We start from the raw sequence: 72,089 nt of genomic DNA, 5'->3' as shown, positions 1-72,089 counted from the left end.
TGCACGGCTGTTTTCCCAAGTGTGGGTTACTATTGCGATTGATCACCCAGTTAGGCCTGTTTTCAGAGGTAATATATAGAATGGTCTAATGATTTCGAACTCGAATTTGGAAAAAAAACTTTTGTTGCTATAAGATAAAGGACATACTTGCGTTCAAGTGATAGCCGCTTTTGAGAAGGATTGGCTATGGGAAGTTACACTGTTATACATGTTGGTTTACTAAAATCGTAGTGACTGGAATAAATAAGATGATTTTGCTAAAACGTTGAATTATGAAATTCAAAATAATGTTATGTTCTAATCAACATACGTATAGTCAAGGCTGCGATAAGTTTGCTTGGTATCTTTGGGGAGCCACAGTAGTCGAAGAAGGTTACCATGTGCTCCGCAATACTGAGCCCGTCGATGGCCAGGTCAGAGGGGGTCATGATCATTATCTTTGTCCATGCAAACAGAAAAGCGATAACTCTCCCCAGTCCCCTCCATAGGTAGGGATAATCACATCCAGACTTGGTTATTAAACATCCGAGCTCGGCATATGCCAGCGAACCTATCGACAAACAAATATTACAAAGGACAATGAAATTGGCCGGAAAAGGCAAATGCTTGTTGTGAAAACTTTTTTGTGGGTTTCAATATTTATCTTCATAAATAATTGGTTGGTTTCCTATTAAATAGTCTTTCAATTCAGTTTAGACAGTCACAAGTATCATAACTGATCGCAATTGCAAAACGAACAAAATGATATATCGTAAACATCAACAAGACCTGTGGAATACGAAAAGTAATTTGAACATTGAATAGTTCCTTTGATGTTTTAGCATCGTCTATGTATGCATGGCAATATCATAAACACCTGACGTGGGAGCATACTTGATATTAGTTGAAGGAAAATGCCACAACCAAAAGTATATAGCTATTTTTATCTTGGTATCACGCTTGAAACTGATATGTGACCTTGTACAGCTACATCCAGATAAAATTGATTGATATAGTTTACTCCATTGAGAAAATAATATTTTTCATACGCACAGGGGGCGAACTCTCTGCTAAAAGCACAGTACAGGCAAGATATACACATATAACAAATATCAACATTTCAATTATAGAAATCTGCGAAACAGCTTATGAAGTCATATACTAGATACGAGTATTCAATACTTGTAGGTGATGTAATAAAAAGTTTCGTCAGCATTTCAATTTGAGTCATTTACCATGTAATGGTAGCAAGTGGTAAATAACGTGGGTATAACACCCACAAAGTAAATCTTTGTCTATCCAAGTAAGCAATGTTACGTTTCCAAATAAGGACAACGGAACCAACAACAAATAAACGAGCACCATCACGTCCAGCTTTATATCGCATTTAGAAATGTAATATTTGTCATTAATCAACTTACTTTCATCAACCTGCATCTGAGCTTGCTTGAAAGTTGCCGACATCTTTCCCCAAAAATCTCGATATCAAGAATACGCTCTTTAATATTGAATCAACTACGGAATGCAGTCAGGACGATAAAAACTGTGTAGTTGGTTGTCACGATTACTCATCTCCTATTAAGGTACATTTGTCAGTATCTCTTAAGCGGATCAATAAACTATCATCTGATTTACCGGTGTGTACTTCTCCTACTTGTATGGCGTCCTGTTGAATTTTAATTGTTGAACTTTTCTAAGTTTTAAGAATTCGTCTTAACGATATTGCATTTGCAGTCTACCTCTACCCATATTAATTTTGTCTGTTACCTAGAAGGGAGAGTAATCCAGCACCTGCCCACACCGAGAGAGTGATTCCGACAGATCGGGTTTCTTTCAGTACACCTCTTGGAGTAATGAATATCCCTGCTCCTGGAAAACAATATCGAAAGCGACATTTTAATATTTCTGTTAGTTTTAGATATTATGGAAATACGTTCATGATATATTGAAAATCCAAATACAAATAGTATTACCTAAAGCTATAAAAACTTAAAAGAGAATGCTGCAACACTACACCTCCAGGAATAGTGAAATTGTAGGTCTGCCTAATTGTCGTTGCCCGCCTGTTTAGTGTTCTTTTTTAACGAGTTGTGTGCGTTTATTTACCAAATCACGCTAATATGTAGTAAGTATGTCAGGGTATGTTGAACATCAATATCAAAATACGAAAACATTTCCACTAAGGTGTTCTATTTCACATTAAAAATTAATTCATTAGAACAAGAGTATCAGTGTCACCGATGGATACTACTTGAAAACGACTGTATCGGACACAAAATTTTAACAAAGGACCATAATCTGTAGGCACTGTGCACTGGCTTTGGTATACTGCACATAAATAAAAGTAATTCATACACCAAGTTTCATGATCCTAGATTTAATGCAAGCGAAGCTATGGTCATGATACAAAGTTATAACAAAGGCAACATCTCGGTACTGAGGGGCCATGGGCCCAGTCTTTGCTCTACTGCACCTTACTTTTGTATGACTGATGTGTACATCAAATTTCAATATCGTAGTTTGATTGTAGACAAAGTGATAATCTAGAGAAAGTAAAAAAAGGCAATAATTCTGTTATTATGGTGTTTTGAGACCTAGCATTAATACACTGCACGTTGTCTTCGTATGTTCAATATGTACACCAAATTTCATTATCCTTCCTTATATGCATGCAAAGTAATGCACTGGACAATTAATTTTTAACAAGTGACACTAACTCTGTAATTAAGGGGTCGTGGTTCTTGGAATTCGTACACTGTACATCGTCTTAGTATGATCAATGTATACACCAAGTTTTATTATCCTTGCTATAGTATGGGCAAAGTAATGATCCGGACACGAAATGTCTGACCAAAAGACGGACGGACGGACGACAGTGAGTGTGGCTAAAATTTTCCCGGAGCATAAAAAGATAAAATCTCATAGTTGACAATTTATATAATGGCAACTTTTGTGTAGGAATTCGCTGCTTTTTTCATGGCTGTACCCTCAATTATAAAATTGAGGTTAAGTTTGAAATGTACAATATAAGTTAATGTCCCAGTGAAGTTTCAGCTGGAGCAAATCGACACGTTTTGGTCTCTCTGGCAAAAATACTTTTGATGTAAACCATTATTCTCTCTATGTTATCCAATAACAAGCGTAAACGCAAAATTCATTTCACTGCCCTTAATCGCTATGATATTTTATACAGTGTAACAAACATCACGTACCTGTAGTATTTAGATACTGTCAGAGTTTACCTATTGACATACTTTGTGTTTGACTATAGTGAGAGCGAATAATTATATCAACTTAAAACTTATCCTGTTTTGTCGGGATATGGTATAAACAATGCTTTAACTTACAGCGCAATGAAGTTAGGCCGATTAATTTTATCTTTTCGATATAACAATATTGATCCACGTTTTAAATCACTATTAACCGAATCTTATCATTCGTTCATTCGTAGATGTTTTGTTGAATCGCTCCACAGTATTACTTAGGGACAGTGAATACTTCTTGCAAATAATCTCCAAAAGAATCATTCTACGATCATCAAATTTCATCTGTTCTCATCTTGGACATACCTAAGTTCCAACAGCTCGATCCTTCGATGTTTTGAGAAATCAGGTTAACAAGATCACACTTGTATCTATCTATAAGATTATCTATCATAACTTTTCACTGTAGAGTCTGCTGTTATGATTACTCAGTCGATGGGACGATACCTGTGTTATATATATTTATGGACAGGGAATATATTTGCTTATATCTCCAAAACGGATCAAAATTTGATCACCAACACATTTATATCAAATGAAAAGAACCCGGACGTGGAAATGGTTTACACATATTCCCTAATAGTCTGACTTACCTATTACTGAACCCACGACAAATGAAGTACCGCTGACCAGACCAATATTTTTCTTCAGTTTAACACCGGCCCTAACGTCAGACAATCTCTTTTTATCTTTTGTAGCCAGCATCTCTATAAATAGATATCGACTGAAAATTCTATTTCTTATTAATATCAAATATTTCAATTTCTTCCTAAATCACACTCAATGAAACTACCAAATGTGATCTGTTTCATATACCGATGAATTTGACCAGATTAACATTGGCAGTGCGTATGAATACAAATATTAGGTAAGGGGAGAAAAAAACATCAAAATAAAAATTTAAAAACTATTGAAAACTATTAATAAAGTTTAAAAAAAAAGAATTTTGTATTCATCATTTAATAATGGTAACTTTACGTTTCAAAAGATGTGAAGCGACTGAAGCCTGATATTTCTTGTTCTCCGCTCCGATGCCTGTAAAAAAATGGCCGACACCGCTTCGTTTGCGAACCGGCTCACCACGCCTAGACGTTATTCCTCCGCGGGGAAAAATGCATACTGTCATTGTCGCAGTTTTATTTATATAAAAAATATATTAAATTCGCAGTTTATTAAATTTGTCTCAAGACCAACTCAATTCATTATCCCATAAAATCGACATAAGCAAGATTCAATCATTAGCAAACATACGATGGAACATATTTTGTTCTGATGGTAGAAAACGCTAAATATTGGGACAAGAAAGTAATCGAGCGTTATGAAATGATACTAACACAAAAGGAATAATGCCGAAACAATATTTTTCTGATACGATTTTTCTTGCACTTTTTTTTTTACTAAACTTTAAAGATGGATTCGATTAAGCAAAAATGTCTCGAAATGTCAACGACCTTTAAACTCACATATTGGATAATACATCATATGTTACTTTGTCCGGGTGAATGTGATTATTCGTAAGGCAAACCGAGAACAACGGGAAAAGAAAAAAAAATCCAAATAATTACTTACCTTGTTTGTCATTCTTCATTACCTCGTTTTGAACGCCTGATGGTCAATCTTGTAAATCAGTTTCTGCTTTCCACAACATGTATTACAAAGTGCCTCGTTATATCGGTAATGCGTTGATGAGAACCTTTATTACAGGTAAAGTAAATGAGATGTATTTCATATGTGCAGACCCTTAACAGCAACTAAAATCGCATGCTGATCCGCTTGAAAGAAAGTAAATTATACAAATATTTGAAATAATTTGAAAAGATATGCATTTGTACCTCCACACAATTGTCAAATGTTCAGAACTTCTCAATTGTTAGCGAGAAAAAAAAAGGTAATTGCGTTTTAAGATATCTTCATGCAGTAATGAGATCGTTGTTATCACGCCCTGGTTCATATTTCTATATTTGAAAAGAGCCATGTCAGCAGGACTATTTATTTTTAGTACGGCATTACTTAAGAAAAATTGACACTCCACATGAATCAGTGCATTCATGATTTAATACAGATAAAGTACACGTTTACTCAGAATAACAGTCTCAACTATATCACATAGCTGTTCGTCCTGCTTTTAGTAAAATTCGGGAGCAAAAGGAAATACAGAAAATCTTATTCAAATTTAACAAATGTAGAAATATCAAAACAGATATACTAACAATATAATTCGACCAGTCCTGAAAAAGTTGATGCATATCTTTGTATAATTAGTTTTTTTTGGGGGTCAAGCAAGCTCCATTAGTTTGTGTACAGAAATATAACACCTCTCTTATTGGTAAGAAATTACGTCAACATCTAAAAGTTTAGACCGGGATGATATAAAAGTTGCACCACTTAAGTCACCTCACTACGGTCTAATCAGGTAACAGAAGTGTTATTAGAAATTTGATAAACCTACATACCAAACAAAATTCAAATTGTAGTCGCCTCCATAAAGCAAGTAATTTCTTTAATCAGAAAATGGACATTAGTGTTGTGTTACGACAACTATATACCGATCTTCATTGCCATCGGGCAAAAATTAAATTTCGACCAATCAGAAACCTCCCTTCTACCGCCATTTGAATAAATCGGGAAAAAACGATTTAACATTTTGATTCTGATGTCCGACACTATCTTTTTACTTTTATTCGAGAAAATAAAATGGCATCTAGATTTCGATTAATAAGAAACTCTAACGACGCCTGCCATTTTTTGTTCATTTCAAAAAATGTTTTTGTTGAAGTTATAGACTGTCATGTGTAGATGCTTTCCACCAAATTTCATTTTTAACAGTTAAAACTAAAGTTATTTCTCGACAAATTTTCGACCAACTAGACACAAGGAATTGGCGCCCTTTTGAATTTTGTAGAAATAATTGTATTTTGCACATCCTCAGTTGTCAATGTAAAGCCAAGGCGATCGGGTAGATAATTTTCAAATGACAGTATCGGACATCGTTGGCAGATGAAAGGAAAAACAGAACATCTAAGAATGTGAGGAGGAAAATGATGAGAAATGGAGTTTCAATTGCCTTCCTACTTCGCTTGGGGATTTCATTTTGTATATATATGAAAATACAGCAATATATATTAGGCTTTGTCCTGGTATCCTTCGTTGGGTGGAGACCATAATCTTGGTGTTCGCGTTTTTCGTGTACGTAATGCCTTCAGGATTAAGTGTTGAGGTAACACACTAAAGAAATAATGCCTACACACTATATTTCTGGTCTACATTGCACTTTTTATCGCGAGAGGTAAATAAAAGAAAAAAACTGGTTACATTTTTATTGAAATATATGCATCTTGTATATGAATTTATTAGATTTTTAATAAATATATATTCGCCAAACAGTGTTTGACCGTTAGGATAACTTTTGACTAGGTCTGGTGAAAATGCCTCGAAATGTCGTCAATTTAGAAAAGATAATATAATTTCCTTTTCAGTGTGGTTATCTCATCTGACATATATGTTACTTTTTCTGGATTGGTGTGATTAATTGTATGATGAAAAAGTGATAATGGAAGAAGAGAGAAAAAACCAAAGAATTACTTGCCTTGCCCTCACTTTTCATTCACCACTATCACGTTCTGGACGCCTGATGGCAAAGCTTGTCAACATTTCCTAGTGTCTCGTTATATCATTACTACGTCAATCGCAATTTTTATTACATGTGAAGTAATTGAGACAATTTTACATGTGCAGACACCTTTACAGCAAATAAAATTACACTCGATCCGCTTGAATGAATGAAAATAATACACACGAACATTTGTTTATTCATCGTCCACGGCTCTGAAGAAGATATATATCTTCATACAATTGTTAAGTTCTCAGAATTACGGGTTTGCTGAGAAACAGGTCAGTCATTACTTCGTATTTAGGTATCTTACTGCAGCAATAAAATGGGATCATTCATTATAACGCTCAGGTATATATGTTTTTATGAAGCATGATTATTTATATTAAGGATTTCAAACACTCCACATGAATCAATACACCCTCACTTTGTAATAGATTAAGGACACGTTTACTTAGTATATACACCTAAGTTTGTCACACAGCATTTCATCATGCTTGTTAAATAAATGTAAAAAACATTTAAAGATATATGTATACCCCATAACTTAAATAATCTGGTAATATTTGATGTATGAATTCGTGTTGAATTAATTAGGTTTATCAGATATCCATTAAATTTCTGAGTATTTGCAGTATGTGATACAATAAACCCAAACAGTATATCAAACTATATCATACAAGTCACAATACAGGGTTTCGAGGCATTCAGTTTAACAAAGAAGTGTTGTGGTCGTTATAGTAATACCATTAAAAATATGTTGCCTTGTACGCTATGAAGTTAGACGTCTTTGGTGTTCGTTAATATGTCTGAGTATTCTGTTGTTGTTTATTTTGTTCTTATTTGGGAACGTGACATTAATGTCTTTGTTCGACCAAAATTTACATCGCGGGTGTCATCTATGAAGCAAAATATACTACTCCATTTGCAACACCCGGTCTTATTTTCCTTGTACTTTTTAAGGAGTCTCCGTGTAATTCTTAACTAATTTTCCTACGTTTCATCAAATCGGAGTTTTAATTAAGATTTTTCTATTATGTCGATAATTTCTTTATTAAATATGCATTTAATGATGGAAATTAAACTTTGAGTTTATTTTAGATGTATGAGATATTTTGATAGGTTTTCATTGACTTTGAATTTGAAATAACTTTCTGTTAACATGTCGATACCTTTTGGTGCTATATAAAGTACAATATAATGAAAATTTTGTATTTATGTAAGATTCTCACAAGAACTGATTTTGAATGCTTAGAAATACGAATTCTTATCAAGTAACATACATCATGTAATTCGTTTCCATTTTCACAGACACCCTAACAGCAGAAAACATCACACTAATACATTGGAATTAATTTGAAGAGATATTCATTTGTACCTCCATACAATTGTCAAGTTTTCATAACTTTCCGTTTGGTCGCAAGAAAAAGGCAATTACTTTGTAATAAGATCTCTTCATGCAGTAATGAGATACGATCGTTGATTATCACGCCCTGGTACGTATATATATATATATAATTATTTGAAAAGCGCTGTGTCATTAGGACTATTTATTTTTAGTAAGACATTAAAAAAAAATGACAATCCACATGAATCAGTGCGTTCATAATTTAATACAGTGATTGACCGTTAGGATCACTTTTGATTCGGTCTGGTGAAAATGCGCCGAAATGTCGTCGAATTAGAAATATAGAGGATAAGAAGATTATAGAATTTCCTTTTCAGTCTGGTTACTTCATCTGCCAAATATGTTACTTTCTGCGGATTGATGTGATTAATTGTATGATGAAAAAGAGACAATGGGTAAAGAGAAAAAAATCCAAATAATTACTTGCCTTACCCTTACTTGTCATTCACCACTTTCACGTTTTGGACGTCTGATTATATCCTATTATAGATTAAAAGGCCTTACTGTCGCCATCTTCAGGAGACAAGAAGCTGAACATAGAATTCTAAGGGATAACAGAGTGAACATAGTGTTTCCTGATATCTGTTAACAACGTGGTGATCTACACAAAGTGTTGTCAAACTTCTTTACTGATTTCATCTCCATTATGTCTAGTTTTTTGTCTTGCTTTCCTTGCAGCAGAAACATCTGATGAGAACCATGAATATAAGGGTAAAGCTGGTTAGGAGGAAGATTTATACAACGCCTATAATAACAAGAGTTATCAAGGAGTCTGTAATAAAAGATATGAATCATGGGTGGGTAAGATTTATGTTTTATTATCACTTAAATATTTTTTATGAGTGGCAACATAAATATCGAATAAATTTTTCTGTTTATTTTTGGAATTTTGGAATAATCATTGCAAACATTAAAAGAACAGTAATCTTCTCAGCATAATAATGAAAGTTTTCACAAACATATCCTTAAAAAGAATTTTGAAAGAAACATTTAGATCCTTTCAATTATTGCAATTAAGTTGGGTTTTCTTCAAAATTTATATTGCTGCACTTTATTGTGGTCGTAAAATAAGGTTAAAAATAGCATTGTTTTATTGCTCTTTTCTAATTCGCCAAGTATTGAATTGTAACATTTAAAAGAAATAGCAAATTTGTAGAGATATAGACGAGACAAATGTACACAGGTTATGTGGCCGGATCCTTCGAGTTTATTTGATACGTGATAATAATGTAAACATCGGATTATGATATCACAGGTTATACGTGACACTACTGTAAACATGAGTATGTGATATCACAGGTTATATGTGACACTAATGTAAACATCAGGATATGTTATCACAGGTTATAACGTGATACTACTGTAAACATCAGGATATGTTATCACAGGTTATAACGTGACACTACTGTAAACATCAGGATATGTTATCACAGGTTATAACGTGACACTACTGTAAACATCAGGATATGTTATCACAGGTTATAACGTGACACTACTGTAAACATCAGTATATGTTATCACAGGTTATAACGTGACACTACTGTAAACATCAGGATATGTTATCACAGGTTATAACGTGACACTACTGTAAACATCAGGATATGTTATCACAGGTTATAACGTGACACTACTGTAAACATCAGGATATGTTATCACAGGTTATAACGTGACACTACTGTAAACATCAGGATATGTTATCACAGGTTATAACGTGACACTTCTGTAAACATCAGCATGTGATATCACTGGTCAATATATAACATATAAACTCTATGTTTCTAATATTAGAAGAGTTAGACAATATGAACCCTTTAATATCATATACTTTTCTTAGAGGGTACTTGGTGATATTCCCATTCAGACATAATATCTGTTATAAAACATTTTCCTTTTTATCTTAAAGTTCAATATCAAGACAAGACTATATTCAACAATGTCATGAAAAGTCCCGGTACATTAGACACATGAAATGTAAGAATCTTTGATATCGGTCAAAATGGTGTCATAACTTCAGAGTGGAAAAACATGACCAGGGATTCACCTTCGTTCAATATTGTTTCCACGTGGTCGATATAACATCACACTGACCTTATCTAAGATCCATAATTGATGAATACGTAGCACTTCCGTAAATGACGGCATGTTATATCATTGGTAGATTGAAAGTTGAATTGATTCACATAAACAAACATTTATCACCTACCTGTAAACTATATAATATAGGAAGATTTTATTAAGAATTAGGAGAAACAACTAAAATGAGCATATTCTGTCTGTTACCAGCAGCGGTAATAACAACAAACACAGAGACAAAGTTCTTACAGATTTACATAAAAAGTTACGCTTTCCAAATACATTTTAAATTGTTTTCAGGTGTCATATATATATAATGGACGAAATGCCTTGACGAAAAGAGAAAAATATCTGTGATCACTGAAAACTTACAAAATATTGTCAATCTTTAATGTTACTTCGAAGCCTGGATGTATCGTAACAAAACAAGAAAATAGCAACATGTGATAAGGTATATGTACACTAAGCACATCCTGAATGTTTTTAGCCAAACACTATACAGGCATTAAAATATACGTGTTGCTAAATTTTGGTTTATTTCTAAGTAATACCTTTTGGAATACATTGAACATGTCTTTCTTGTATCTATTCAAATAGGAATGAGCTAAATCAGCGACAGCCGTCATTATACCAAATAAATTGTAGTTGTTGCTCGTTTGATCAATAATTAGGCAATATAACAAAATCAGAAAAAAAATAATAGCAGATGCGATTTTAGAGGAAGATTGTGTATATTTTAATCAACTATTCGCTAAAATCTAAAGTAGCAGAGTCTCCAATTAGAGGAATATTATGAAACGCGTCTCAATATTTGTCGTTTTACCGAGCTTCTTCCCCGTTTATCACAAAACTTAGATACCTTTTGTGAATATTCATGGAAAAAGCTATCGACTGCTACATTGGCTATATTACACGTGTAATACCAGAATATATATATATAATGACGTTATTAAACTGAAAACATGGATATATAACATTAAGCAGGAAACCTTTGGACTTTATCTTTTCACATTAACTAAAGGGAAAATAAACGAGGAAAAATCATAATAAAAAACATACCTTCCATAAAAATCTTATTCAAATTTTATCACAACTTTGAGGATAAGCGTTCCTGTATACACATAAAACATTTTTACATGTTTTCTTTTTGACAAAGAGAGGCATGTTTGTGGTGTGCTGAAAATCTGAGAATAATATGCTACACAGACCATATATCCCTAAACTGACCGTATGCTATATATTTCATCGATTAGAAAACGCCAAAAGACGCTAAGCTGTTCGTTGTAGAAAATGCTTACACGTAACAATTAATTCTTTCGTTTATTTCATACAGTGGGTTTATTTCATTCATCACAAGCTGCAAACTCTATAATTTTAATTAGTTTTTCCCTTTTTTGTTACATTCCTTTGCCATGCTGTTGCAATGTATTTTTTGCAAAAGAAGGCACTTTCCCAATATTCCCATAATATATGAAGAACAATTTTGGACGTATCTGAAAGAAAATGCGGTCAATATTTGTGACACTGTGTGCAGTGTACATTAACTTATAGAGATATATACACTTGTTTACATGTATATAAAGTCAATATGTATATTTAGTAATGATATAAAAGAAGTTATTTAACTAGGAGGAGTATGGTATACAATGTATAAGAATGTATATGTATAATTCTTTATAGATTTTCATGAATGAACTGAAAAGGGTTGGTAATCATGATGTGGATGAGACATTGATACATAGCACCACACAATTCTAAACAGAACGAACGTCTTTGATCTGATTTTATCTATGTTAACGAGAGCTTTCTTTTTCATAAAATGTAAATTGCGGTACAGATATATGGTTATGAACTATAATGAAGCGTGAATCAAGATCAAAGGCGAAATATGACTAGGACGAAATATGACTAGGGCGAAATATGACTAGGACGAAATCATATAGTTAATCGAGTTTCTGATTTACATTATCTTTTTTGAGTTTGTTGGTAAAACCTTCCAATGATCTATACGGATATTTGTTAAATGTTATGCCCCTCTAATGGCTGACTAGTTTTTGTTTTGAAATAAATCCATCGGAGAGCTTATCAAAAAAGGTCAGAAAGACCTTGCAAAACCCTTCAATTTCGATTTTCATATATACTTACTTTTTGTCTTTAAATCTCTGGTGTCTGCACGTCACATTTGATTCGGTATGAAACAGATTATTACCAATATCTTGTTTTTCGACAACTGATAAATGCACCCAACACAGGACTATGAGAGGTGCAGTTTTAAGGGAAAGATTTTATGGCCGTAATTATGATTCCATTGCGAAATATATATTTGAACGTTTCTGATGCTCCAAGGTATGTTTTGTAGATTGTTGTTGTTGATATATTCCTTATTTAGGAACGTGACATTACCTTAACCAAGATTTACAAGCAGGTTGTCGTAAATGAAGCAGAAGACGCTTTCTTTTCAGAACACCTGATAATTATACTACTTTTCAAAGGGCACCGTGCCAACAATTCTGTTTTGTTTATATGTTGTCCAGTATGAGTTTAAATAAAGTTTCTTTTTACATTATGTTTGAATTTGTTTTTTATTATGAGTGTTCCCCATGTCAAAATAATTACGATTTAATCTTCTGTTTCTTGTCAGTTTCCTGCAGAAAGTTCAGCAAATGGCATACTGTCACTGTAACTGGTTTTTTTGTTTTTTTTTTCTTGACCGAAATTTCCCTTATTACATCGATATTAGTGTCTCTTATATTGTAATGTCTTTTCCCAGTTTGCTCTATTGCCGTGTCTGAAGATTCACGAAAATAAGTCGTTTTAACTAGGTCGTTGGAGCAAGCTGCCCTCTTTATGTGTATTGGCAGACAAGGTTAGTAACTGTAGACGGATGAAGTAAATAAACTAACGAAAACAGGTGGATAGTCGATGTCTTTATAAACCATGGATTTTTTGAGCTGTATCCCAAGGTATATATGCATAAACAGGTGATAAATAGGCATCATTCACATATTTCAAATTATCAAATGATGATGTTATTATTGGTCAACTTTATTATTACTAAAACACTGTTACAAATCGTGACCTGAAATGAAATTATTTCCATTAGAACACCAAACATGGACAGTTGAGCATAAAAAGCCTTAATAAAATATGTTGAAATGAATTGAAAAAAGATTAAAGGGACATCAAGGTGAAAACATTAAGTTTGTTATTGATTATGTGTGTTTCATACACTTCCAATTACATTTCAATTATATCCCGATATTTACAGTCGATTTCCAATATCCAGCTTGAGCACTTCTTTGGTTCGGGAAACCCCTCTCCAATTTAGCGTAACTCGATAGTTTTGAAACTAAGACAGTTTACTTTGGAAAGACGAACACATGATGGCGGGCAGAAATGACATCGACAGTAATAAAAACTAAGATCAAGAAAATACGAACATGGCAACATAATCATAATCCAAACTCAAATCCCCATAAAGCAAGGGCAAAATAGGAACAAAAAGAAAGATTTACACGGAGACTCCGGAAAAAGTAAAAGCAGATTACTGACAGTCAGTTAAATTCCCCTTTTTCAGCATCGGATTTTGTTACGGGTGTTATTTGATAACTCTAAGCTAATGTAGAATTACGAAATAAGTAATATTAATCGCCAACCGATTCGGCAGAGGACATTTTTGTTTACAGGGGACAATGTTTTGTGCGAATGCGTTATCATATATGACGCCAAAGTTTACATATCCAGACTTTTGATCAACATATAAGACTTTTTTTAATACTTATTAATTAAACTTATCATGTGCATATTTCAGAAAACACCAACTGTCATTGTTTATAAGCTGATACACTTTATATATTTGTATGCGATAATTTAAAAAAAAAAAGGAAACTTTTTTTACGATGATGTGTCTATCGGTTTACTGATATACACTTACTACACAAAATGATGCAAACATCTGCTACATTTGCAGTATTCTGTTCCATATGTCATCAATATTTCTTAAACGAAAAGGAACCGTACCGTGCCTTTGATTTCTCCTGATCTCCATCTAATTGTGTTTTTTCTGCTCTTTTATTTTCAGGCATATTAGATTTGAATTTGCTCTCCTAGAAGATTATCTTCAGCTTACTAAGACAAAGCACTCTTTGTTTTACCATGAATGGTATCATTAGACAAAGGAATATAATTTTCACGTTATTTATCAATAATCTTAATATATCTTTATCAAAGAGGAACCTATACATATGTGTCATTAAATCAAATAGCCTTTGCTCGTTCATTTACCGCAAAAATCGTGGAAAACGATCCACGCGTTCCAAAGCTATTGTCGAAAACGCTAAAAACACCTGAACGAGATCATCGAACGGCACTGTAACAGAGCTCTTCAGTAGTGACGTCACTAGTGTGAGCGCGCGTTCTGTCCCACTCCGGCAGCCATTAGTTTTCTAGCAGAAGCCAGGTTATATCGTTTCGTTTTTTGGGCCTACTTAAATGTTATTCGACTAATTTATACTATAATTGATGGTAAAGTAACAGCAGTGTCATCGTCTATGGAATGTTTTACTTAGGTTTCAAATATTTGTGAGCGTTCGTGGATTTTTCTGTCAATTATTGTGTAACAGGAGGGAGAGGGGGGGGGGGTTCAACAGTTACCCGGTCCCGGTCCCATCTCGCCCTGTATCACCGTCAACCCAGGTTCGATGGGTACAGCTTGTATTTGTTTTTCGAAGGAGGACAAACACTGCTAATTTAAATGTAAAAATTTATTTAACAGCAAACGTTAATTAACAGGAATTATCATAAACGGTATAGGCCTATACCGACACAGAGACCCCCATCTTACACCGAACACATTAACTTATCTATCTCTATACAAAATTACATTCCACCCAGCTATAGCTTCCCACCCGATAAAATAACGAATTACGCTACCATCCCCCGACCTACCTCAGAGAAGGTTTTCACCCTGTGGAAGTTAATCCAACGCTCTGCACCCAAATTATTAGACACACTGCATCTTATTTCTTTATACAACCACAAATCCATTGAAAATCAAACCTATCAGCATTCAGGTTCCTCTTTAAGCAATTGTCAAAGCAATACAAAGAAAAAATATTAGAGATGGAAAATAGTTCTTTTTCATAATACCGTATTCCAGATACAGTATTCGTTAGTTACGATTATGTCTATACACGCGGTTCTGACATTCCATACCATCTTCTTTCTTGTAGCAGAAACGTCTGATGAGAACGATGGATATTATGGTAATGGTAGCGATGACAAAGACTGATACAACACCAATTATAACAACCATCTTCCAGGTGTCTGTAATATAAAAATATGAATCATGAGAGGGTAAAGTTATACGAATAGAAAACAGTTATTTTCGTAAAATATCCACATAAATATCTCATCATTTTGACAATGCTGGTCCAAATAGTACTGACACTTAACACTATCACAAACTTAATCGGAGTACAATGGTTGATACTGTTGGTCCACATAGTACTGACACTTAACACTACCACAAACTTAATCGGAGTACAATGGTTGATAATGTTGGTCCACATAGTACTGACACTTAACACTACCACAAACTTAATCGGAGTACAATGGTTGATAATGTTGGTCCACATAGTACTGACACTTAACGCTACCACAAACTTAATCGGAGTACAATGGTTGATAATGTTGGTCCACATAGTACTGACACTTAACGCTACCACAAACTTAATCGGAGTACAATGGTTGATAATGTTGGTCCACATAGTACTGACACTTAACGCTACCACAAACTTAATCGGAGTACACTGCTTTGACAATGCTGGTCCACAAAGTACTTATCCTTAACACTACCACAAACTTAATCGGAGCACATTGCTTTGATAATGTTGGTCCACACAGTACTTAACACTTCTACAAACTTAATCGGAGCACATTGCTTTGATAATGTTGGTCCAAATAGTACTTAACACTTCTACAAACTTAATCGGAGTACATTGCTTTGACAATGCTGGTCCACACAGTACTTATCCTTTACACTACCGCAAACTTAATCGGAGCACATTGCTTTGACAATGCTGGTCCACACAACACTTATCCTTAACACTACCACAAACTTAATCGGAGCACATTGCTTTGATAATGTTGGTCCACACAGTACTTAACACTTCTACAAACTTAATCGGAGCACATTGCTTTGATAATGTTGGTCCAAATAGTACTTAACACTTCTACAAACTTAATCGGAGTACATTGCTTTGACAATGCTGGTCCACACAGTACTTATCCTTTACACTACCGCAAACTTAATCGGAGCACATTGCTTTGACAATGCTGGTCCACACAACACTTATCCTTAACACTAAAATCGGAGTACAATGCTTTGACAATGCTGGTCGACACAGTACTTACACTTAAGACTTTTTCAAACTTATCCGGAGTACATTGTTTTGATAATGGTGGTCCACACAGTACTTATCCTTTACACTACCGCAAACTTAATCGAGTACAATGCTTTGATAAGGCTGGTTTACATAGTACTACTGAGGTACTCCAAATATATGAAGAAATTAGATCAATTTATCCAATAAATACATTGACTTACCAGATAAGTTCAGTCCCGTGTTCGGGTCAATCGTAACAACTAGAAACAAGAATAATTGTAAAAAGTCAATAGTTTTCTACGTCGTAGATATAATACCATATTAATCTTATGTAAGGTTGTTAATTGATAAATACGTAACATTTTAGTTAACGACGACATGTGATATCACAGGTAGATTGTAAGCTAAATTAACGCACATAAGTTTTCTTCCATGAACAATTACACAAAATATTGAGCGAATATATCACAGACATGTTTTATGATACCAGTGTTACACAATCTGCTGAATAAAAAATTAATACCTGACTGTGTACAAGTACTCTGGCTAGCCGTCCAGTTCCCTTCTTTATCACAGATTATGTTACCAGAGCCTCCGAGTTGTGCATCAGAGTTGCAAAGAAGTCTACCTGAATCCCCGACATCTGTACCAGTAATACTCCACTGTCCATTCTCCACTGCAGGTGGGAACCCGCAACTTATAGCTGCAAGTAATATGTCAAACGTTAGTAAAGTAAACATCGGATTATGATATCACAGGTTATACCTGACACTACCCTAAACATCGGTATGTGATATCACAGGTTATACCTGACACTACTGTAAATATCGGTATGTGATATCACAAGTTATACGTGACACTCTGTAAATATCGGTATGTGATATCACAGGTTATACGTGACACTACTGTAAACATCAGCATGTGATATCACAGGTCATACGTGACACTACTGTAAACATCAGCATGTGATATCACAGGTCATACGTGACACTACTGTAAACATCAGCATGTGATATCACAGGTTATACGTGATACTACTGTAAACATCAGCATGTGATATCACAGGTCATACGTGACACTACTGTAAACATCAGCATGTGATATCACAGGTTATACGTGACACTACTGTAAACATCAGGATATGTTATCACAGGTTATACGTGACACTACTGTAAATATCGGTATGTGATATCACAGGTTATACCCGACACTACTATAAATATCGGACAATATGAAAAATGGAGATAATATACGTTTCGTCGAGATAATTTGTGATATTCTGAATTAAGCATTATATTTGTTAAAATGTTTTAAAAATTTAATTAAATGTCTTAATAAAATAACAATATTTGCTGATGATTCTGTTTTCAGGTTCAATGTTAAGATAAGACGATATTAAAGACTGAAAAGAAAAGTTCTGGTACTTAAATAACATAAAAAGTAACGGCCTTTGATTTCGGTCAATATGGTGTTATAACTACCTAGTAGAAAAAATGACCTGTGGTTTGCTTGGGGTCAGTGCTTTTTCAACGTAGTCGTTAGAATACCATGTTGATCTTAACTGAGGTCGTTAATTGATAAATAAGTAACACTTAAGTTAACGACGACATGTGATGTCACAGGTAGATTGAAAGTTGAATTAACGTACATAAGAAAACAATCATCACATTTATAATCAAATTCTATTATATTGGAAGATCTTACTTAAAATTACAAGAAACAATGCCGAAACGACTGAGATAAGCAAATCCCGAGTGTTGCCACCAGCAATGATAACAGTTCTCAAAGTTTTACAAAAACTTACAAATTATTGTCTATATGATAGAGTTATCTTGGAGTCTGAATGTATCGTAACAAACAACAAAGAAAATAACACCATGTGATAATGTATATAAACACAACCTAAATTCTTTAAGTCAAATGCTTTACTGGTATACATGTTTTTGTGAACATTTTGGTTTATTTCTAGTAATACCTTTTCGAATTCTTTAGACACATCTTACGCTAGCCATTCGAGCGAAATCTAAATCAAGGATATTCGTCATGGCACCAAATAAATCGTTTCGTTAGATGTTTTTTATCTATGTTTATATCATAGCAGATGAGATTTGTAGAGGATGATTATATATATATATCAACCAATTACCATTCTTTGAAAAAATAAGCATTGAAGTTACACTAACTTTGACGAGATAATTCTTGAATTCTAGTAAGGATCTTGGTAGATGTACGAGTGGATCTTGCCAGCTTGGTGTCATTTGTGACGTAGTAATCATAATAACAGAAGGTGTCGTTTCCGCAAAAATCTCTCAAATTTTCATCAACAGCAGATACCGGAACATCAAACACCGGTAAGAAATTCTTGTCCTGGATAGCAGAGTAAGACGCCCCTACTGGATATGTGAATAATGATTCTTCTTCTGTGATTCGCCCTATGCAGATAAATAGTACAACTCAAGGTTAAAACACATCATAAAAACAAAACATCGACAAGACACTGCTTAGGTAAGACAGAGAAAAAAAATCAAATATAGAAATCTGCACGTGCGTCTTGATCTCGCTAATATCGTTCATAAAAGAAGAGAGAACTTGATAAAATCATTATTTTTTTATATATTTCCCGCCATCACTAAACTTACACCAAAAAAAAATAATCGATCTTTTTTGTGCTCTCAGAATATCTTAAAATTCGATTTTCAAGAATTTTTCAAAAAAAGGCTTCAGTTTAGTGGACACTTTTCATGATAAGTCATGTAATTCATATTTTACGTATTTGGTCTACGTTGGTTGATATAATGTCAGCTAGAAGACTACATACTATGACAATGATCGTCTAACTTACATGTCTCTCCCATGTTCGAGTGTATGTCTTCGGTAGATGAATTGGCCTGTAAAACATTGCCTTCTTTGGAAACAAGGTCATCATTAGGATTCTGGTTAAAATTTCCAAGGAGTCCCTCAATACCTCCTGGAATTAACGCAAAGGGACATACCAACTATACATAGGCGAATATGTTCCTCAATTCTACGTGAAAATAAAACAAAGGAACAAATTTGCTGTAGTCAGGTTGAAACTAATACAATAGAATCTATTGACTATAAACATACGAGACTTTTTTTCAATGCTTCCTGGAATTAAACAGTTTGAAATATTGATTATACACAGACGAGAAGTTCAATTCCTCAGTATAGCCCGGAAAAATATACAGGGGGACATATTGCAGATGTTCCATCCCTCAATACCACCTGGAAATAATACAGGGACAAACTGACTGTACACAGACTAGACGTCCTGTCAATAAGAATAACTAAGAAGACATATTGCCGATACACAGACGAGAATCTCTCGATTATCACTTGAATAGTTAATGCAATTGAGTTTGTTAATTAAGATTGTACATGCAAGTGAATAGCACCTCTTTATGATTTAGAGTTAGACACAGAAGAGTCAAACTATGAATTAGACTGCACCATGCACCTGTTTCGTCTTTCTGGGACTCGTCAGTGTTCCTAAGGGCCTAAATTTTTAAGACTGTGAGACAACTGAAGAAAATCCAAAGTGATCGAAAATCGCAAAATCTAGACGGGGAAGCGCAGTAAACCAACAATTAGATAAATGTCGTAATTTTCATATATTAGAAAAACAGCGTCAAGTACTTGCGAATATTCTGAACCTTGGTACTGTTCGAATGAGCTAAAACGTGACATGCTGGTAACGACAAAACTCGAGGACGAAAAGTCCACCAGCATTCCAAACTTACCTCGTTTCACGCCTGGGCCAAATGTAACGACATAGGTCAAAAATGAATCATAGACTAGTGTCTGAAAGGCAATTTCCAGATCGGGAAACACCAGATTTACTTCTTTCTTATAGTCATCTGTCGCTGACGGACTATCGCGGATTGAAATGGTTATCCCTATAATTATAAAAGCTTACATTATTTCAAGATTTATTTTATGAAATATACTTAATTGGAACACTTATTATAGAATTAAAAAAAAAAGATTATGAAAGCAAGAATTCATAATGTATATCATGTGAAGGTAGTTGAAACTAATTTTCATGTCAGGCATGAACATCAAGTTACTGTCTTTACTTAATACTTGCCTTTATAGCGGAGGAAGTTAACACCGGAGACATCCTGTAGCAATCCGTTTACCAGAATATCAAATGCCCGGATGGAGTTGAGTCTAACTTCTACAGGGCCTGTCGAATTCATCGCTTTTGCAACAAATGCGGTAATCACACTTCCTTGGGCGCCTGGGTGATATTAGGGAAACACTAGTAAATGATGAACACATGCTCCATACGGATGAGTGAGAACATGTATGTCTTGGTTAATTGATCGAATGATTTCAGCTAAGTGATCCTCGATAATGACATTCTTATTTTTCAATAAAGAATGAAGGTAATCAACTTTCATGCTGGTATATTGTTTAACTTAGACGGCAAATTCATTATGGAAAGCCAATTTAAATTGTCTCTATCGATAAATAAATTCTCTCCAATACCTACCATTGTTTTGAAGGGGTTGCATCCTGACTTGAGCTATAAAAGTGTTGGTAGTTGTTCTAAACAATATATATTCTCCCGCTCCATTGAATGTATAGGATAGCCCATCCGGAGTCACGAAGTGGGGATCGCCGAAGTTTTGTGCTGGAATATAAAAATGTTCTCTAAGAATGAAGTTATTTTGCACTCTTCCTTAAATCTATTTGCCATATAAATAGCTTAAAGTTTTATCAACGTATTCAAGACGAATAAGAACTGGCAAATTTAGCTTGCTTCATTTGTAAAAAAAATGACCGGATTGTAGCATTGATCTGCGCGTTTGATTACATGTTTACAATTCTGTCAGGAAAGATAACTCTAACACAGATTTGAAAAGAAAAAAAAAATATTTCTTAATCTATCGTCAAAACTAGGTATTTCAGTTATATTGGAAGTGTGTTGCATGATCGTATTTCGACAGAGTCATACTGCTTGACATATAATTTTAACCCAAACCATTAGACTTTCACTGGCCCTAGTAATTGTACGCTTGGGCTTGTTTGATATTTTGAACATAACATTTGAATCATGTTTCTGTAGATTTCATAAAATCGGTCAAAGACAGATTCGATCGTTAATTAACTTATACGTATTAAAAGCATCGATAAAATATCCATTATTTCCCTGTTGAAAATATCCACACCAAGCAAACAACGAAACATGACATGATGAAATAGCTTGCATCACTGACGAGTCCAAGAAACAGCTCTTTGGTGTAGTTTAGTAGCTGATTATTCGTCAATTCTATATCTAATTCTAAACTTGCATTGAGCTATCCTCTATACAAACTAATGTGATCATGGTTAATAAAAGTACTTTTCTTTACGATATTTACCTGGTATGTTCGGAACATAAGCATTGCAGTTTCCAGGCGTTCGCCTATGATAAAATTCGAAGCATTCACTTGAAACATCCGCCTGAGCAAGATGAGGATGCACACAACAATGGTAGTAGGGAGCCATATCAAAGACAACGTTTGACAAATACGGTACTGCGGCGTCCGTGTCACCAAAGTAATGGAAGCGCTGTAAGGATCCACCGCCAGAGGATGTCAGCGCGTTCATGAGGTTTCCGTTGTTGCCATAGCAACATATCTGCCCTGTGCCTTGTGGTCTAATAAAGACAAGTTTCAAATTCTAAATCTGTGACGCCTTAGATGATAGTAAACCGATATTCGTGATCAATTGAGTTTAAATAAGGCTACCGCCACCCTCCCACCTCCACTTAAAAGCCAGAAGTTGTTGCGATGTTATTGTAACAAGACAAGATAAGAGCGAACTGTCGTTCGGGACGAAAAGTAAGCATTGAAGTAGGAAAGCATTCTCTTTCGTCATGCGTTATGAAATTGGACGTATCTTATGCTCCTACATATGCCTAGTGGTTCTGTTATTCTTAACTTTGTTCTCACTTGGGAACGTGGCATTACTTACCTGCTTTCAGCAAATTTACATGTGGGTGTTGCCTGTTCAGATAATAATTTTAATGTCATGTTACTTGCTTAGATGTGCATTGATTCATTTGTTGGATGCGTTTTAGGAAAAAAATAATACAGATGCTTGACCTGAACAGAAAAGAAATCATTAATGTAACATTATTGTCACTTTCTTACCCAGGAGTGTTCAGTCTAAAGCACTTCTTTGCCTGTTGATAGAACAAGCAGTTCGATTCCGGTCGGAGAGAATTATCCGGGAACTGGCACATAGGATCGGAGTGGAATCGAAGTATGTCAATCTCGGCCTGGTCTAAACGACACGGGCAAACCTGTGTCTCTATATCTGACAAACTTGGTAGTTGATCATCCATTGCCTTCCATTGGTTACAAGATGTTTTAGATTCGTCGATATTTCTTGGAGTTACAACAATGGCGTCCGACCAAATTCTCTGCTTTGAATTTCTAAAAAAAGACCAATTTAGTTAGCATGCGTCATGTGCTTCCATATGATTTAACAAAGAAAAAAATGTAATTGAAATAATTGAATATTGATGAATAATTTTGGTTTCCTATTATTACCCAGACTAAGTTTTCTGTCTGATAACCAGAAGAATTTCCAACCACTACAACAATGTGAAGCTTTATGTTTATTTCGTTTCAGTTCAAGACATCACAATAAGAAATAAGTCATTGTAGAATCAAAATTGCAAATATTTAATTGTTGTGTTTGAAATTGTCTTTTTAAACTGAGGTCGTCTTTTCATCTTGGACTGGAAGAACATTGTGTAAAGACAAATACGTTAATTCTGTCCTTTAAAATTTGTTTGCTTGCCATGCCAACCTTAACTTGTCTAACACATTGCTTAGCCCTACAAGTCAGGTTTCAATTTAAATTCGAATTGTAGATTTGAAAGGGGCAAGGTATATCGATAAAGGGCCGATATCTATATTTGATTTTGAAAGAATATACCCTCAAAACTCGACAACTTATTATCATTAATAGTCATTATTGATAGGTTTGTGTATATGAGAAATCACATACTTTTTTTCAGAATAGCTTTATTTTTCATTTCGAGGTTTTAGGGTACAACATAAAGTAAATTGTTACAATGATGAAAATACTGTCAACGATAACTCACTGATCATTTGCTTGTGACGCTTGTGTTAAACAGAGAATAATGACGTCAACTTCAGTTTCAAGGGTAAATGTGACCTCAGTTTGGAAGGATTCTATATACTGTACAACTGAAGAATTATACTGAATACGTGGAATGTGGTCCAAATCGGGCTGGAATAATAAAAAAAATATGCCAAATCTTCATGTGTAAAAGAATCAGTGATATATATTTTTATGACTTTAAATATACTTCCTCTTAAATTCATTTATCGTCGCTTACTTAAACCAGTTATAATGAAGTTATACCTAACTTGCTACAAGGCACATATTTACATCTAACTTTCAGAATATTAAATAAAAGCAACACAAGTGAATAACACCTATTAATACTAATTTTAAATAGAACTACATCATACACATTTTCCGTCTTTCTAGGACTGTCAGCGGCTTGGAAGCCTATGAGAGAAATGAGGTGAATACAAAATTATAGAAAGAAATCTTCCCCATACTTCAATCAATTTCTTTATATTTAAAGATGTATTTGCAAAGTTTATCATTGAACAAAGGATTACTGGTGTTTTTTTATGACAAAAATTCCCGTTTTGATGAAACAAGATATACCATACACGTAAATTTTAGAAACAATTATTTTGTTGAGCTTTTATTTTTGGGAAGTGACGAATGTATGCATTTTATCGAACTTCTTTCCTACAATGCTATGTGATACAAGCACACGCGTTTGACTATTTCGAGTTTGAAGTATCTTACTTCCACGGAGTAGATCTCCACGGTTGACCCTTCAGAGTCAAAAGGAATGTCCACCGTTGACCATTTCAAAACTACATCTTCTCCTCGTTTCCAGTTTGTTGGGTTCAGTCTTTGCAATAGAGGCTTTGTGTTTAACGGATTCACTGTGTCAAGTAAAAAAGAAATAATGTCATTTTTATAATTATAAAACTTGTTTATGAATACACTGCAGGTTATATAATAAAATTCGGTTTCGTCGCATATTAAATTTACAAAATGCGTGATGTCATATATTAAGTATATGCATAATAAACAGGCTTATTGTTCTTGGATTTTCTAAATTCATATTCTTTATATCATTATTTTTTTGTAAGTCTGAACGTATATAAATATCGCAATTAAATTCAAGAAAAACATGTTTGTGCCCTTCAGTTTCTGTTAGACAATGACATGGCTTCTTTCAAACGAGGATGCCATCCTCTCGTCAACTTGTAATAATAATAATAATAATATAATAATATACAACATTTATATAGCGCACTATCTATTTTGACAAAATACTCTAATGCGCTGCACAATTACATAATAATCTTACTACAAAATTTATAGAACATGTATAACACAGTAATCAACATATGTAACACAGTAACCAAAACAAGTAAGTAGTGGTGAAAGTATGTATATACAGGACGTCTGCGTGAGAGTCTAAAATGCAGACGTAAACAGGTGGGTTTTAATATCCCTCTTGAATTTGGCCAGGGATTTTGACCTTCTGGTAGCAGATGGTAAGCTGTTCCACAAAGCGGCCGCTACCTTTCCAAAGCACCGGTTACCATAAGTCACAGTCCGAGAGTTCGGAACGCACAACAATGATTCTGTCTCCGATCGTAGTGATCGTGACGGCCGATAAACGGTGACAAGTTCCTGCAAATATTCAGGAGCCATTTATTGCCTTGTATGTATACATCAAAATCTTGTACTGTGACCGGAATAGCACGGGCAGCCAATGCAATAAGTAAAGGACTGGTGTAATGTGGTCCCTCTTTCGAGTACGGGTAACTAGGCGTGCTGCGGTGTTCTGTACTCTCTGCAGGCGGCTCATAAGTGTATCAGATACACCAACGAGTAACGCGTTACCATAGTCTAACCTAGAAGTAACAAGAGAATGTACCAGTGTCTTGCATGCATCTGTGGTGATAAACTGACGGATACCCCCAATGTTTCTGATTTGGTGATAACAGGAACTGGCAATTGAGTTTATCTGTTTCTCAATGTTCAGAGAGCTATCAAAGTGTACACCAAGGTTTCTCACAGCTTGGACGGCCTCAATAGTTTGGGCACCGACCTTTAACTGGAGACCTTTAGTGTGTTGACACTTGTGGGAAAAGACGATCAGTTCTGTCTTTCCCTGATTGAGCTTGAGCATGTTTGAGTTCATCCAAGCACTAATGTCATTTAGACAGGCTTCAAGACTTGCTACTATTATGTCCCAGTTGTCTTGAGGTCTGATAACCATGTAGATTTGTGTGTCGTCGACATAACAATAGTACTGAAGGTTATGACGACGACAAATCTCCCCGATTGGTTTCGAATAAAGACAGTATTTTCTAGGTCCCAGAACGAACCCCTAAGGAACTCTGAAGTCTAAGGTTTTGCCGTCTGAAACAGTTGATCCAATGGCAACGCACTGTCGTCGTTCATTAAAGTAAGACTGGGTCCAGCGTAATGCATCACCAGTCACCCCATAAGAGTACTCCAGACGCTTGAACAGTGTGCCATGGTCAATGACATCAAATGCAGCAGACAGATCAAGCATGATAAGAACCGCTCTACACTTGTTATCCAGAGCGGCAGCAATATCACTGTAGACGCGAAGTAGGGCCGTCTCAGTGGAATGTCCTGTGCGATAGGCTGATTGCAAGTTGTCATGAAGACTGTTAGCATTGAGATAAGCCTCAAGTCGCTGGAACACAATCTTCTCCAAGATCTTAGATAAGAAAGGGAGATTTGACACCGGACGGTAGTTCTTTAATTCTTCCTTGTTCAGTCCAGGCTTTTTCAGCAGTGGTCTTACATTAGCCTTCTTGAAACACAATGGAACCCTAGACTCTGCTAATGATTTATTCATGATTAAGGTGATCAAGGGGAGCAGTGCATCAAGACATTGCTTCAATAAAACTGTGGGAATCGGGTCCAGCTCACAGGATTTCGATTGAGAGTTTGTAATGATCTTGCGCAATTCTTCTTCAGTTGTTGGAGTGAACTGCGTCAAAGGTTCACCAGAGAATTGGATATCGGCATCCATGGCAGAGATGCCAGTGTCGGAAGTTGCGTTCACAACATCAATCTTTTGCCTGATTGTATTGATTTTATCCTGGAAAAAATCACTGAACTTGTTGGACAAGATTTTTTCAGAAGAACAGCTTGGTAGGGCGATTTCACCAGTATGTCCCATAAGGTTTCTGGTGAGTCTGAAAAGCTGTCTTGTATCCGATCCACATTCTGTGATTTTTCCTGAATAATAATCCTTCTTACGTTGAATGAGTAGTGAACTGACTGCCCGTAATAGAAGTCAATATTCATTTTGATGCCTCCGCTAGGATTCGAACCCGTGACCCATGGTTATTATTATCGAGCTAAAAAGAAGTTCCATCTAGCTGAGCGGTTTATTGAAACTAGTATTTTACCAGGGGTATAAACTAGATGTATGACAGGTGCTGGCTCGGGCTTTGACGAGATTATTGATGATTTGTTGATATTTCTATAATTTTCATACTCACATACAGTAATTATCCCTCCGTATACGTCGCTTTGCTGATTGGGTGACGTCACTTCCAGAGTTACACCGACATCCCCAGTAGTGTAAAAAGTAGGTGTGATACAAGCTACGCTGTACATAGAATTCATAGTACAGGATACAGACGACCCTTCTATCCCAAACGTAGCTCTCACTCTGTCCTCTGACTTTATGCATGGGCCGGCCAGCACTTTTTCTTCTCCTCCAAACATGTTAGAGTAACGAGGTGATATAGTCAACGTTCCTGGTATAAAACAACAGACGACTAAATCATATTGATTGCTACAGCATTAAGCAATCCTATAAAATGTACATGAAAACTTTCTGTAAAGTAGATAAATAATGTCGAGACAGACGAAATAGATATCACAATACCAAGATATTCGTAGGTAACAATGATACGTATAGTGTGACTTTTCTTAAAGACTGAAACAACTTGAGAGTGAGTTACAAATAAATCACGAGACGTCAAGGAAACAGCTTATCGTTTCTTGGTGATACCGAGGCGTCCATCGCCCGTCCGTCGCCTGTCAATGTTTCCAGGAAGTCGATAGTAGTCAGGAACGACTGGGAGGATTTTAACGTGGGGGGTGAGGGGTGGGGGATGGGGGCTTTGGTCTGTCCGCCTCAAGAATCGTTTCTTGGTGATACCGAGGCGTCCATCGCCCGTCCGTCGCCTGTCAATGTTTCCAGGAAGTCGATAGTAGTCAGGAACGACTGGGAGGATTTTAACCTGGGGGGGTGGGGGTGGGGGGTGGGGGGGTGGTGGGTGGGGGGATTGGGGCTTTGGTCTGTCCGCCTCAAGAATCGTTTCTTGGTGATACCGAGGCGTCCATCGCCCGTCCGTCGCCTGTCAATGTTTCCAGGAAGTCGACAGTAGTCAGGAACGACTGGGAGGATTTTAACCTTGGGGGTGAGGGGTGGGGGAAATTTTATCAAATTTAAATTTTATCAAATTTTGTCTAAAGTATCCTAGGGGAAGAGAATTTAACTTCGTATAAACGGAAGGTCTGGGTCCCTCGGGGACATTGTCTCAATTCGGTCTGAGACATGCTAGGGTGAAGGCGATCAATTTTGTATTAACCGTGGGTTTCGGCATGCTGGGATTGGCGGGGCGGGGCCCAATAAATGAAAAGACCAAATTCTTTAAGACCTTTCTTCTGTTGTAATTGTGAATTTTTGTTTACATTTGATTTGAAACATCCATGGTGAAGGGAACTTAACCACTTGGGGCAGAGGGTTGATGCAAAATAGGGGAATTAGTCTTTCAAATACTTTTCCTTCAATTAATGAATTTAAATCTCATCCAGGTGAGCGATTCAGATGTTATCGGCCTTGTGTTGTTTTTTTTTTTTTCAAAATGTTTTAGCATATAAAACAAATCCACAGTTTTATGTGGACATAGGTATAGAGAGACATCGAAATGTAAGTCATTGCTTATAACAACTCAAACTAACTCTTCTTGTACAAACCTCCAGTATTGCAGCCACCCTGTTCTATTGTTTCCGTGTCTATTCGGAACACAAATTTCCCATCTACTTGCACATTGGAGAGTTGTGGTAGGTTGATAATTGCGTCTGTTCTAGATTCATTGACAGCGTAAAAGTTGATACCATCACCAGCATTAAATCCTACCTATGGTCGTATGATGGGTTAAAGCATTCTTTTGTTTAGTTTAGTGAAATATGAATGTAAACGCACAAAGACCGAAACGAATAACACACAACATTACAATTATATGGAGTTACTATTGTTACAAAATAGTGTTTAAATAGCAAACAACATCTTTATATGCAGTAACTTTGAAAAATAAAACATTTACATTGAATCACAGATAATATTATCCTAATAAAGAGTAATTAAGGTAACGAAACACTGACGAGGACAGTCAACATTATTCTAATATAGAGTAATTAAGGTAACGAAACACTGACGAGGACAGTCAACATTATTCTAATATAGAGTAATTAAGGTACCGAAACACTGACGAGGACAGTCAACATTATCCTAATATAGAGTAATTAAGGTACCGAAACACTGACGAGGACAGTCAACATTATCCAAATATAGAGTAATTAAGGTAACGAAACACTGACGGGGACAGTCAACATTATCCTAATATAGAGTAATTAAGGTACCGAAACACTGACAAGGAAAGTCAACATTATCCAAATATAGAGTAATTAAGGTACCGAAACACTGACGAGGACAGTCAACATTATTCTAATATAGAGTAAATAAGGTACCGATACACTGACGAGGACAGTCAACATTATCCAAATATAGAGTAATTAAGGTAACGAAACACTGACGGGGACAGTCAACATAATCCTAATATAGAGTAATTAAGGTACCGAAACACTGACGAGGAAAGTCAACATTATCCAAATATAGAGTAATTAAGGTACCGAAACACTGACGAGGACAGTCAACATTATTCTAATATAGAGTAATTAAGGTAACGAAACACTGACGAGGACAGTCAACATTATCCAAATATAGAGTAATTAAGGTAACGAAACACTGACGAGGACAGTCAACATTATCCAAATATAGAGTAATTAAGGTACCGAAACACTGACGAGGACAGTCAACATTATTCTAATATAGAGTAATTAAGGTACCGAAACACTGACGAGGACAGTCAACATAATCCTAATATAGAGTAATTAAGGTACCGAAACACTGACGAGGACAGTCAACATTATTCTAATATAGAGTAATTAAGGTACCGAAACACTGACGAGGACAGTCAACATTATTCTAATATAGAGTAATTAAGGTACCGAAACACTGACGAGGACAGTCAACATAATCCTAATATAGAGTAATTAAGGTAACGAAACACTGAGGAGGACAGTCAACATAATCCTAATATAGAGTAATTAAGGTACCGAAACACTGACGAGGACAGTCAACATTATCCAAATATAGAGTAATTAAGGTAACGAAACACTGACGAGGACAGTCAACATTATCCAAATATAGAGTAATTAAGGTACCGAAACACTGACGAGGACAGTCAACATTATCCAAATATAGAGTAATTAAGGTAACGAAACACTGACGAGGACAGTCAACATAATCCTAATATAGAGTAATTAAGGTACCGAAACACTGACGAGGAAAGTCAACATTATCCAAATATAGAGTAATTAAGGTACCGAAACACTGACGAGGACAGTCAACATTATCCAAATATAGAGTAATTAAGGTAACGAAACACTGACGAGGACAGTCAACATAATCCTAATATAGAGTAATTAAGGTACCGAAACACTGACGAGGAAAGTCAACATTATCCAAATATAGAGTAATTAAGGTACCGAAACACTGACGGGGACAGTCAACATTATCCAAATATAGAGTAATTAAGGTAACGAAACACTGACGGGGACAGTCAACATAATCCTAATATAGAGTAATTAAGGTACTGAAACACTGACGGGGACAGTCAACATTATCCTAATATAGAGTAATTAAGGTACCGAAACACTGAGGAGGACAGTCAACATTATCCTAATATAGAGTAATTAAGGTACCGAAACACTGAGGAACGAAACACTGACGAGGACAGTCAACATAATCCTAATATAGAGTAATTAAGGTACCGAAACACTGACGAGGAAAGTCAACATTATCCAAATATAGAGTAATTAAGGTACCGAAACACTGACGAGGACAGTCAACATAATCCTAATATAGAGTAATTAAGGTACCGAAAGACTACATTGGAGTAAAATTGTATAAAAACCACAAAAGAGAAGAGGACCTTCTAACACATGTTCAGAAAAGAGCTGAGCTAAGTGATAAATAACAAACAACACTAAACTGATATAGAGCAGATACGGTAATTAAATTTTGACAATAAATAAGAGATAACACTGACCTGATATAGAGCACCTTCGATAACAGGATATTGACGATAACAACTAACAACACTGACCTGCTATTGAGTAACTACGGTAACAAGATATTGACAATAACAACTGAAAACACTGTCTTGCTATGGAGTAACTACGGTAACAAGATATTGACAATACAAAACTGACAACACTGACCTGCTATTGAGTAACTATGGTAACAAGATATTGACAATAACAACTGACAACACTAAACTGCTATTGAGTAACTACAGTAACAAGATATTGACAATACATAACTGACACCACTGACCTGCTATTGGGTAACTATGGTAACAAGATATTGACAATAACAACTGACAACACTGTCCTGCTATTGAGTAACTATGGTAACAAGATATTGACAATACATAACTGATATCACTGACCTGCTATTAGGTAACTATGGTAACAAGATATTGACAATAACAACTGACAACACTGTCCCGCTATTGAGTAACTACGGTAACAAGATATTGACAATAACAACTGACAACACTGTCCTGCTGTTGAGTAACTACGGTAACAAGATATTGACAATACATAACTGACATCACTGACCTGCTATTGGGTAACTATGGTAACAAGATATTGACAATAACAACTGACAACACTGTCCCGCTATTGAGTAACTACGGTAACAAGATATTGACAATAACAACTGACAACACTGTCCTGCTATTGAGTAACTACGGTAACAAGATATTGACAATAACAACTGACATCACTGACCTGCTATTAGTAACTATGGTAAAAGATATTGACAATAACAACTGATATCACTGTCTCGCTATTGAGTAACTACGGTAACAAGATATTGACAATAACAACTGACAACACTGTCCTGCTATTGGGTAACTATGGTAACAAGATATTGACAATAACAACTGACAACACTGTCCTGCTATTGGGTAACTATGGTAACAAGATATTGACAATAACAACTGACAACACTGTCCCGCTATTGAGTAACTACGGTAACAAGATATTGACAATAACACCCTACATTACTGACCTGCTATTGAGTAACTACGGTAAAAAGATATTGACAATAACAACTGACAACACTGACCTGCTATTGAGTAACTACGGTAACAAGATATTGACGATAACAACTAACATCACTGTCCCGCTATTGAGTAACTACGGTAACAATATATTGACAATAACAACTGACAACACTGACCTGCTATTGAGTAACTACGGTAAAAAGATATTGACAATAACACACCTGATATCACTGTCTCGCTATTGAGTAACTACGGTAACAAGATATTGACAATAACAACTGACAACACTGTCCTGCTATTGAGTAACTATGGTATCAAGATATTGATGATAACAACTGACAACACTGTCCCGCTATTGAGTAACTACGGTAACAAGATATTGACAATAACAACTGACAACACTGTCCTGCTATTGGGTAACTACGGTAACAAGATATTGACAATAACACACCTGATATCACTGTCTCGCTATTGAGTAACTACGGTAACAAGATATTGACAATAACAACTGACAACACTGTCCTGCTATTGGGTAACTATGGTAACAAGATATTGACAATAACAACTGACAACACTGTCCTGCTATTGGGTAACTATGGTAACAAGATATTGACAATAACAACTGACATCACTGACCTGCTATTGGGTAACTATGGTAACAAGATATTGACAATAACAACTGACAACACTGTCCTGCTATTGAGTAAATACGGTAACAAGATATTGACAATACATAATAGATAGCACTTACCTGATACCTTCGATAACGAGATATTCACAAATAATAACAACATATCCTGACATTGTCTCATTACGATATCGAAACCCTAAAACTGAATTTTACGCTATTCTACTGTGATGTGGAGTGACCATGATAATGATACATTAAGAATAAATACTACACTGATATGAGGTAAATATGGTAACTAAACGGGCGTAATTTAATTGATCTGTCACCCAGAATATTTTGGTGTATGGATACACCTACATTGTTGACACGGTCAACACTCTATCAAAATTTACAGTTGAAGTAAGATAACTCGGCCTACATTATAGACGATTAAAGAGAAATTGCTAATACTTCATGTTCTCTTCACTTGTATACCACACGCCACCATATAGGGCACGTACACAAGGGTCGAAATTGATGACGTCATACGAGTATGACATTGTTATGCTACAAAACATTGTTATGGTGACGAACCCTCTGTGTATGAATTTCCTTTCTCTTAGGAAAGAAAACACATTTTAATAGATGACTTCTTCTCTGGCGAGAAAGTGTGGAAAAAATTGTAATTTTACCTGAGCTGGTGTTCCTCCAAGTCCATCAGGATTGCCGCCACTGGCTGTGCCGGTCGTCCACGTTATATTGTAATAGTTGAATATAGTGAACGAATGTCTTCCATTGGTAATAAGAACAGCTTGAAAAGAGTTCCGTTTCTGAATCGACACAATTATATCATACTTAGGACGAGCACTCCGGATAATACAACATTACAGGATTCTAAAGTAATGTAAGCCTTTCATATTTTAAATTTGTACTAAACCACTGGAATAAAGAAATAGAATATGTTGCTGTCCCATGTGAGGAAGAACTTAACAAATATAAATAACAACAGGAAATGAATATCTTTTTTTTTTTTTTTTTTTTTGAAAATTAGGCTACCACGAGACATTACTGACATTTCTCAGATGTATATTGAAAACGGAAAAACAATATTTGATAACGTAGTGGAGGTAGATAAAATATTAGTGGATACCATTGCAGCTGCAGCTGTGGTTGCTCCATAGAAAGCGACATCATCCCATGTGGCAATAAATACCCAAGCTGCAACGAATCTGGACTGGCTTGGATAAAACAACCTCACTTCTTCTGTAGCCCTCCGCAGAATGGAAGTATTTGTTGTCTCTCGATACCAAACTGTTCCACCATTTCTAATGTCCACATCCGCCCAAAATGGTGCTATCAGACGTCGTGAATTGTCTAAGGGAAACGGATCTGGTGTGTACTGTGATACGACACCAAGAAAGCTGATTACGCCGTTAGTGTTTACCTTGATAGAAACAGAAAACGTATACAATGCATTACAATGAATTATTTGATTTTATACAGGAGTCCAACTAATGGCTCTGTGTCATGAAAAATTCTTCATTTTCATTTTTTTTCTTCGAAAGCCTTGCAAAATGGACGCGTATTTAGACAATTGTAATATTAGAATCCAATCAATATTGGGCTATTTATATTCTGCAGCCTCAACATATGGTGTTTACTTGTTTGTTCTATATTCAAGAGTTTGATCTCAATATCAAGATTTAATGGGTCGTCATAGTGTTCTCGTTTAGAAACATTGTATTTCTTTATGTGATATGAAGCCAGACGTGCTTGCCAGTTGGTTCCGTTGCTGTATAATTTGTTTTCCTTTGAGAACAGTTTACATTACTAATTGAATTGATCAAGATTTATCAACAGGGAGAGTAGGAGGGGAAGGAGGAGGAGGAACAGTAGGAGCAGGAGGAGGAGGAGTAGGAGGAGGAACAGGAGGAGGAGGAACAGGAAGAGGAACAGGAAGATGAGGAGGAACAGTAAGAGGAGGAGGAGGAGGAACAGTAGGAGCAGGAGGAGGAGGAGTAGGAGGAGGAAAAGGAGGAGGAGGAGGAACAGTAGGAGCAGGAGGAGGAGGAGTAGGAGGAGGAAAAGGAGGAGGAGGAGGAACAGGAAGAGGAACAGGAAGATGAGGAGGAACAGTAAGAGGAGGAGGAGGAGGACCAGGAAGAGGAGGAGGAACAGTAAGAGGAGGAGGAGGAACAGGAAGAGGAGGAGGAACAATAGGAGCAGGAGGAGGAGGAACAGGAAGAGGAGGAGGAACAGGAGGAGGAACAGTAAGAGGAGGAGGAACAGGAAGAGGAGGAGGAACAGTAGGAGGAACAGTAAGAGGAGGAGGAACAGTAGGAGAAGGAGGAGGAACAGTAGGAGGAGGAGGAGGAACAGGAAGAGGAGGAGGAACAGTAGGAGGAGGAACAGTAGGAGGAACAGTAGGAGGAGGAACAGTAGGAGGAACAGTAGGAGGAGGAGGAACAGTAGGAGGAACAGTAGGAGAAGGAGGAGGAACAGTAGGAGGAGGAGGAACAGGAGGAGGAACAGGAAGAGGAGGAGGAGGAACAGTAAGAGGAGAAGGGACAGTAGGAGGAGGAGGAACAGGAGGAGGACAGTAGGAGGAGGAGGAACAGGAGGAGGAACAGGAAGAGGAGGAGGAGGAACAGTAGATGAACAGTAGGAGAAGGAGGAGGAACAGTAGGAGGAGGAACAGGAAGAGGAGGAGGAACAGTAGGAGGAGGAACAGTAGGAGGAACAGTAGGAGGAGAAACAGTAGGAGGAACAGTAGGAGGAGGAGGAACAGTAGGAGGAACAGTAGGAGAAGGAGGAGGAACAGTAGGAGGAGGAACAGTAGGAGGAACAGTAGGAGGAGGAACAGTAGGAGGAGGAGGAACAGTAGGAGGAACAGTAAGAGGAGGAGGAGGAACAGTAGAGGAACAGTAGGAGAAGGAGGAACAGTAGGAGGAACAGTAGGAGAAGGAGGAGGAACAGTAGAGGAACAGTAGGAGGAGGAGGAGGAACAGGAAGAGGAGGAGGAACAGTAGGAGGAGGAACAGTAGGAGGAACAGTAGGAGGAGGAACAGTAGGAGGAACAGTAGGAGGAGGAACAGTAGTAGGAGGAGGAACAGTAGGAGGAGGAACAGTAGGAGGAACAGTAGGAGGAGGAACTGTAGGAGGAGGAACAGTAGGAGGAACAGTAGGAGGAGGAACAGTAGGAGGAACTGTAGGAGGAGGAACAGTAGGAGGAGGAACAGTAGGAGGAACTGTAGGAGGAGGAACAGTAGGAGGAACAGTAGGAGGAGGAACAGTAGGAGGAACAGTAGGAGGAGGAACAGTAGGAGGAACAGTAGGAGGAGGAACAGTAGGAGGAACAGTAGGAGGAGGAACAGTAGGAGGAACAGTAGGAGGAGGAACAGTAGGAGGAACAGTAGGAGGAGGAACTGTAGGAGGAGGAACAGTAGGAGGAACAGTAGGAGGAGGAACAGGAAGAGCAGCAGCAGCCGCCAGAAGAAAGAAAGAGAGGATCAGAATGACTGTTATAGGAAGTTTTTAATTTCCGATAATTATTCTTGTTTTACGTGAATGACAAAACTACGTTGTTATTTGCATGACAATGTTTATTCATCATATTTCGGCTTTTTTGTAATACTACAGTATTGAATGAAACATGATGTGAAAATGCTAACTTTTCGTTTAATTTTATCAGCCCAAATTAACTTAGAAAGAAATTTCAAAAAAGAAAATTGTAGAAAGAAATTCTTAAATATTATAATTGACATTTGCTGTAAAATAACGTATATAAACCGGACACTTCTAAGATAACCCATTGAAAGTATTCTTGAATTATGTTATTCAACTATTCATTTACCCTTCTATTATTTTTCATTTTAAGGACATTTCTTAACTCGAATCTTGGGGAGTTATCTAGTTTTTAACAATACACAATGCTGGTTACTCCGAGGAGATTTATTGCCTCCATTACGTTCCGAACTTACTTGACAAAACAGGAACGTAAAGATATATTTGATGTCATACTAAGCTCTCAATCAAAACATTTTATCCGAGGTGGGGATAAGGACGAATGCGATTTAAGTTTTGCTGTGTGAAAGAGTAGATAAAAAATATGCCGTGTCTACAAAGACTTTGATCAAAAGTTTTCGTTTTCTTTTTCTTTTTTTAACTTCAGAAAAGATATTCTTGAACGTATATCATTATACTAACTTTTCAATGAATTATGTATATTACAAAATACAAAAAATAAAGTTTGCGAGAATTGTGTCTATATTGATAAGATTGATTTAAAGTGTATGTATATAATAATACGTATATGAATGATTAATGACAGAGCGGTTTACGCGTGTTCAGTTAGAGTTGCATGTCATGATTAATGATACGTTTGCTGAAAAAAAAAAATCCAGAGCCATTTTTTTTTCAATTCAAGACAAAATAAACTCTCAGATGACTAATAGTGCACCAGTAATGCTTTTAAAAAAAGTACGAGTTTAAGCCTTTAAATACGTCAGTTATCAATACAATACGTTTCCCATTTTACAGTTTGTCCATCCTAAAGAAAAAAATATAATCCAAACTCGAATTCAATCAGACTAGGGCAATATATGAACTACAGAAATATTTACATGGAGACTACTGAAAAAGAACAAGGATAAAAAGACCAGGGGTTCCGGAAGTGTTTGTTGTTTGGCTTATTTGTAGCGCTCGTAACAACTGCTCATCACTAGCGGTTTATATGTCATTGTTCTTTTGTTTGATGCATTGATAAACATTCTTCAATTTTATCTTAAATATTTGAATTTGGTTTTCTTTAATTATGATACAAAAAGACGCCATTAACTGACAGGATGAAAATGCTTAGCAATAATAGTCAATAAATCTCATTTTAAAACTTACATGCATGACATAGTGTTGAAATATAACCAGTCATGTATCACATTAAAAGACTAATGCCACCTATCTTACCATACACATATGAGAAAAAAAAAACAAATATTATCACTGGTCTCTAATTTCAAAATATGGCACCGCTGAAAACTTACATATAAACTGCCATGTTGATTATTAAAGAACGGGAACAATGTGCTGATAGTCACAGCTGGTGAACTGCCGTCATCGTTCTTAGGGAAGTCGCTATCTCCATTGGATTCTCCGAAAGGATAGAACTCTTCAATAGGAATAGAATGTGCATTTCTTGTTACAGAAAGAAGAAGCACGATGATCTGTAACAGTTTACACATCATGCACGGTCAGATGTTTTCTCGCAAATGTGCCCTGCCTTGTTGTTCGTCTGTGTCTAGGTGGGGAAATCTGACTAATTTCATCGCAGTCACTAGAAAGCTTCGATATGATTGGTCAAACCAAAAATGTGATTGTAATGTATATTGATTCACTATTAGTCAATGCAATATTTAAACATTATCAACATTCTTGTCAAACGGACAGAGGGAGATGATCTATATATTCCATTTTTATAGTGTTATTCAGCTAACGTTCAGTCCATGTCGATACGATTAGTTAATTTATTAGATAGGTACAAGGAATCACATCATATAATTACAGAATTTACATCATAGGTAAGAAGCCAGTGAACTTTTAACCGATGCCATATTCAATCGAAAAGAAGAGTTGTGACTCATTAAGTACATAATAGATTTATTTTGCAGTATGTCTATTTAAACACTGTTTAGAAGTTGCATACAGCTCCGTCTTGGTCATGTCTATGGCGCTGGCATTGTAATTCTTTTATACTTTTAAATAATATCTCGAGTCAAGTCGTGCCAGTACAATTGGTTTGATGTATACTGTTGTGATGGTGCATTAGATTTTCTCGAATGAATTTGATCAGCTTATGGCAAAGAAGATAATATTAATTTCATATTAATAATCTTTTCTGTTAGTGAATGTGATATTCATGAAGACATAATGAACTATATTGAGTTTCAGCATGCGCGCCGGTAACATACACTTACCAATCGGAAAAAAAACATGTCAAGTGGTCACGTACACAATAAATTCTATACACCATATATCGGTTTACTAGAGTTCCTGGTTGATATAAGTTAGGCGTGACACTCGACAGAGGAATTTCTGCTTGTGGTTGTGATTGGATATGTACAGTGGCAGAGAAAGGACATCGTAGGTTACATGATAATAATTTTTTATCTCGATCGATCGACTTAATAACTCGATCGATCGACTAAATTATCTCAATAGATCGACTTATTATCTCGATCGATCGACTTATAAACTCGATCGATCGACTTAGTATTTCAATTGATCGACTTAATTATCTCAATAGATCGACTTATTATCTCGATCGATCGACTTATCAACTCGATCGCTCGACTTATTATCTCAATTGATCGACTTATCAACTCGATCGATCGACTTATTATCTCGATCGATCAAGATACGACACTGAGGCAACATTCAACATGGAATGCCTATTTCATCTTGGACTTAGTCAGGCAGAAATGTGTTCTTATTTTGCTCACAGATTCGGCTGTATTTTTAGTGCAAGACAACTTTGACGGTTCTTTCGAGGCTTCGATTGTATCGGCGAAAGAAATTTTCCGGTTTGGATAACGTAGTTGACTTTGTAAGTAGACAACTAGCTGGAGCTGGCCAGCTTCACGGATACAGGTTTATGCACCAGATGTGTATTACAAATGGCTTAGTTGTGAGTAAGGAAACAGTGCAACTTATTCTAAATCATCTTGATCCTGAAGGAGTGGAGCTTCGAAAGCGTGGGAGACTTGTAAGACGGAGTTACAACGTAAAGGGGCCGAATTGTGTCTGGCATATTGATTCCTATGACAAACTCAAACCGTACGGTATCTGTATCAACGGATGTGCGGACGGATTTTCCAGGTACATTTTATGATTAGAGGCTTACAAGACGAACAGTGATCCTGCTGTCATTGGCGGGTATTACATAAAACCTTTGGAAAAACAGGGAGGCTGTCCGAAAATTGTTCGAGCGGACCGTGGAACGGAAAATGCACATTAACATTCAGCATGCGCGGCGGTAACATACACTTACCAATCGGAAAAAACACATATCAAGTGGTCACGTACACAACAAATTATATACACCATATATCGGTGTACTAGACCTCCTGGTTGATATAAGTTAGGCGTGACACTCGACAAAGGGATTTAAAAAAAAAACGATAAGATGTCTTTCTTGGTATTTGCTAGCATTGAGTGGCAAGGATTGAAAATGTTAATCAATCAGCATGGCTTAAGATATGCTCTAACGTTATATATTTATAACAAAGTGACATGATGATTGACATATTAACAACATGTAACAAAAACATTGCCCTCTTTTCTTTCTTCTCATTTTTAAATGAAACGCTTGTTTTACGTCTCTCGATTTTTGAAAAAAATATATGGTCGTTGTTGTCGATTCTGTTTGAAATTATGTACCTGTTTGTATCTAAGCATATATTGTTATTGACATTAGAATCCCTTCACATTGAACAGACGAAATCATATTCAGTAGTATACGGGTTATGACACAGCTTTGACTCATAAGGCGTTCACGTGATAAAACACACACACACACACACACACACACAAACACACATATCCAATCACATACATACCTACAGAAGGTGCTTTCTGAGGTCTATGATTGCATACCGGGAAACGAGTACAATGTTTTGGCATTTTAGAAAAAACCTAGAACATTAGAAACTTCAGACATTAAGATCTTTTAATGCCTTTCATTACCATAGCTTGACAATCAATTGAAGAATTATTTGTCTGAATTTTACCTTCATACCGAGGACGATTTGTGAGAGGTAGAGGACTGAAAACAGCAATTGTCACAAAATTGACTTACTGTACCATACGGCCATACCATGAATTAATATTACACATATGTAAAAAAAAGATTACAGCGAAGTGTCAACAAAACCATAACTTAACATCGATAAAACTAGTGCAAAATATGAAGAAAAGATAGGTTTACGTGGATTCTCTTGGAAAAGGTACAAGAGAATAAAACAATGTGCTCCGGAAGGATAACCGTTGTCTACTTCTAAATCTAAGCCAGGTAATGTCAAATTTCGCACTGAAAACTCAGGAAGAGGCATCAAAACAACAAGATACTCCAATGGGTATAAATGAAATCATCACCCTTCATATCACACAGAGAAATATGTTTCTCAATGAAATCTTGATAGCTGTTATCAAACTTGATCGCATTATCTGAAGCCTGCATATCTGGGAAACCTGTGTTATATGTTCTTCTGTCAGCAGCTGACATCTATGACGGAAGTGGCGATATTCAGAGCAAGATCTGGAGTACTGAATCAACTGTGATATGTAAAATAGACGAAACAGGTAGGGGAAACTAAGGAAGGAAAAGTTAACGATCGAAATGTCAGATGTTGTCCACCAGAATTTCATCATTCTCATAATTTCATCCTCGGAATATTTCATTTTGAGCTTTCTTTCGTTTTTTCACGAAATATTTTTTTTTTATTATTTTGTTTTTCAATATTTTACAAAGGTATGCAACACACGATATATACTAGACTCACATACACATACTCACCCTAGCACACATCACACTACACCCATGTACACTCACTCAAAACATGCACTCATTATTTCCTACTCTTTCCTCTTTGCTGACATGACATACAATGTACTACTGTGTTTCATTCACACGCCCCAATAATAATACAAACTCAATGACTGCTGTCATCATCATCATCATCATCATCATCATCATCATCATCATCATCACATAGTTATCATCAACCTTTCATCCTCATTATCACATCATACACTGATCAACAACAGAGCTGTTTATTATTATTAGTGTTTTGCCTCATCATCATCTATTAACACCTAATCCCCAAACTTTATTCAAAATTATATGTTTTCAATAGTGTAATCCCAAACCAGAAGTGCAAGCATGGATTGGGAGTAGCGAGATACGCCCCACATAACAGCCTTTCCATGTTGCAACTTCTGCTTGTTTGAAACAAAGTGTAATTCACGTTAAAAAAAAAACATAAAAAAATAATTGAGGTGTGAATAGCTGGTGATGATTCTTTGTTATCTGCCCTTGTTGTCAAAGATTACACAGAGCATAGTACAGCCAGACTAAATGATAGCATAGAGGAAATATCAATAATTTACATTATACATAGATTGCTCTCTCTCACTGAATCATTCTCTACAATTAAAGAAACAGACAAAGCGATGAAAACAGAAATAGGAAGATAGGGATGGGGAGGGGGGAATGACATAAGAAGTCCATGGGATGTTGAAACAAATTTTTAGCTAAAGACAGTGAAACAAAGATATGACAGCACTGTCAAGGATAAAAAGTATTATAATTATTTAAATATTCAATTGGATAAGATTTTCCCATTTTTTCCAATCATTTGTGAAATTTTGTTTGTAAGACGTGTTTTTGCTATTTGAAATATATTTTTGAACAGAATAGTGATTTTGTATAATCTTTACAATGGCGTTGATATTGAGAGTAGCATGGAGGCATCTTGTTTTATATATATAATGTTTAATCATAAGAATTACTTCATTGTCAACTCTAAAGCTAGGGCTATTGTTCCTTTTAATTCCAAGTATAAAAGACCTTTTGTTGACTGAGAATGGTATTAATAAAGAATCTGTTAGTGTTTCAAATGATTGTAAAAAGTTTTGCACTTCCTGACATTCCCAAAGGAGATGAGTGATCGATTCTCTTTCTGAGTTGCATAGATTACAAAGTGGACTGGACACAAGTTTTGCCTTAAAAAGCCTACTATTAGTTGTCAGAATGTGATGAGAGATCCTATACTGGAGCCATTGAAGTTTGGTGTTTTTTGTAATTTGAAATGGCATTTTGTAGAAAATTTCCCAATCACTATTTGTTAAATCAAACTGCTCTCCCCATTTAGCTTTACCAGTTGGCTCTGTCCGAGTTGTATTTAAAATATTATAAAATATTTTTGAACCTTTTAAATGCTCGAAAAACATCTTTATATATAATGGTATTACAGGCCGTTGAGAGTCATTCTTATCTCTTAGGAATTTTTTAACTTCAGAAATGATACCTTGATAGTTCAAAAAGTTAGTTGTCACATTGTATATTCTCTGAAAGTCTTGAAAACTAAGAAAATTATTAGTATTACCAGCTTCTAGTAAGTCTGCTATTGTTCTTATCCCTTTTCTATACCATTGCTTATAAAAAATGATTTTCCAGATAAAGTGATATTTCTATTAAACCATATAGGTATTTCCAAAACTGATTTTTCCTTTCCTGTACACATTTCAATTGTTTGTAGTTTGTACCATACTCTGAAAACATCTTTCCAAAATTTATTTTTGATTTCATTTTTGCAGTTTTGTATATACTCACCTCCAATATTCAGTAGGATGTCAATGTTTACATTAGTCTGTAATATTGCAGACCACTTACCTGCTCTATGATAAAGCCTCCTTACCCAACTTAGTTTTAATGCATCTGCAAAAGCTCTTATATTTATCATTTTTAAACCACCATTTATAAGGTCTTGCATCACTACATTTCTCTTGATTTTGTCTATTTTACTACTCCACAAAAATTCAAATATGATAGATTCAATTGTCTTAAATGTTTTTTCATCAGGATTTGGTAAAGATATAAAGAGGTGGTTGAGCTGAGAAATTAAAAGGGATTTTATTATGTGTATTTTACCTATTGGTGTAAGATTTCTTCTTTTCCATGTATTTATAAGTGCTTTTAGCTTTACTATTTTCTTGTCATAATTAATTTTTGGCATAGCATGAAGATTGACATCAAATTCTACTCCTAGAAGAGTAAACCGCTCTTGTAGATTCAAATCTGGTAAAAACGTATATTCACTATACTTCTTAGACCCTATCCATATAATCTGGGTCTTATCAATGTTTACTTTAAGACCTGAAATGCTAGCATATGTATTAAGTTCTTTTAAAGATTCCGATAATGATGGTTCAGATCCATCAAGTGTGAAAAAAGTGTCATCAGCGTATTGAGATAGCAAAATAGGAAGCTCACCTGCTTTGATGCCTTTAATTCTATGGTTATTTCTAATTCTAATCGCAAGAACTTCAGCACAGAGGATGAAAATATAGGGTGCGAGCGGGTCGCCTTGTCTACAGCCCCTTCTAATATCAAAGAAAGCAGATAAGTTACCTTCCTGGTTAATTGAAGCTGATACATTTTTATGTAGCGTTTTAAACCATACAATAATATCATTTTTGAATCCAAAATAGATTAAAACCTTTTCAATAAACTTCCAAGAGACAGAGTCAAACGCTTTTTCAAAGTCTACCATTAAAATCATACCTGGTACATCATTTTCTTCTGCATATTGTATTAAATCATATAGTAGTCTAGTGTTTTCTCCTATATAGCGTCCCAATATAAAACCAGTTTGATACATATTAATTAGCTTGTCTAAAACTGACTTAATTCTATTAGAAATAACCCCTGATGCTATTTTGTATGTAACATTTAATAAGGATATTGGACGCCAGTTTTTAATAAAATGTTTAGGCTTATTCCCTTTAGGAAGGCAGGTGGTCACTGCTTGTCTCTGAGTAACTGAAAGTTCTCTATGTGAATACCCATAATTTAAAGACCTGACAACATAAACACCTATCTTATTCCAAAAAAAAAAAATAAAAAATTCTGCAGTGAACCCATCTGACCCAGGACTTTTGTTGTTTTTCATATTCCTTAAACATTTACTGGCTTCTTCTAATGTGATTAAACCTTCTAAATTTTCAGCTTCTGTTTCAGAGAGTTTAGGAATACTGTTAAAATTTAGATATTCATTTAAATTAATGTCTGTAAAATTTCCTTCTTCATATAGATTCTCATAAAACAATTTTACTGTTTCTAAAATCTCTTTCTGTTTTATAATTATGTCTCCTTCATCTGTCTGAACTTTCGGAATTATTTTTGATGTAAAGTTTCTATTTTCTAATCCAAAAAAATAGCTTGTTGGTTTTTCCCCTTCCTCTATCCATTGTGCTCTAGATCTCACGAAATAAGTTCCGAAATGATTTACAACTATTTATTCATATTACCTTTCGCCTTTTATTGTACAGAAAAATCTCATTACGAGCTAACGAAGGGGTTCCTCGAATGTGGTATGTTGCATAGTAACGTAAAGGGTTGAAAGTCAAAAGTTTTGAATGACGTAACAATTTTGAGAGGAGGTCACAATTACACTATAGTTATGTCATCAACTAATAACGCTTTTATTACGTCCGTCATATGATTGTCTATGTAGTGAAAACCCGTGAGGTTTGGCGTATTTTATCATGAAAATATGTTATGTGATTAATAAAATCTTACGCTCGTGTCAATGTAATATGGAATTTATGTGTGTCCTGTAATTATCTCACTTTGACTGTTTGTCCGGTAAACCATTGTATAAAATTCAAATAACATGAATCACACAAGATATCCATTGTATTAAAAACATAACAAGGAAAAGAAACATAAATATCATTACATTGTTTTCCATCGGATACAAATCTATGAGTTAATTCACTGTTTGTTTTAATAGAGTTCTTTTTCTTGACCACTCTCTCACTTCCGATCATGGCGATCTTATCCATTAAAATGTGTTTGTATTGCGCCAGTGTCCTAAAATGAAAAAAAAAAGAATATATGAAAGAAAATATTGTATTGAAAAAGATAAGGTATATTTACAAAATACCGTTGTGTCCAGTGAACTTTCACGTGATCCTGATTTGGGGTCGGTACATATAGAAAGAGCCGATCACTGTTGGAACAAACAAAACGTGTATTAAATTGATGGCCTTGTAGGATGAAATAGTGATATGTAATATAAATATTTTCAAGAAGATACAGCTAACCAGGAAGAAGATACAGTTAACCAGGAATAAGATACAGCTAACCAGGAAGAAGAGCTAACCAGGAAGCAGTAAAGTTAACCAGGAAGATGATACAGTTAACCAGGAAGATGATACAGTTAACCAGGAAGATGACCAATTTCTGTACGAAGCACTCCACAATGAAGATCAACCTACTTTTTCTAATGTGTACCTGGAAAGTCTTTTAAAATATCAATCGTCAAATGAAGAATTACCAGACGAATCAAATGATGGTTCTCAAGTTTCTAGCGACAGTATTCCAGACGACGACTTTATGGAATGGTTAGACAGAACCGGTTTTACATCCACATGAGGAGAGGAAACCTCCTTGTCAGACCAGTTATTTATTTATAACTATAGCTATCTACATATCTTTCAATTAAAGATGTGAGTATTTCCAATATAGAAAAAAATCTCCAATAAAATTATCTGTATATCTTTAGATATATGTATATTTATTTTCAATTCTCTGTATTTTGATAATAGATATCTGTTTCTAAAAAGAGACATCCTTATTCCTAATACAAAAATATCTCCATTTATGCAGATATATTAACAACAACGATAAAAAACAAAGAGCTTACCATAACTGTTAGAAGGGAGGCAACTCTTATGTTCTTATAAATCTATATTTATATTTTTGTTAAAAATTAGATGCATTCAGAATGATGTTATTTCTATTACTTCAGGAGTTGTCACAGTCTGAATTCAAGTGTAGATAATGCAATTTTGTCATCGATGACAGCGACGACCTGATGGTACATGAATCTCTACACGATGATTCCGATTTTCTGCATCACGACGATGTTCCATCACCAGAGAAAAATGCAAATATCTCTTCTGAATTACCAACCGTCAAACGACGAACTATTTCATGGTCCTCAACTTTCTGGTGACTTTAATGTAGGAGATAGCGTTCTTGGCAATGCCGAGAATGAGGTGAAGACTTAAAAATTTAGCAAACGTCTGAACATTCTTTCACGATGCAGAAGCGGACAAATTCTTCCAATGACTGACGAACCTATCCAAAAACGTGAAAGATTTCAACATCATCAGTGACGACATGTTACAACACAGCAGGGAAAACGCAGAAAATATGGTGCCAGAAAATCTGCAGACAAACGTGTTTGTTGAGTATTTTGGAACATTTTCTTCAGTTGTGTAATATAAATAGAATAGAAGTTCTCATAACATAAATGTCTGATAAAGGAGTTGGCATCGAAACGTCACACTCTAATCTGGTTGTGTTATAACAACTTCTATTGTAGTGTTTATTGCGTGTTTCATTACTTGTAACGTACTCATGCATCTCTACCAGGAATGTCTTGAAAAACTCAAAGATTTCTGTATATAGATACAAACAGTGTGATATATGTCCAAAGTCCAGAGGATCACGAACTACCGTTAGATGACTTCTTAAGTGAGTTGACAAATGAGCTCTTTGATGGTGACTGCACCTGGGAATTCGTGTATGAAGGCCCCAAACAGTATGTTTATAAGACCCTCAAAGAAAAACATTTTGATAAGTATTTAAATTTGTGATTGTTTCTTACAAAGCACACAAATTGTTATATCTTTATACGTTTTAGAAAACAATGCAGAAAATAAAAAAAAAATTACATAAGATTACACTAGAAAACAAAGCTGTTTGTTATGACTTAATCGTAAAAAGTAAAATAATAAAACGGATAAGATCAAGAAATTAAGGTTATACTGAGTGGAAATAAAGCATTGGAAAATTCATATCCTTGTCCTTGAATGTTGAAAGCATTCTTTTATTAAAAGGTAATTAAGAAAAACAAGTATTCAAAGTATGATTATTTCTTTTTAAAAATGCTTTAATTTGTTGACTATACATTAACTCTCACAATAGCAACTAGTATCTCACTAAGCCAAATCCTTCATTAAAACACAAAAAACAAAGAATACCCCATAACTTGCTTATTCTATTTGTAACTTTATATATACTCTTGTTATCCATGTTAAAACAAAGCCAAGGAAACCTTTTTACTCATTTCCAAGTTAAAATTTGATTTTGGTCTTAAGATTGAGAATTGCTGATATTTTAACTTGTTTATTTCTATTTGGTACTTTATAGATATTGATTATATTCAATATATTTCTGTTATCCAAGTTTTTACAAAGACAATGAAATCCTCTTTTTCACATTTTTAAGTTGAAAATGAATGGAATTAAACATTTGATGGTTATGCAGCTTATTGGTCTTTTTGAGAATTGAGAATTACCGATATGATAACTTGTGTATTTTTATTTAGTACTTTGTAGATACTTATCATCCGAAATCTATTCGTGTTGTCCTTGTTATAACAACAACTAAACCGTATAAAACACGTTTCATCCTGAAAATGAAAATTATCAATATTATCAGTTGCTTATTTTAATTCTTTACTTGATAAATAATGATATCAAAGTCTCTTTAAACTCTTTTTCGTGGAAAATATAGAAAACAGAAATATGAAAATCATATTACAAAACAAAGCGTTATCAATGAATAGAGTAGAAAAATGAATTAATGACTATAAGTATAAGTGTTATAGTAGAATACCACCACCAGGGTTCTACAGAGCTATGCCAAGTATTGAGTATTTGCTATGATATCGTTGGAAACCACGTATATGGTGATACAAACGGTTGGAAGCTTAAATTCGCACACGCAAAATAGCAACCGTTTAAGATTATCATTGACAAAATTGTACAAAAATGTGATGTTCACTGTTTTCGTCCTTAAATTTTAGTAATTTTCGTCTGATGTACTTATAAACGGTTGATAATATCTCAGCAGACATTGATCTCTGTTGTCCTAATAAATCGTGCTGAGTTTCCATTCACCATGTCCCAGTTTCTGCCTTTTTAAAATAATAGATATTAAAGGTTTTACCTTTAGGTCTTTTTTTATCATGATATCTACAAGAAGTTAAATATTGTATAAGCACCTGGCTTGGTTTTGATCCTCAACACGGTATAAACCAGGACAGCCACATAGAGATCTCCAGTCATATTAAGTGTAACAGTAAACGACTAGGGAGGTAATCGGAACATCGTCATGTGAATGTTTTATTCCCAATGTCACGATTTGGCATTGCGGGTAGATATAAAAGACAGGAGAGCTGGGTGGTTCTTCACCGATCTATGCCACTTCACACCGAAGACGAGGCAACGCTCGGCAATAGAATAGCAGACTAGACAGTATCCGTTAGACAATGTAGGATTAAGCCACACATTGTAGGTCTAGATAGGGAAAAATAATTCTAATATTAACCTGTCTATGCATTTTTCATAGAACGAAGACATCACTAGAAAAATGCTATTGACAATATCAAATATAAAAGAACATATCTTCCTGCTCTTTAGAAAATATGAAAAAAATCATATAAGGATTTTTTCTCTTATGAAGCTGACGTAAATCCAGAAACTGAAGGTCAGTATAGTATTGTATGTAGTTGATATTAAATTCATAATCTGCAAACATACCCCTCTTCCAAAATGTTTCAGTCTAATTACGTTTACGGTAAAAATAACTAAGAGTATAAAGTGAGTTAATGTAAAGATCAGTTCATTTTCTCTATGTTTCTTTTATATTCTAGATGTGCTCAATATCCTGCATTATATTATAAAACGGTAACTGAAAATATCTGTTAAAAAGATGCAGTTTACACACAAGTAAACAACAAAAATGAAAACATCATTTCTTTTTTATATAAAAAAAATCAAACACCGTTTTTTGTGACATCATGTATATATTTATTTATTTTTTTTTTTTTTTTTTTACTTTTTTATTGAAATCTATGTTAAGAAAGGTATATCACATATTTTGTTTACCTATCGACAACTATTTTTGATAGTGTCATCACTGTCAGAGTGTAACGTGAAGAGCAATTGCTGATTCTCAGAAGAATAAGAGACACAAGCTGTTTTACACTAAACACAAATTTATATACAAAACACAAAGGACATACAAAGCCATGGTTAACAAAATGTCGACAAGCTCACTCTCTTACTCTCTTTACAATTAACACAGGATCCAACCTAGACAATATTAACAATGACAACGGAGGGCTGTGTTCCTCCACTATACAGGTACACTAATCAAATACTAGATACACTTATAGAGTAGGCAGCTATCTACGACGGAAGTGTCAGAATGTCACCAAGTAGGCTGATATCTACTTGTAGTGACAACAATGTCACATGGTCACATCAATGATCCAAGGAAAGTCCATACAGCTCCAAAACTACAAGGGGGTAACCATCCGCGATCCTCTGGAACCTCGGTCGGGCACAACAGGCAATACCTTTGTCCACCATCATCCATCACCAAGTGACCCCCTGCCAGAATGTGCGGGACAACCATCAAGCCATGAATGGTGTCTCACTGGACCATTCCACATGAGCCGTCAACAAGGCAAAGTATAGTAGCCCATCAGCAAGACAGGGTGTAACCACAATAATAGATATTCCCTATATAACACCTGCCATACTGTACTAGTTTAACTAATAACTGAATTAACACAACCTTATTAATTCTGATAATAATCGCATTAATACTCAATGCTATAACATATATTTACCACATTTGACTCCACTTAATGATCAATGATACAAGAAATAGATAATTGTCATTTCAATTATGAACATATTTACAGGTAAAGGTACGGTGCACGACGCCTTAATAGACCGTCGCACAATGGTTATTACGATACATATGTAAACAACTGTATTTCACGTGCATGTATCAAATCACGAGTAATTGGTAATTAAACGATATTTATGCATGTATTCTATACATTTAACCGGTAAAAATCACATCATACACACCCTAATTAAACACATGGTATAGTAACACTATCGCGCACCTGTGCGTGTGTACACAAACCGTGCTCATAACAAACATACCGGCACAGGTAAATATATTGCTGTTTATCTACACAGCACTGAATAAACCATATTTACAACAATTACAGAATGCATAAAACATAAAAATCATAATTCATGGGTTTTGGGTACTCACCGCAAGCTGTGGTTTGCGTGAACGGTGAATATTATATCATGGTTCAAACAATGGCAATGTTGACACGGTAGCTGTCTCTGTCATGCATAAAAGCATGCGTACACGTCACATCCTCTCAGGTAAAAGTTTCGTAGAGATGAGCGCGCGAAATATGAACAACTGACAAAGTTCTGTATAGATATGTGACACAGAGTCTATCCGACATCACCATGGAATTTTGTCTATATCACATTGTAAGCGAAATATCTGTATGTAAATAAGTATTGTTTGAGGATTGCTTCTCGACGGAACCTAATTCTTAGACAAAAATAATCCATAAAAAATACTTCTCAATCATGAATCTGAATAGACTTTTCCAAAACGAACTATAAAGTAATGTAAGCGAACGTATTTAGAATACTTTGAAATGATTCTTTTAAGTTTTAGGAGAGTAGTAACAATATTTAGTATTTAAGAAGATAACCTTCAGAATTCCGGTGCATAACGATGGATGTTGTTAACTTTAAATACAATTTTATGAGTACAGAAATGTGAGAAGCAATTCTGGACGTTCGTGTTGTATAATCTTATCAAAACGATAACGATAATTCTATGTTTATATTTCCCAGACTTATCACCTCGGGGAGAAGACTAACTATTATGCTACAGACTCCTTGGTTTAAGCCCCCTTTAATGTACATGATAAGTGTATTGAATGGGTATATGGTAGGTTAATAACAGTAGTACGAAAACATGATGGTGAATTTAGAATGAATTAAACCATATCACATGTGTTGTAATTCCGTTTTAACAGTTTTGTAAATAATCATAATTGTAAATGTTCACAATTTTGGAGAAGGTTGCCAGCCAGCTGTTCAATCTTTTTGATACATTTATCAGTAAAATTTGTTGTAATGAAAATGGGAAAGATAGCATATCATGAAATACTATCATATGTGTTTAATAATTAAATGGATGCTGTTTAATAGAAATAATATCTAACACAGGAACATATACAGTGAACAAAACATACATCAACACAATATATATATCAATCACATGTCGGTGTCATTGTATTTTGATTCAATAAATATTAAACATAAAAACACTTATAAGAATCTGTAGCAATATTCCCATATGTCCTCTCACCTCTTCCAATATGTTTTATTTAAAGGAATTATGAGAAATTAATACATCTTTACTTTTATCATTATATATCAATATCTAAATTATGAAAAAAAAAATCAACTGGCCTTTTTGTGTTATGAGAACAAAGGTGTTTAGTTTTAAATATAGTAAAATACAAGCTTATAATGACATAACGAAATATCACGTTGTTACATAGTTCTGGATACAAACAGGGCTACAATGTAACTGATAAAATAGAAGAATCTACGACTTAATACCGACATAAGAGGCGCTTTTACAAATTATAGAATATCACTGTGAGACAAGCATTTGAAGGTTCATGTTTGTTTTTACTTGAGGCAAACTGTTGAAACAAAAGGAAACAAAAAGGAAACTTAAACGGTGATAATGGTAAATGTAAGAAACATCATATATTGTATGTTACAGACACAAGATGAGAGTAATCTTACTTACCATACTACTGTGTCTCCACTCTAGCCAGACCAAAACGAATAAGACGACAGACTGGTGGTGGTACCCCATCACCTGACACCATTCCTGATGAAAACGATGCTTATACAACACCGGCAGGTGACGCCACTACAAGGCTTGATAGCAGACCTCGTACATCACCGGTCAATGAAGGCATTGTAACGAGATCCGATGAAAGACTTCATACGACTGCGGAAAGTGATACCTCAAAGTGGAGAAGGCGGACCAGGTGACCAATCTGGAAGTAATCAAACTCGACCACAGCAGTGCGGACAGAGTGGGCCACAGAAGAGCGGACAGCGTGGACCACAGAACGGCGGACAAACAAGACCACAAAAAGGCGGAAAAACAGGATCACAGAAAGGAGAGTAAAATGGATCACCGAAAGACTGACAAAGTGGACAAGAGAAACGCGGACAGAGTAGGCCACAGAAAGGTAGACAAGGCGGACAAGGGGGACCAAAGAAAAGTAAAGATAAATGATCAGAAATGGGAAAACTAGACAACAATGGATAAAATGAAATGTTATAAAAAAAATCTATGATATAAGAAAATTATCCACCTAGCACTAGAGTAAGTGATAAAGTTTTCCTACAGCAGGTCGGCGACCTCTAAATGTTATAATGACAACTACAGTCTTTAAGTTATTAGTTTAATCAGCACAACAGGTACAATCTTTGTATAATGTATAGGTGAAAAATAGATACTGATTTATTAAAAGTTCGAATTAATTGTTTGGATTTAGTGTTGGTTTTTAAAATATATAAAGTGTGAGGTTTTCGACCACCAGTTGCTCACACATCCCCATAATGTCATTAAAACGTGTATAATGCTGCCTGCTACCATATCTAAATACTTTTGAGAAATGAAAACGTTTGTCGTGTTTCGTACAGGTCTCCACTATCATTTACGATTTCTCTGCCTTCAGTTCTTCAGTTTCTTCAATTTCGACACATGGATTTAAATTTTTAGACAGTGTAAACTTTTAGACAACCTTCCCTATTTTCGATCATGCAACAAAACTTAAATAAATTTATATTCTCAAAATGGGTACTTTGAAAATAGAGCCAGCTAGCCGCGAAAAATGATACCTAATTGAAACTTATTTTTACTTCCCGTTCAAAAAGGACCTTGTTGAGAAGTGAACTTAAAGTCTCTACGGCGCGGTAGAAATAGCATGGAATCTTTAGTCCTATTACAATTACGAAACAGTTGAGATCTCCACCCTATAGACACATGTACATTCATGGGGAACTCACTCATGACATAAGAATTGACCCCGGAGTAATCCGGAGTCCCTGGTTCTATAGCCAACGTTGAAAAATGACCCCGGAATATCAGAACCAATATCATATGTTATTTCAGAATATTGTCACATGGATCCCAATGCAAAACGAAATGAGCAATAGGCGAAGCAAATAAAAGTCCGCTCCTTTAAAACTAAAACGGAACACAGATCAAATTAGTTTAAAAAGTACACAAAGGTGAATCCAGGTATCTGCATAACGATTATAGCATGTAATGCTGAAATATCGGAAATGTAAAATGAAATAGAACTACTAAACTGTTTGATCATTATGCTACACATTTTAATGTAGAAACGCTACCATCCGTTCCTCAGACTTGGTCCGTAGGTCAGCACAAACTGTTCATAAAATTCACCGATCATAGATCCATACTACACAGTTGTAGAAAAGACCACGATTTGTGGCAACATGGATTCAAAATTAATATCTTTGATTGGTATAATCCTCTAAAAAACCACGTAAGTATAAAGATGACACTGCTGGAAGGCGTGAGCACAATCCTCTACAAGAAAACCACTTAGGTATGAAGATGACACTGGAGGAAGGCGTGAGCACAATCCTCTAAAAACTACCTCAGTATAAAGGTGATACTGGAGGAGGAAGTGAGCACAATCCTCTAAAAACTACCTAAGTATAAAGGTGATACTGGAGGAGGAAGTGAGCACAATCCTCTAAAAACCACGTAAGTATTAAGATGACACTGCTGGAAGGCGTGAGCATAATCCTCTAAAAACCACCTAAGTATGAAGATGATACTGGAGGAAGGCGTGAGCATAATCCTCTACAAGAAAACCACTTATGTATGAAGATGACATTGAGGAAGGCGTGAGCACAATCCTCTAAAAACCACGTAAGTATAAGGATGATACTGGAGGAAGGCGTGAGCACAATCCTCTAAAAACTACCTAAGTATAAGGATGATACTGGAGGAAGGCGTGAGCACAATCCTCTACAAGAAAACCACTTATGTATGAAGATGACATTGGAGGAAGGCGTGAGTACAATCCTCTAAAAACTACCTAAGTATAAAGGTGATACTGGAGGAAGGCGTGAGCACAATCCTCTAAAAACTACCTAAGTATAAGGATGATACTGGAGGAAGGCGTGAGCACAATCCTCTACAAGAAAACCACTTATGTATGAAGATGACATTGGAGGAAGGCGTGAGCACAATCCTCTAAAAACTACCTAAGTATAAAGGTGATACTGGAGGAAGGCGTGAGCACAATCCTCTAAAAACTACCTAAGTATAAGGATGATACTGGAGGAGGAAGTGAGCACAATCCTCTAAAAAAAACCACGTAAGTATAAAGATGATACTGCTGGAAGACGTGAGCACAATCCTCTACAAGAAAACCACTTATGTATGAAGATGACATTGGAGGAAGGCGTGAGCAAAATCCTCTAAAAACTACCTAAGTATAAAGGTGATACTGGAGGAAGGCGTGAGCACAATCCTCTAAAAACTACCTAAGTATAAAGGTGATACTGGAGGAAGAAGTGAGCACAATCCTCTAAAAACTACCTAAGTATAAAGGTGATCCTGGAGGAAGGCGTGAGCACAATCCTCTAAAAACTACCTAAGTATAAAGATGATACTGGAGGAGGAAGTGAGCACAATCCTCAAAAAAAACCACGTAAGTATAAAGATGATACTGCTGGAAGACGTGAGCACAATTTTCTAAAAACCACCTAAGTATAAAGATGATACTGGAGGAAGAAGTGAGCACAATCCTCTAAAAAACCACGTAAGTATAAAGATGACACTGCTGGAAGGCGTGAGCACAATCCTCTAAAAACCACCTAAGTATGAAGATGATAGTGGAGGAAGGCGTGAGCACAATCCTCTACAAGAAAACCACTTAAGTATGAAGATGACACTGGAGGAAGGCGTGAGTACAATCCTCTAAAAACTACCTATGTATAAAGATGATACCGGAGGAGGAAGTGAGCACAATCCTCTAAAAACTACCTAAGTATAAAGGTGATCCTGGAGGAAGGCGTGAGCACAATCCTCTAAAAACTACCTAAGTATGAAGATGATACTGGAGGAAGGCGTGAGCACAATCCTCTAAAAACCACCTAATTATTAAGGTGATCCTGGAGGAAGGCGTGAGCACAATCCTCTAAAAACCACCTAATTATTAAGGTGATCCTGGAGGAAGGCGTGAGCACAATCCTCTAAAAACTACCTAAGTATAAAGGTGATACTGGAGGAAGAAGTGAGCACAATCCTCTAAAACAACCACGTAAGTATAAAGATGATACTGGAGGAAGGCGTGAGCACAATCCTCTAAAAACCACCTAATTATTAAGGTGATCCTGGAGGAAGGCGTGAGCACAATCCTCTAAAAACTACCTAAGTATAAAGGTGATACTGGAGGAAGAAGTGAGCACAATCCTCTACAAGAAAACCACTTCAGTATGAAGATGACACTGGAGGAAGGCGTGAGCACAATCCTCTACAAGAAAACCACTTATGTATGAAGATGACATTGGAGGAAGGCGTGAGTACAATCCTCTAAAAACTACCTAAGTATAAAGGTGATACTGAAGGAGGAAGTGAGCACAATCCTCTAAAAACTACCTAAGTATAAAGATGATACTGGAGGAAGAAGTGAGCACAATCCTCTAAAAACTACCTAAGTATAAAGGTGATACTGGAGGAAGAAGTGAGCACAATCCTCTAAAAAACCACATAAGTATAAAGATGATACTGCTGGAAGGCGTGAGCACAATTTTCTAAAAACCACGTAAGTATAAAGAGGATACTGGAGGAAGGCGTGAGTACAATCCTCTAAAAACTACCTAAGTATAAAGATGATACTGGAGGAAGAAGTGAGCACAATCCTCTAAAAACTACCTAAGTATAAAGATGATACTGGAGGAAGAAGTGAGCACAATCCTCTAAAAACTACCTAAGTATAAAGATGATACCGGAGGAGGAAGTGAGCACAATCCTCTAAAAACTACCTAAGTATGAAGATGATACTGGAGGAAGGCGTGAGCACAATCCTCTAAAATCCACCTAATTATTAAGGTGATCCTGGAGGAAGGCGTGAGCACAATCCTCTAAAAACTACCTAAGTATAAAGGTGATACTGGAGGAAGAAGTGAGCACAATCCTCTAAACAACCACGTAAGTATAAAGATGATACTGCTGGAAGGCGTGAGCACAATTTTCTAAAAACCACGTAAGTATAAAGATGATACTGCTGGAAGGCGTGAGCATAATCCTCTAAAAACCACGTAAATATAAAGATGATACTGGAGGAAGGCGTGAGCACAATCCTCTAAAAACCACCTAAGTATAAGGATGATACTGGAGGAAGGCGTGAGCACAATCCTCTACAAGAAAACCACGTAAGTATAAAGATGATACTGCTGGAAGGCGTGAGCACAATCCTCTAAAAACCACCTAAGTATGAAGATGATACTGGAGGAAGGCGTGAGCACAATCCTCTAAAAACTACCTAAGTATAAAGATGATACTGGAGGAAGGCGTGAGCACAATCCTCTAAAAACCACGTAAGTATAAGGATGATACTGGAGGAAGGCGTGAGCACAATCCTCTACAAGAAAACCACTTAAGTATGAAGATGACACTGGAGGAAGGCGTGAGTACAATCCTCTAAAAACTACCTAAGTATAAAGATAATACTGGAGGAAGAAGTGAGCACAATCCTCTAAAAACTACCTAAGTATAAAGATGATACTGGAGGAAGGCGTGAGCACAATCCTCTAAAAACCACCTAAGTATGAAGATGATACTGGAGGAAGGCGTGAGCACAATCCTCTAAAAACCACCTAAGTATAAAGATGATACTGGAGGAAGGCGTGAGCACAATCCTCTAAAAACCACGTAAGTATAAGGATGATACTGGAGGAAGGCGTGAGCACAATCCTCTACAAGAAAACCACTTAAGTATGAAGATGACACTGGAGGAAGGCGTGAGCACAATTTTCTAAAAACCACGTAAGTATAAAGATGATACTGCTGGAAGGCGTGAGTACAATCCTCTAAAAACCACCTAAGTATGAAGATGATACTGGAGGAAGGCGTGAGCACAATCCTCTAAAAAAAACCACTTAAGTATGAAGATGATACTGGAGGAAGGCGTGAGCACAATCCTCTAAAAACTACCTAAGTATAAAGATGATACTGGAGGAAGGCGTGAGCACAACCTCTAAAAACCACCTAAGTATGAAGATGATACTGGAGGAAGGCGTGAGCACAATCCTCTAAAAACTACCTAAGTATAAAGATGATACTGGAGGAAGGCGTGAGCACAATCCTCTACAAGAAAACCACTTAAGTATGAAGATGACACTGGAGGAAGGCGTGAGCATAATCCTCTAAATCACACCTGAGTATAAAGATGATACTGGAGGAAGGCGTGAGCACAATCCTCTAAAAACTACCTAAGTATAAAGGTGATACTCGAGGAGGAAGTGAGCACAATCTTCTAAAAACCACGTAAGTATAAAGATGATACTGGAGGAAGGCGTGAGCACAATCCTCTAAAAACTACCTAAGTATAAAGATGACACTGGAGGAAGGCGTGAGCACAATTTTCTAAAAACCACGTAAGTATAAAGATGATACTGCTGGAAGGCGTGAGCACAATCTTCTAAAAACCACCTAAGTATGAAGATGATACTGGAGGAAGAAGTGAGCACAATCCTCTAAAAACCACCTAAGTATGAAGATGATACTGCTGGAAGGCGTGAGTACAATCCTCTAAAAACCACCTAAGTATGAAGATGATACTGGAGGAAGGCGTGAGCACAATCCTCTAAAAACCACCTAAGTATGAAGATGATACTGGAGGAAGGCGTGAGCACAATCCTCTAAAAACAACCTAAGTATAAAGATGATACTGGAGGAAGGCGTGAGCACAATCCTCTAAAAAAACCACTATAAGTATACTGGAAAGATGATACTGGAGGAAGGCGTGAGCACAATCCTCTAAAAACACACAATGTATAAGATGATACTGGAAGGCGTGAGCACAATCCTCTAAAAACCACCTAAGTATGAAGATGATACTGGAGGAAGGCGTGAGCACAACTCTAAAAACCACCTAAGTATAAAGATGATACTGGAGGAAGGAAGGCGTGAGCACAATCCTCTAAAAAAACCACTAAGTATGAAGATGAAAGGCGTGAGCACAATCCTCTAAAAACCACCTAAGTATAAAGATGATACTGGAGGAAGGCGTGAGCACAATCCTCTACAAGAAAACCACTTAAGTATGAAGATGACACTGGAGGAAGGCGTGAGTACAATCCTCTAAATACTACCTAAGTATAAAGATAATACTGGAGGAAGAAGTGAGCACAATCCTCCAAAAACCACCTAAGTATGAAGATGATACCGGGGGAGGAAGTGAGCACAATCCTCTAAAAAAAAACCACTTAAGTATGAATATGACAATGGAGGAAGGCGTGAGTACAATCCTCTAAAAACTACCTAAGTATAAAGATACTGGAGGAGAAGTGAGCACAATCCTCTAAAAACCACCTAAGTATAAAGATGATACTGGAAGGCGTGAGCACAATCCTCTAAAAACTACCTAAGTATAAAGATGATACTGGAGGAAGGCGTGAGCACAATCCTCTAAAAACTACCTAAGTATAAAGATGATACTGGAGGAAGGCGTGAGCACAATCCTCTAAAAACCACCTAAGTATCAAGAGGATACTGGAGGAAGGCGTGAGCACAATCCTCTAAAAACCACCTAAGTATAAAGATGATACTGGAGGAAGGCGTGAGCACAATCCTCTAAAAACTACCTAAGTATAAAGATGATACTGGAGGAAGGCGTGAGCACAATCCTCTAAAAACTACCTAAGTATAAAGATGATACTGGAGGAAGGCGTGAGCACAATCCTCTAAAAACAACCTAAGTATAAAGATGATACTGGAGGAAGGCGTGAGCACAATCCTCTAAAAACCACCTAAGTATGAAGATGATACTGGAGGAAGGCGTGAGCACAATCCTCTAAAAACTACCTAAGTATAAAGATGATACTGGAGGAAGGCGTGAGCACAATCCTCTAAAAACTACCTGGAAGTATAAGCAGAAAACCACTTAAGATGACACTGGAGGAAGGCGTGAGCACAATCCTCTAAAAGTAAAAGATGATACTGCCACCTAAGTATAAGATGATACTGGAGGAAGGCGTGAGCACAATCCTCTAAAAACCACGTAAGTATAAAGATGATACTGCTGGAAGGCGTGAGCACAATCGTCTAAAAACCACCTAAGTATAAAGATGATACTGGATAAGTATGAAGATGATACTGGAAGCACAATCCTCTAAAAACCACCTAAGTATAAGATGATACTGGAGGAAGGCGTGAGCACAATCCTCTACCAGAAAACCACGTAAGTATAAAGATGATACTGGAGGAAGGCGTGAGCACAATCCTCTAAAAACTACCTAAGTATAAAGGTGATACTGGAGGAAGGCGTGAGCACAATCCTCTATGTTGTAGGATAAATGGAATACATGATCAGTGTCTTAAAATATAAGCTTCAGTTTGGCTCGGTAAAGAGAGGCAAAAGTGACTTGCCTCTTTGTCTTTCTTCAACCTCGCCGAAATGCAGCTTATATTTTAAAACACTGACCATGTATTCTCTATGTATACTGTGACGACACGTCATTTATGTCGTCATTATGTCGCTGATAAGTCGACCATCGAACTTTTAAATTGATATTTTGTTCCTTTCTATTTATCCAACTTTTCCCCCTTTATACATTACTGATATATATATTAGAAAGATAACATTCGCAGTGTCAGGGACATATGACATATATTTCAAGAGATTCCTGCTACATTAAATCATCAATAAATAATAAACTGTCATATTTTCGAGGCTATGTGCCCTTTTATCAAGACACGTGATATTACAAAAGTTACAAACTATATTCTGTAACCACTTTACAACGTGTGGTAAGGAATGCTTTTCAAATGATTTATTTTATTGGATGTGTGTTTCTAGTATTATCAGCAGATTTAAAAGACGCATCCAAATAGGAATACATTTGATGAAAAAGATATATTGCTTTGTAGCGTATACACTATAATCGGTAAGAAAGGAAAATCACAAATGGTGTGTATGGAAACAACATTAAGTACTACTAAAGGAAATGTTGGCATTGTCGAAGTTATTAGTGATTATTACATTATCGTGAATGTAAATCACCATCTCCTCCTAAAAGGCTCCCTTTGTCTGTTCCCATCTACCATGTTATACATTACTGTTACCGGAGAAGGAAAAACGATTTGGCCTCATGACTCTAATACATCTTCCTGACTGTCATTCGTTTTGGTTGTCATTCAACTTGTATGTTATATGTGATGAAGAACCATTAGTGAAAATAAAGGCAATATATAGATTTCAAATAGATAATTAAGTAAGTGATAAAATAAATTAATAAAACAACCAACACAGCAGATTATAATGAATCAAGAATGAAGATCATTTACATACAAATAAAGAAGTCCAGAGTCAAATAATGACCTTAACTACATTATTCAGCTGTTTCGTTCTACATTGTCATTATGTCGTAAATAAATTCAAAAGCCACACTTATTCATTAAGATGACCTTTAATCGCAGTTGCATATATTCTTTCATCCATTACACAACGGAAGTAGTTTTGCATCATAATATGTTTTTGATGATTAAGGTAATACGTTTAAAGAGTTTTCATGTTCAAATTATTATAACCAAAATAAGGCGATGCTACTAAAATACAGAAGTGAAGGTGGACAATATCAGTTCTCATTCCACGTTAAAATATGTTTTTCACTTTATCATCCTCGTGAATTTATTTACTTTTTTATGCTGTCCACTCTGTCATCCTATCAAATTTGTCCAGTTATTCCATCTGTTCATTATTTGCCTTTGCCTTTGCCTTTGCCAGTGTCTTTGCCTTTGCCTTGGCCTTTGCCCTTGCCGCCTTTGCCGCCTTTGTCGCCTTTGCCGCCTTTGCCCTTGCCGCCTTTGCCTTTGCCTTTGCCTTTGCCTTCGTCTTCGCCGGTTGTAGCCGGTTCAGGTTCTGCAGACGGGGCTTCGTCTTTGCCATTGTTTGTGACAGGGGCTTCAGCGGATGTATCAGGTTTAGCCGGGTTTTCAGCTTCAGGTTCTGCAGACGTGTCTTCCTTATTGCCATTGCCATTGCCATTGCTTATGACAGGGGCTTCAGTGGTTGTATCAGGTTTAGCCGGATTTTCAGCTTCAGGCTCTGCAGACGTGTCTTCCTCATTGCCATTGCCATTGCTTATGACAGGGGTTCCAGCGGTTGTATCAGATTTAACCGGTTTTTCAGTTGTTGCAACATCACCGTCACTCTGTCGTCTTTTTCTGTTTGGTCTGGCGAGAGTGGAGACCACCAAACACAGAAGAATGGTATATAGAAACACCTTCATCTTGTATCTGTAACACAAAAAGTATGATGTCCATTCACTATTTCAACAAAGAGCTAAAAAGAAAGACAGATAACAACTAAATGAAAACTAAGGTGGTGGTCTTAAGCTGACATGGGTTAACAATGATGTTATGCATTTAGCTACATCTAATACAAAGATTATGGACTATAACTCCACATGTTATAATGTGTAGAGAATTGTTATGAAGTGTAGAGAATTGATATAAAGCGTAGAGAATTGTTATAATGTGTAGAGAATTGGGGGGGGGGGGGGGGGGGGGTATAGTTGCTTTCCGAACTACACAGGCGTCAAAACTTGAGACATTGAGTGGATTGAGACAACGAATATGTTGACGACTGTAAAATATAAAGAGAATGTTTTATATAGTATCTATGATTTACTATACAAAATTAATTGTGTGCTCTAGTATTGGTGACAACTGATTAACATACTATACAAAGATGCCCGTTAAATGTTCCTTTAGTCTGACGTTGACAAGAAGACGTCATGGTATGTTAATTTGTGAATGTTCCATGTGATGATCTCATGCTAGTCGGTTACTATGGAGATATATTTCTGTCATCCACGTGTATGGATTAGTATATATGCTATATATCATTTATCATTATTTGTGATATATGCAATACAGCGGTTTTTTTCCTGTTAGCCAGATGTCTAATAGAAAATGGTCCAGATTTATTCTGCCATTAAAACATATGTTAGGAAATGATAGAAATAAATCAAATTTGGAAGTGATTCGTATCAGTATTTTATGTCAGAATATGTTATTTAATATCTACAAAGTTTCTTTTGTCAACATTAAGATAATATGAATACCTTAATTTCATGTAAACAACATAATCTGATATAGTCTAAAGTCTAATAGAGTTATATCTAGCAACGTAATAATGATCGTAATGGAAAAAGTATACAAACCCATTAGACCATTGATAAGTGACTGTCCATCAAAAAGTCAGTTCACGATATAGGTTTTTGGAATTTAAAATGTCACAAGAAGTTGTTGTTCGAATCGGCAACCAATTCATGTATGTGTTCCTAACATTGGACAAACTTCAGATGATTATTGCCTTTACCTGAGCAAGATAATTACTTCTGGTAATTTGTTTCGGAAATTTGTCATTGATAAGATATTGAAATAAACATGCAGTGATAATGGCAACTTTTGATAGTGTCTCCTAATTCTTCAGAAGGAAACAAGAGTACATGTACTTGACCGTGGTTTACAATCCGTCTCAATCGAATGATATACCTATGAATATCAGCTAGTAGTTTTATGGATATTTCAGTCTTAAGTTCCATGAGGAGTTAATCCTAAATCGTTATTTGAAAACTTTCAGATATTTCACTTATTTTTTTTTATTACACAAAAGTCCATGATTTTCAGTTGGCACTAACAGTAAGGGCTATAAATAGGTCTTTTTTCATGAAAAACCATTTAGTGTACTGTTTAGATAGGCAAACATTTAGTGTTATTTTTCTAAAGGTAAACATTCGGTGAAATTATACTTTAGGCACACATTCGGCGTAATTATCATATCGGTTAACATACGGTGTTTTTGTTAGAGATAAACATTCGGTGTAATTTTTAGAGGTAAACGTTTGGTGTAATATTGTTATCATTGCGAAGATTTTAGTAATGATATCCATACTCAAGTTTCAATTAGAATCGGGCCAAAAAGCACTTTCTTTTCCAATCATTGTAACCGGATCGAATGAATACACATCTAATGATTTAAGGTTCAGCATTGATCTCTATCATCTTCTTTGTGCCACCAAGCACTAAATCTATCATAACATGTGGAATGGTTGTTCCCTTATCTATGCGCTAGTAGATATATCAGTAAGTTTTAATGACTATTTGCAGCAATACTGTAAGAACGAATGAAAGCTAATTAAGGCTCAAGGCAATTTCGAATACTGATGGAAAAACAACAAGAAAATACCAACATGTCATCATAATCCAAACTCAAACAAAACAAATACTTACTGGTCTCTTTTTTTCTTCTATTATTTTCTTATTCCCTGTTGCGGGAGTCTGTTACCAATGAAGTTACTAAAAAGATTGTTTCACTATCTACTATATCAGTGTATTGAAATGTTTACCAACCAGTAATGTGAAATCTATATTTACTTTGCATTAATTAGCGGAATCATGACAGTAAATAAATGCTTTCAAGGCGATTGGATGTTCACAGTTACAGTAAGAATTCATAAAATGGAAAGATAGACAAGATGGACAAAATTCTAGCGTTAGTTTGAATTAAAGTTTCGTATATATATGTCGTTGTTTCCTTTTTGATTTTGTACATAAAAATATAAACATAAGGTAGAGGATTTTTGACTCGTGCCCTATCCAGGCCTCGTACTCAGGATCAACGGCATCAAATCTCCTAGCCAAGAAATTCGATCACTGCTTAACAACTATACCACACCGAGATTTCCATATGTGTCGATACATACAAATCAACTCAAGCGGTTGCTTAAAGTTGTAAAGGCAACATACGATCAATACCTATAACGGATAAGCATCCGCATTTATTTAAGTATATGCTAAGAAACAGGTGTACATTCATTGATAGACTGCTTTGAACACTTTCCTCTCATTTTATCAAAATAACACATGATATACATAAGTTTCAATAATATCGTTCAAAAAAGAAATATATAATTCATTGTTATATAAAATGAAGAAAATCACCTTAGGACACTCTGCGTCCTTACTTCAATAAAGTGAATTATTTCCGTCACATGTAGCATAATTTCAACTGAATCGATTTACCAATAATGTGCTAATCAATTTTAAATTCCGTCCAAAAGAGGACTGCTTTTAACTTTAATCTTTTATCATAGCTTCTTTATTTCTACAAACTTCTATCACCACAATATCTAGCCTTGCCTTATGCATTAATTCACACCAGTTATAGTTTACTGCTCTATAGCATTTACTACTTTGTTAACAAAAAGGTTCATAATCTATATATTTTACATGCTTTAGGTCTTCCTATTTATTTTTATTTAAATACTCAAAGCTGCTAAAATCTAATTCGATATGATATATAAAGAAAATAAGTACTGCTTTAACATTTATTACTTTTCTCTCCCCCATACAAACAATAACATTTCCTTACCTTGTTGTGTCTTATAGAAACTGTCTGGCCTGCTATTCTGTTACCGAGTGTTTCCTCGTCTTCGGTGTGCAGTGGCGTGGATCGGTGAAGAACCAGCCAGCTCTCCTCTCTTTTATATCTACCCGCAATGCCAAATCGTGACATTGAGTATAATACCTGTCACATGACGATATTCCAATTGCCTCCCTTGTCGGGAGTACGTTGTCCTGTTTAATTTGTCGGTAAAAGTTCGAAAGAAAATCACGTGCATACACAATGTTTCATCTTTAAAGATATCGTGATTTTAGAGACACCTTGAATGTATATCATTCTAAAAATAAACACTAACTGGGACTGATATTTAAAGTTGACTCGTATAAACTTATTTGGTTAATGAATACATAATACGATTTATAAAGACATGAACATTGAATAATGGCTAAAATGGTAAAAAATACAATTTATCGAAAAAAGGATTGAGGCAATTTTAATTAAATTTTTCAAAAATGGAAAACATGTATAATAATCAGCATGGAAGAATAACACAGCAAATATTCCGTTACATACTATCATGTATCTAAATATCTTTTTTTTAATTATTTAGATATCAAAAGATGGGCCGCAAATATCAAAAAGAATTTTTCCAAAGATAGCGTAACAAATATGTTATATGGTAGTACCAACTTAGTATTAAAATGTTCCATATATATATATGCACCTTGAAAGGAATCAAGCGATACGATTTAGTATCGCATACATTTCTTATATACCAATAAATATCATACCATAATTTCACAAATACTTTATATTCTATGGTAGGTTTGCAAAGAGACTATAACAGGTCCTCCGTAGGTTCTCTGGTAGGTATAGAAAAATATCGAAAATATTCATATTATAGTGTTTATGTCTGTATATATGTATCTCAATAGAGTATAACAAGTGTTCCATGTACATATACTACCACAGGTTTGCAAACAAAACATCGCTAATATTCAATGTACACAGCAGGTAAGTAATGTAAATAATGCAAATAGTTGCTACTAAATGTATATCTAGCTTTGTCACTTAAAATGTCTTCATAGCCTTGAAAATTATTTATTTCTAAAGATTGTATAAAAAGTAACGTTTTGATAAGGGTTGTAAATCCATCCTCCATATCTGTATATATTGATATATATTTGCATGAAAACTTGTTTCAGTCAGTTAGTATTAGTATAACACTTGACAGCATATTAAACATTCTCAATAAAAATTATTTCAGCTTATTGATATTACTCACTACAGCATATGGAACATCTCCAATAATTCTTATTTCAGCTAATGAATATTACACTATACAGCTTATGGAACATCCTCAATGAAACTTAAATAAAACAGACAAAAGCTTATAAGCCTGTAAAATATAGTAATTAATTTATTTTCCTTTATATATTTAATCTATCTAATTATGGGGCCGCTGCACCTCCCCATCTAGATTATGACTTTTCTTTTTATCTCTTTGGATTTTCCTCAATTGCCTCTTACGCTTCAAAATGTATGCCCTTACCAACACTGACAAGTTCTACAGGGACGAGACAATTTGATGATGCAGTTTATTTCATTGCTCGGCTCTACTGTAACTAACTCTAAATTTGTATTAAAAGGTGCTATTTACCTGTGTGTCTTTTGTTCAATCTTTGAGTCATTTGTGACCTCTACACTACAATTTTTGTATTAACTGATAAGTCTAGGGGAACAATACCAGATTATCCAATCATAAAATATTTGATTTCTTTTTAATCAACTCATAAAACTTTAATTGAACACGTTCAATGAATTTAAGGTAAGTAAAAAAGATACAAGTGTATTTCACAACAACACTATTAAATTTGGTTATCTACAGTGTTGTCTACTTTCCAGTGTAACAAATTACACTACTATCTGTTTTGAGGTTGTATCCCTTTACTGCAGTAAACGAACCAGAAGGATTAAAAATTGTATCTAGGTAGGTGGAGTCGTTCACAATAACAAGATAATACCAACATGCCGATGTATTCATAATCCATACTTAAATTCGTCAAAATATTTTAAAAGAGATATTTTTACACGGAGACACCTGAAAAAGTACAAGGATGTGACTGGGTGTTCGGAAAGAATAAGTGTCCTGTACTTCATCGACGACCCCAGCCATGTAATTATTGGTCAATGCAAATAAGTAATGTCATTTTCTCAGATAATAACAAGGTGTTCAACAATGAACCAACTGGCTAACTAAAGAGGATTTAATACTCCCATCTCGTATTGTTATCGAAAGAAAATATGTTTCTGTTATCCCCTATGTTTATACATCGTTAATGTTAGACACCAGGTAATATCACTATATCATACGTCTGTTATTTGTATATACATCGTTAATGTTAGACACCACGTTATATCACTATATCATACGTCGGTTATTTGTATATACATCGTTAATGTTAGACACCAGGTTATACCAATATACCCGTTATTGATATATATATCATTAATGAATTCTAATTGATCATCATATTTAACATAATCATCTTTCTTTCTCCACATCAATATATATATATTGCCATTTTTCAGCATTTACAATCCCATTAATAAGAAAATCAGTACACACTTGTATCTAATATATATTACGTATCTCAATACCTTCCCTGTTCGTTTATGAGTAGAGGAAAACATGACTCCATCAGATAATTATATTGGCTATTTCATAATTATGTTGAGTATATAACAACTACATGGTTATTATCATCACGCATTGCAAACCGGTTACAATGAAAAGTTCACCCGCTATTGTAACCAGGGGCGTAGCTTCCATAGAAAGAAAAACCCTGGACTAACACATAAAAAATCCGTGCATAGAGTATGTTGGACAAAATTACAAAACTAAGGTTGAAAATAAATATCAGGGGTTGAAGTTTGTTGTTAAATAAATAATAAACTGTCTCAGAAAACGATTGAAAACATCTTTGAAACCATGAAAATCAGACCCCTCGCCTAGGCTTACACATTTCTGCTGGGCTAGCTACTCCCCTGCTTATAATATAGTGATATAACGTGGTGTCTAACATTAACTATGTATATACAAATAACCGACGTATGATATAGTGATATAACCTGGTGTCTAACATTAACGATGTATATACAAATAACCGACGTATGATATAGTGATATAATATACAAATAACCGTGATATAGTGATATAACGTAACATTAACGATGTATATACAAATAACCGACGTATGATATAGTGATATAACGTGGTGTCTAACATTAACGATGTATATACAAATAACCGACGTATGATATAGTGATATTACCTGGTGTCTAACATTAACGATGTAGTCTTCTTTGTTGAGATTTTTAAGACCTAGTTATTTTTTTAAAGTCGTGCACACGGAATGTACTTAGTTTCTATAAATAAGTTGAGTCGTGACGGTCAAGACAATGGATAGAACCAAACAAAAATACATGGCGTTTTAAATATTTAATGTCAGTGTCAAGATTCGTTTGCATTCGTTTAGTCATTTTTTGAAAGAAATATACCGATTAGTGAAATAGAAACTGAAGAGATTATGAACTTAAAAAGCCATAATCATGAAGTTGAACACCATCAAAAGAGGAGACAGAGATCGTTTCAACATTGATTTTCAATAAATGGTAAATTTCACAAACACACGTTTGAAGTATAACTCGCAAAATGCATGATTTCTGAGGGATCCAACGAAACAAAAAACTTTACAAAAACTAAATTTTCAATAAAACTCACAAACTCATGACAAAGTTTATTGAAGAAAAAATTCAAGAAAACGTAGATATCACGTGTAATGTAAAATAATTCAAAATACAACTACGGAAACACATTACATAAAATATGACAATTTTTAAAAGAAGACTTGTATAAAACACGACAATTTTAAACAGAAGATTTGTATAAAATATGACATTTATTAACAGAAGACGTGTATAAAACATGACATTTATTAACAGAAGACGTGTATAAAACATGACAATTTTTAACAGAAGATTTGTATAAAATATGACAATTTTTAAAAGAAGACTTGTATAAAACACGACAATTTTAAACAGAAGATTTGTATAAAACATGACATTTATTAACAGAAGACGTGTATAAAACATGACATTTATTAACAGAAGACGTGTATAAAACATGACAATTTTTAACAGAAGATTTGTATAAAACATGACAATTTTTAAAAGAAGACTTGTATAAAACACGACAATTTTAAACAGAAGATTTGTATAAAACATGACATTTATTAACAGAAGACGTGTATAAAACATGACAATTTTAAACGGAAGATTTGTATAAAACATGACATTTATTAACAGAAGACGTGTATAAAACATGACATTTATTAACAGAAGACGTGTATAAAACATGACAATTTTTAACAGAAGATTTGTATAAAGCATGAAATTTATTAACAGAAGACTTGTATAAAACATGAAATTTATTAACAGAAGATTTGTATAAAACATGACATTTATTAACAGAAGACGTGTATAAAACATGACAATTTTTAACAGAAGATTTGTATAAAACATGACATTTATTAACAGAAGACTTGTATAAAACATGGCAATTTTTAACAGAAGATTTGTATAAAACACGACCATTTTTAAAAGGTTTGTATAAAGCATGACACTTCTTAACAGAAGACTTGTATGAAACATGACAATTTTAAAAAGATTTGTATAAAACATGATAATTTTTAACTGAAGACTTTTATAGCACATGCTATTTTTTTTAAAAAAAAAAAAGACTTGTATAAATCATGACAGTTTTTGTCACAGTATTCAAAACATATATCTATATCTTTAGACGTATTATTTGAAGTAAATTCCATAAGAGTTATTTTGTTGAATTAATGCAAATGCAAACTGAGCTGTTTCCCGTCACTGCCGAACACAGCAAAAATATTTGTAGCAAGTGTATTCCAACATTGACAGGTAACACTAAATAACACTCCAGACTGATAAAATATAGGTCGATGGAAAGTCCGAATAATTAGGAATGCTTAATAATGTATAAATTGTTTCGTTAATGAAGGCTTAATAACAGGAATTTATTTTTCAACAGAGAATACATGAGATTGACTATTGTTTTCTTTAAATTCTATTTTCAAAGTCTTTTTCTTTGTCTTATTTCGTCCTCTATAAACACGAAACAGCGAAAGTTAGAAATCGCTTCAGTAAAGTTAACATTAAACAAAATAAAGATACGTGTCTTGTATTACTTATTGCTGTAACACGACATACCATTGTTAATTAATTGATTAATTATAACACCCATCTTTGTAACACCATGCATTGTTGTATCTCGTTTAATTATAACACTCATCATGGTGACAATATGCATTGTTATATCTCGTTTGATTATAACACTCATTATGGTGAAATCACACATTCTTGTGTCCTGCTTTATTCTGTTACTCATCAACGTAACATGCATTATTGTATCCTGTTTCTCTACAGGGTATATTTCTATACCAAAACATGTGGTCGGTGCGGTTGTACTCAATTTTTAACCGAAGTTACAATAGTGGGTGAACTTTCCATTGTAACTGGTTTGCAATGCGTGATGATAATAACCATGTAGTTGTTATATACTCAACATAATTACTAGATAGCCAATATAATGATCTGATGGAGTCATGTTTTCCTCTTCTCATAAACAAACAGGGAAGGTATTGAGATACGTAAGATATATTAGATACAAGTGTGTACTGATTTCCTTATTAATGAGATCGTAAATGCTGAAAAATGGCAATATATATAATGATGTGGAGAAAGAAAGATGATTATGTTAAATATGCTGATCAATTAGAATTGATTAACGATACATATACCAATAACGGGTATATTGGTATAACCTGGTGTCTAACATTAACGATGTATATACAAATAACCGACGTATGTTATAGTGAGATAACGTGGTGTCTAACATTAACGATGTATATACAAATAACCGACGTATGATATAGTGAGATAACGTGGTGTCTAACATTAACGATGTATATACAAATAACCGACGTATGATATAGTGATATTACCTAGTGTCTAACATTAACTATGTATATACAAATAACCCGCGTATGATATAGTGATATAACGTGGTGTCTGACATTAACGATGTATATACAAATAACCGATGTATGATATAGTGATATAATCTGGTGTCTAACATTAACGATGTTTATACAAATAACCCGCGTATGATATAGTGATATAACGTGGTGTCTAACATTAACGATGGATATACAAATAACCGACGTATGATATAGTGATATAACGTGGTGTCTAACTTCAACGATGTATATACAAATAACCGACGTATCAGGGGCGTAGCTTCCATAGAAAGAAAAAGCCCGGGCTTACACATAAAAAAATCCGTGCATAGAGTATGTCGGACAAAATTACAAAACTAAGGTTGAAAATAGATATCAGGGGTTGAAGTTTGTTGTTAAATAAATAAAAAAAACACGGTCTCAGAAAACGATTTAAAACATCTTTGAAATAATGAAATTCAGACCTCTCGCCTTGGCTTACAAATTTCTGCTGGGTTAGCTACGCCCCTAGTAACCGGGGTTAAAACATGAGTACAACCGCACCGACCACATGTTTTGGTATAGAAATATACCCTGTAGAGAAACAGGATACAATAATGCATGGTGTTACATTAATGAGTAATAGAATAAAACGGGACACAAAAATGTATATTGTCAACATGATGAGTGTTATAATTAAACGAGATGTAACAATGCGTTG

General features: G+C 35.3%; 3 protein-coding genes across 3 annotated transcripts in view; all 3 read right to left on the bottom strand.

Annotated features, from left to right (window-relative positions):
• The window catches only part of LOC132554938 (b(0,+)-type amino acid transporter 1-like), a 13,241-nt gene extending 8,411 nt beyond the window's left edge, over nucleotides 1–4,830 (bottom strand). Inside the window, exons 1-4 of the mRNA XM_060219266.1 lie at nucleotides 4,812–4,830; nucleotides 3,836–3,949; nucleotides 1,747–1,848; nucleotides 311–550 (exon numbers count right to left, since the gene is read on the bottom strand). Coding sequence (XP_060075249.1) covers nucleotides 311–550; nucleotides 1,747–1,848; nucleotides 3,836–3,949; nucleotides 4,812–4,830 — 475 coding nt within the window. The remainder of the gene's footprint in view (nucleotides 1–310; nucleotides 551–1,746; nucleotides 1,849–3,835; nucleotides 3,950–4,811) is intronic.
• Nucleotides 4,831–15,081: 10,251 nt separating this feature from the next.
• On the bottom strand, nucleotides 15,082–38,123 carry LOC132554936 (sushi domain-containing protein 2-like). The gene is made up of 17 exons (XM_060219265.1): nucleotides 37,926–38,123; nucleotides 34,037–34,330; nucleotides 33,579–33,716; nucleotides 28,837–28,999; nucleotides 27,348–27,608; nucleotides 24,589–24,731; nucleotides 23,843–23,991; nucleotides 22,881–23,165; nucleotides 22,107–22,384; nucleotides 21,236–21,376; nucleotides 20,828–20,980; nucleotides 20,481–20,636; nucleotides 19,562–19,687; nucleotides 18,903–19,151; nucleotides 17,243–17,422; nucleotides 16,941–16,979; nucleotides 15,082–15,658 (listed from the first exon to the last, which is right to left on the bottom strand). The coding sequence occupies exons 1-17, from the start codon at nucleotides 38,121–38,123 to the stop codon at nucleotides 15,504–15,506; spliced, it is 3,108 nt and encodes a 1,035-aa protein (XP_060075248.1). The 3' UTR covers nucleotides 15,082–15,503.
• A 23,273-nt stretch (nucleotides 38,124–61,396) lies between these two features.
• Nucleotides 61,397–62,160, bottom strand: LOC132554935 (protein TonB-like). Its single transcript, XM_060219264.1, has one exon. It carries the CDS (start codon nucleotides 62,158–62,160, stop codon nucleotides 61,627–61,629), a length of 534 nt encoding a protein of 177 aa, XP_060075247.1. The 3' UTR covers nucleotides 61,397–61,626.
• Nucleotides 62,161–72,089: the final 9,929 nt, after the last annotated feature.

The sequence above is a fragment of the Ylistrum balloti genome, unplaced genomic scaffold, assembly GCF_031769215.1.
Source record: "Ylistrum balloti isolate Yb309-2 unplaced genomic scaffold, AGI_CSIRO_Ybal_v1 Utg370450, whole genome shotgun sequence".
Lineage (NCBI taxonomy): Eukaryota > Metazoa > Mollusca > Bivalvia > Pectinida > Pectinidae > Ylistrum > Ylistrum balloti.
The sequence above is the reverse complement of the archived record's forward strand: the minus strand, read 5'-3'. Positions and strand labels throughout refer to the sequence as shown.

Coding starts and splice junctions, on each gene's coding strand:
- LOC132554936 (XM_060219265.1), bottom strand. CDS start 38,123: ATGTGTAAACTGTTACAGATCATCGTGCTTCTTCTTTCTGTAACAAGA. Junction 24,732..27,347: donor CGGAGGGATAATTACTGTAT/GTGAGTATGAAA, acceptor TACTTGACACAG/TGAATCCGTTAAACACAAAG. Junction 16,980..17,242: donor GAGTACTTGTACACAGTCAG/GTATTAATTTTT, acceptor TCTTGTTTCTAG/TTGTTACGATTGACCCGAAC.
- LOC132554935 (XM_060219264.1), bottom strand. CDS start 62,160: ATGAAGGTGTTTCTATATACCATTCTTCTGTGTTTGGTGGTCTCCACT.